Genomic DNA, 70,875 nt, shown 5'->3' with positions numbered 1-70,875 from the left:
GAGTGAATGGAATGCGGTCGGAATCTTCCTTGTGCGACGTTTGTTGTGCTGAATGTCGATCAATAAGTTGGGCGCGGTGGTAACCCGCTTGAACGACAGAAACAGGGTAACCACGTTTATCGAAAAACTGGCACATTGACTCTGATTTGTGGTGGAAATCAGAGTCATCACTACATAAACGACGCAGTCTTAGAAACTGAGAAAAAAGAATGGAATTCTTAACGTGAGATGGATGCAAAGACGAATATAACAAGTAATTATGCGATTCTGTAGGTTTGTAATACACACTAGTGCATAAAGCGTTACCTTCAATTGAAACTTTGATGTCTAAAAAGGATAAAGAATTGTCAGAAATTTCCCAGGTATATTTCAGGGCCGGGTGAAAAGAATTGACTGCGGTTATGAATTGAGTGAGCTCCTCTCTGGTAGAGGAGGTAGCGCCGATACAGTCGTCGATGTAGCGACCGTAGAGTTCAGGTTTGGACCCGTTGTATTGGCTGAAAAATGGATGTTCGACAAAACCTACAAAAAGATTGGCATAGCTAGGTCCCATTTTGGTGCCCATGGCTACACCACTGGTTTGTTTGAAGAAGTTGTTTCCGAATGAAAAGCAATTGAGTGTGAGCACTAGTTCGGCTAAGCGTAGTAGTGTTTCAGATTTAGGTTCCTTATCAGTACGTTGATCAAAAAAATGTTTAAGGGCCAGAAGGCCTTCGCCATTAGGAATGACCGTCTAAAAAGACGTAATATCCATGGTGAAAAGAAGTTTGTTTTGGCCAAGGAAATTAAAGTCTCGAAAAATTTGAAGAGCGTGTTGGCTGTCTTTAATATATGATGGCAAAGTTTTGACGATGGGAGCCATAATTTTGTCTAGATAGCTGGAGATAAGTTCGGTAGGGCAACTGCAAGCCGAGACAATGGGCCGACCCGGGTTGTTAGGTTTGTGAATTTTAGGTAAAAAGTAAATACGAGAAGTTCTAGGAGTGGTTATGATGAGATTTTTTGCTGTGGCCGGCAATTCTTGTTTAGTTATGAGTTGGTTGATCGTATTCTTGACGGAGTTTTGAGTTGACGTATTCTTGACGGAGTTTTGAGTTTTCTTTGTCGACCTTTTGATAAAAAGAGGTGTCAGAAAGTTGCCGCAAAGCTTCTTTTTGGTAGAGGTCGGTGCGCCAAACAACGACTGAGCCGCCCTTATCGGCTGCTTTGATAACTGTCTTTGCGTTTTCTGAGACTTTTTAGAGCCGACCTCTCTTCAGAAGAGAGATTAGAAATATAAGCTCACTCAATTCACAACCGCAGTCAATTCTTTTCACCCGGCCCTGAAATATACCTGGGAAATTTCTGACAATTCTTTATCCTTTTTAGACATCAAAGTTTCAATTGAAGGTAACGCTTTATGCACTAGTGTGTATTACAAACCTACAGAATCGCATAATTACTTGTTATATTCGTCTTTGCATCCATCTCACGTTAAGAATTCCATTCTTTTTTCTCAGTTTCTAAGACTGCGTCGTTTATGTAGTGATGACTCTGATTTCCACCACAAATCAGAGTCAATGTGCCAGTTTTTCGATAAACGTGGTTACCCTGTTTCTGTCGTTCAAGCGGGTTACCACCGCGCCCAACTTATTGATCGACATTCAGCACAACAAACGTCGCACAAGGAAGATTCCGACCGCATTCCATTCACTCTCACGTTTCACACCCTCACAACCACTCAGTTAAATCCATCATTCTTAAAAACTTTAAATTACTTCAAAACGATCCAGAGACAAGCACTATCTTTTCGCAGCCTCCGCTCGTTTCATTCCAACGCGACAAAAACATAGGCAATTTTTTGGTCAGAAGTTCTTTTCAGACTAATGACCAACCAGGCACTTTTAAATGCGCTCGTGCACGATGCAAAACGTGTCCTTTCATTCGCAACACTGATAAAATATCGGGACCTAAACGATCCATTAAGATCACCGATCACTTCACGTGCACCTCCGCCAGTGTAATCTATTGCATAACTTGCACTTATTGCAAAAAGATATACATCGGCGAAACAGGTAGAAGACTAGGTGACCGATTCTGAGAACACCTTCGAGACGTGGAAAAGAATGACAAGGACACATCGAAACCAGTCGCTAGACATTTTAATTTACCTAATCATTCTAAGCAACATATGGCAATCTGCGGTCTTTCCTTACACTTAGGTAGCACGGAAAGCCGTAAAACTCTTGAACAAAAGCTCATCTTTCAAACCGGCAGTCTAAATCCCACAGGGATCAACGAACGCTTTTCATTCCACTAATTTATTCGTGTTTTTCTCGTTGCCATGTTCCCACCAATAACGTAGCTCCATTTTCTGCCTTTAAAAGCACACAACCCACAATTCCTCTATTGGCTCCGACGAAGGGCTAACGCTCGAAACGTCAGCTTTTGTAATCGTTACGGTGGCCAATTTACCATTTCAACTTTGTTGATATATCTTAGTTATTTCTAAGACAAAAGGACATGTTCCGACAAAGAAATGCATTACCTATCCTTTTCAAATGACATGAGATGTGACAGGCCAATTCTGAAAAGCTCGTCTCCCATCTCTTTCGACTTATGAATTATCCCAGACATGTGTTCCAAGACCTATAGAAAGCAAATCACAATATGAAAGATATCTGCATATTACTAATATATTTTATCCTCGTTTTTTTCCTTACTCCCTCAGTAAACCACCTCAATAATTAAAGGGGTGAAAGTTTCTAAAGAAACTGTGGTGCTGCGTCGGTGGGGGTAACAAGGTAATTTGTTTATATCAACTAAGTTGAAATAGGCCACCGTAAAAAGTTAAAAAGCTGACGTGTCGAGCGTTAGCCCTGCGTCAGAGCGAATGGACGATTCGCTCTGACGAAGCGCTGACGCTAGAAACGTCAGCTTTTTAACTCTTTACGGTGGCCAATTTACAATTTCACCTCAATAATTGTCACACAACGGAGGTTCGTTCATTAAGTGCACGAGGTGATTCTGTAAGTTTTTACGCTGCGGATGAAACCCTTGTTTGTAGCCATTCAATTGATGATTAGTAAAGGAAATTCTGTGTTGGAGCCAAGTGGCCCATCTAGCTGGAAGGTTTCCAGGTTTCCTTCGCATGAAGCGACTAGGAGTATCACTTCCCCTCCCTTGATGGGATGCCAGTCCATCGCAAGTACCTTGGCTAAATCCTTCTTTGAAGAGCACATCTGGTTGAGAATGTCCTCATTAACCAACTGTTTCACGAGAGTTTGGACTTTTCCCATTCTTCCAGTAAAAGTATCTGTATGATAATGTAAAAAAATACTACCTTTAAAAACATGTTTAATTCTAAAGCAAATTTTTGGTATTATGCGGAAGAAATACAATATACAGAACAAAAAATATATCAAATAAGTATGTCTGCCTTTGTCCCACCCCCCAGAAAGTAAAAAGACAAAGAGTAAGACTTCGAAGAAAGAATCAAACCAAGTAGGGGAGGGAAGGGATAACTTGTTTCATTTACGTTTAATCCATAAATGAATTTCTTAACAGATCATAATGGAGGTAGCGGGTGAGGGAACGTTAGGTCCATATCTAAAGCTCCTGATGGTATGATCTCCATCATATCATGAGGTAAAAATACAACAGGCGACAAATTACATTGTAATGCTTAACTAATGATAAATCACTAAATCTGTAAAGCATGAGCGGAAAGCCCTTTGAAAACTAAGTGAAGATCTGTTTCTATAATTGGTGTAATCTCCATTACAAAAACACGTTGACGACTGAAAAGCAAAAACCATGAACTATAAGACCCAATAGCTTCATGGGTTACGTTCGTATATTAAATGACTTCTTGATATTTTTTCGGCAAGCTTGGATAGCATCGATCATCCATCACATGTCACTAACAGTATTCATGTATCAACGTCACTATTTGAGCAATTGTGTACCCACCCCTCCCTTGACCCAACGTTACCCTAAGTTGTTAACAATCGACTGTTGTTGGCTTAGGGAAGGGGTGGGTGCGCAGTTGCTCAACTACGGACATTGATCAGTGGTTGTCACACACGCATATCTATAATGCTGTTGGGTCTCATCATTCATGGTCAACGCTTTTTAGTATCAACATTTTTTCGCAATCTAGAGTATCTTAGTTCCTCTACTGAGGATCAATTTGACTCGGTAAACCAGTTAATCAATTTAAGTCCTTTTCAAATACCTGCTGTGAAGAAATTCAGTTGAACACTCCTTACATCCTGATTAGGAAATATACCTCCTGCATTGGTAAAGAAAAGCGGTAACATATACATTAAAATCAAGAAACTATTGATTATAATTACGAAATTGCACCTCCTCAAACCCTCCTGGAAACCATCTCAAATAGCCTCCTGTGAAAGGCAGACTACCAAATTTTGAAAGAAATGCCAAAATGCAAATGATTATGAACAGTTTCACACACTAACCTGTGGTTTCTGGAGCAAATACAACGACAATTTCCAACGTGTTCTTCAAGAACGCAAATTTAGCACGCTCTTTATTCCACTCCTCTACGGACCAATCCTGCAAACTGATCAACAGTGGCATAGATGTGTTACATGCTGGACAGAGTTCTAAATGAGTTACGCAATCAAATGACCCCGTGTTTCCGTTTTGTACTACGAAATTTAAATTTATCACCTAACATGCAAAGCCATCCATATTGTAAAGAAAACGTTTACGGAGGGACATATGAAAAGTTTTGAGACCTTTTGTTGAATCCAAAGTCTTGTAAAATGTTACGTAATGATACCCTAACCTCTCAGAAATACTCTCAAGTCTTGCAGACAGCATTTGTGGAGAATAATTTGGGTGAAAATCAAATCACCAATTTAAACCAGAAATTTTTCTAAACGTACCTTACGAGGATATCTAATTTCTGCGACATTTCTCTTGTTGCTTTGTTGCTTCTTGGGTCCTGTTGAGAGTAAAACGATGCCATTCATATAGTTGCAAAAGTAAGTCAAATCGCGCTAGAGCAATTTGTAATCCACCTTCAAAAGGCTTTCCTTTAGTTAGCCCTATATATAGGTCTACAAAACTCGCGCCATCCTCTCAACCAATCAGATAAGAACGACCGTCATCCAATCGCAACCTTTGTCACCCGCATTTCTCCGCGCTTCGTCTTGTTTCCTTGAGTTCTCATTGGCTCTTTCTAATATTTTTCTTAGCTATGATTGGCTGAGGTTAAGTAAGCTCTGTCACACTACAGATCGCCAAATAAAGTTTCAGAGGACAGAAGACAGCTTCTTCGAGTTACAACCAACCTTGCGTTTCACCAAGCGAATAGTTTCCTCCGTCTCAAGTATCTTTCCATCAAGCTGTTCCTTGTTCTTTGCCAGCTCGTGTTTCTCGCTGCAGTGGAGACAAAGTTTGCATAATCAGTATTCAATTGAGTAAGTCATTTTGGTTTCGTGAAGCATGAATCCTCCACTCGGCATTTCAATTTGTCAGGTTTCCCTTAAAAATTTTCTCGTATCTTTCCGAGTAGCCTGGACTCGTCATCATCGCTACGGGAAGCGCCTTTCTCGGCCCGCGGGAAGATTGGAAACGAGTCGGGTTGAGGTTTGCTGGGGTCTGGCACTAATAATCAGCGCTATACCTCTTCGTAGACCTTTTGGGGGCTCACGCTGCTTAAGGCCTCGCTTTTCCTCGCGGGCGAAGAAATACTCGTGTCGATGCGCTAATAATGAAGGCCTGCTCGCCAGCTACTTTCCGAGCTACTCTTTTGGAAAACCATAAGTACCAATAGTAAACTCGCTTTTTTTCGAAGTCGTTGTTGAGCACTAATCCATAACAAGAAAGAAGTGTTACGAGTTCATTATCCTGTTCGACAGCTTTCTCTTTAAGTCGTAAATAAGATCTCACCTCTGCAGCCGAGACCTTGTACTTTCCAGATCAGCGAGTGCTGCGATGAAAATCAAAATTATTGGTCGGACGAAACATAAAAAAAAAACAAAACAAAACAAAAAAAAACTTAAACTAATCTCGAGATCTTTCGGAACGGTTCTCGAAGACACTCTGCTACTGAATTACATAACTACACAATGACGACTAATTGCGGACAAGATTATTCGACAGAGCCTTACCTTCCGCACAGTTTTCTTTTTTTTTTTTTAAACAGTCTTTTCCTCATTATTGTGAGCGTAAACGTTACCACAAAATTAAAAAATTAATGACCGTCCACTTTCAACACTTCAAAGACCCCACATATATATGTCCCACCTTGTTCTCTCATTCCCAGTGCCTCTGAGATAGTCGCTAATTCCTCAACCATGTTTGCTTGTTCCTGAATTTTCTAATATTAAAGACGAGTAGAAAGTTAAGGGTTCATGCATTATATTAGAGCACCGCAGGCTTTAAAGCAAAAATTAGTTATTACTGGCAATAAATTATTTGGTACCTTTTCATTTTCCGCGAGTGACGAGTGAATGTTCTTCATTTTTTCATCAAAATCCTTGTTTACTGTCAGAACAGAAGATTCAAGGAATTAATCGTTGAAACAATACTATAACTACAAATTTAGGAGTAGCCACTCCACCGGGTGGCTCTTCGTGTCCACTGTTTCCAGGTCAAATTGGCATTTGAAATGTTGTTTTTTTTTTCAGAGGGAGAAAATCTGAAAGACCCGGAGAAAAACACTCACAGCAGGGAGAGAACCCACAACAAACTCAACCCACGTGTGACGCCAGGTCTGAGCGCTCCAACCATTGCGCTATTTCTGCTCCCCGAAACGGAGATAAAGGATGAGAAAAGGCGGTTTCTTTTTCCACTTTCGGGAAAACGAAGGTGAGCAAGAGAATGTTAAAAAAAAAAAAAAAAGCAAAATATTATGCCTGTTATGCAGGCTCTAGAAAACGAACAGTCACACCTTTTCAGCAAAGTCAGTTGTGCAAGTTTAACACCCATAAAAAGGTATTTTAGAATGGAGATGGGGGCGTAATAAGAAAGTTAATAGACAGATAGTTACAGTTACCATTCTGCCCTTACTTGTGTCGAGAATGCTGAGGCAATCATCCACCATGTCCACGGATTCTTCTACAGTGAGCACGTCTTTTGCAAGAGCCGCGTGATTCTCCTGAAAATATTTAACAAGACCATTCGCAGTTTGTAAGTGGATGAACGGGCAAACACTGAATCCCTCACTTCTTTTATCGATCTCAATCAAAGATATAAATTATGTTGCCAAACAGAAAGGCAACCATGCAGAAAACTCTCGAAGTACAAAGCTATAGACTTTCGGTTTATACTCAATTTCATTAAAGAAAAGAAAAGAAAAGAAGAAGAAAAAAGAAGAAAAAAAAAAAAAAAAAAAAAAAAAAAAAGGTCTAGTTTTGGCTTTACATGTAACCTTTTCACCCTAAGATCAGTATGCATATTCTCCACTGTTCTCCATACTTTCCTTTGGAACTGACGAAGATATTTTTTCCTCTGCTGACCGAGAGCCTGGTGAAAACTAAATTAATTGATTTTATTAAATGTAAGAATAAAAATAACAAAACTAACCGTCAGTTTTGATAGTACTTTTTTGTTCAGCTGGCCTTTACCCTCTTTCCACTCTCGTTTGGAAGTTTTTTCGCACACAGAACGCAGGCGACGAACTTTGCTTTGCAGAGCTAACAACTGGGTAACAAAACGAAACAGTTGAATAGAGCTAGTTTCGCTTGAGTGTCAAAACTTCGAGACTGCTTTTCTTTTCTTTGCTTTTACCTTTATTCTGACTCGCAGTGGCACATTTTATTTTCATGAATCCCTTTTTTCACCTGGTCAAAGGACCTGACTCGTTTTCGAAAGTGACCCTAGATTGCTTTGTTTTTACCCTACTTTTCCCTGTAATTGGCCCAGAAAATTCTCGCCACGCTCTCAGCCAATCAGATGCAAACTTAATCCAATCCCGATTTGGTCGCCCGCGTTTTCCCGCGCTTTGGGCAGTTTGGTTGGTTTTCCTCTGAGTTCTTATTGGCTCTCAGAGGTATTTTCCTCTTCTCTGATTGGCCGTTGGGATCTATGGCAGCTTACCTCCTCCTTACTTGCGGTTTGTACTTCCATAAATATTCTGGGGTTAGACACATTCAACTCCATCTCTTGCTGTTCAACCTTTTCTTTCATACTATCCGCAAAACCAAACAAAGAAATTGTCTCAAAAACATATTCTTCTGATCGTACCATTTGTTACACCGTTTATGGTACGCCAGTTTCTGTTATCCAGTTAAAAATGTCCATAAAATCCACAGCCATAAAATACTATACAGTATAATAAATCTACTTGCGTTCCGCCACTAACAATGGTCTCCTTGGCTACGCTACTAGCTGTCAATTCCGTGACAGTGGATTACTATCGGCAAAGACCGTCGCGCGAGTAAAAAAAAATCAGTGACAAAAAAAATTGTAGTTAGCACGCCGCGCGGAACTCTGAGAGCGAGGCATACGGATAGTTTATTTCTTGTTACGCAAGCCTACAACCTCATTGTTTACTGTTGTAAACAGTGTCTTAACACTTACGCTTTGATCCCCGATTCCACGGTTGGAATTGCCTCCTCGTAGCAAATAGCCTTTGGTTTTGATACTAGAGTTGATATCATTCTGTCTTTGAGAGTTTGAGGAGCCTCAACCTGGAGGAATAGTGATATCAAAAATGACAACTCAGCTATGATAAGGATTAAACCTTAAACCGTAAGAGTGACCGACACCTAATTTCTCCTTTATAATACGGCTGAGTCAGTCATTAAGATCACGAGAACAGAGGAAATGATCACCCACCTAAGAAGCTTTGATTGTAAAACGAATTCTCCTTGTCAGTACTAAAGGAAATGCATAGAGAGGGGTGTGGAGAATATGGAAACTGATGTTAAGGTGTTAAAGGCCGAAAAGTTTACAGTTTGCCAAACCCTGATAGCATGGCCATTATAATTATTATGGCGATAATTAACTTTTTTTTTCTTAAATCATTTCTAATTTGATTTTGAACGTTTATTTTCAAGCACCGACCTAAAAATCAAATTATTACCCCAATCATTACTCTTATCCCAGTTTCTTTAATCCCTTAACTCCCAGAAGAGATTAACATGTAACTTCTCCCTACAATATCCATACGCTATTCAGCAAACAGCTGATGAGAGTTATTATCTTGATCTAACATCAAATTCTTGTAACTAATTTACAAGGAAACGGGAAACAACCAGAGGGGAGAATTAACAATCAGATCATGGGAGTTAAAATAACTTTCATTTATACCCATTACAACTACATTACACAACATCGTTACAAAACTCACCACAGCAGATGGTGCAACACTTCGACGCATGTTGACCTCTGTGATAAAAGCGATTTCTATAATATCAAGGAACTCCTTCAATGTGATGGCATTTCTGAAAAAAAAAAATATTTCAATTAGAGAAATTAAAAAAAAACTATTTAAGGGAAAAGATATAAATACGTGCACGACGCCCGTTACCCGAGGATGTAGAATAGGACCTTGAAAGCAACGACTAGAGGAATATTTTGAGTTAATGTCGTTCGAAATTGCTTCCTCAGTTTCCACAAATCAAAGTTCAAATTGTTCCATACGCTCGAGACTTTCTCCCCATCAAGTTCTTATAAAGTGTTACTAAGAATACGTTGCCTCTACCCACCGAAAAATGTACAGTGAACGGATGAAATGACGTTCGAGATCTAATAGTGCCAGTAAAGGCCTAAATGGGGCCGACATACCTTTTAAAAAAAAAAAACACGGTGACCTACCTTTGTTATTGTATCTTTCGAAACAAACATTGTTAGGGGAAATCTAAAGAGAGTTTAAAAAAAAATTGTGCGATGACTTTTTTTTCCCTAAAGAATCACCTGAACCCTTTGCAAACTTACTGTGTAGAATGCTGCGCCGTCTCCTCCTCTAAGACATCAGCGAGTTCCTCTTCAGTCAGTCCCTTTGCACGGAGTTCACTCAGAGATTCTTCACAAATAACCGACAACTTCCTGTCAGGACTGGAATCACTGACACCACAGTCAGCCTTTAATGTCACCTGCTGCGAGGAGAGGGATGATTTTTCATCTATATCCAAGCTGTCATTTGCATCTGTCTCAAGACAGGCTTTTGAACTGGACAAGACTCTGGAAGAATGAGGCGTTTCATTTTTACTTGAATTTAAATCTCTTTCTCTCTCCATCAATGCAACGTCCTCAACTCCTGTGAAAGTTTTTAGAGGACTTTTCACTAGATCCAGTTGCGTTTCAATAACGGAATGCTGCAAACTTTGATCACTTGGGGTGCTTACAGGCTCTGGACATTGGCATCTGATCATATTGATGTCTTGTGGCTTGTACAAGTTTTGTTGGTTTGTCATCTGCTTACTTTCATCAAGAAAGGGCTGGTAAACAGTTTTCCCTGCATTTTCTTCCGATGACTGGGCCATCCTTGGATCATAACAAGAAGTTACGTCCATGCCTTCAGTTTGATAGGGACTTCTTCTGTCAGTTTTTTGTAAAGTACTGTCTGGTAATTGTTGTTGATGGACGAATGATACCTCCAAATCTTCTTCCGTAGCCAGAGCCGTTCCTTGACCATAACAGGATGTGAGATCAATGTCAACAGGCTCGTGGAGGCTTCTTCGGTTATGCTTGGGTCCATCCATGCGTGGAGCTGACTGACGTTGTAGCTCTGTTACCTCCGCAGTTTCTTTACACTTCGTAACCATTCCTGAACTGTGGAAAGATGTTACATCTGCATCAGCAGGTTCATAAAGGCTTCTTTTCTTCTGTTGACGTGTACTGGTGTCCTCCGCCGGCTGACTCTCACAGATCATTCCTGAACCATAGCAAGATGTCATATCTACATCAGCGGGTTCATAGTGGCTTCTTCTTTTGATTCTGTGTAAACTGCTGTCTACAAGAGGCTGATCATGAGTGCCTGTTGCACTGGATACCTGAACCATTCCCTGACCAAAGCAAGATGTTACATCTACGTCATCAGAATCATAGTTGCTTTTTCTTTCGTGTTTCTGCGAACTGTTCTCCACAACATGCTGGTTTTTATAGGCGTCTGCATCCAGTTTTTCACCATATGACTTCAGCTGCCCCACATCATAGCAGGAGGTAATATCTTTGTCTTCAGATTCATAGATGCTTCTTATGTTGGTTTCCAGACAACTTTTGTCTACAACAATATTAAGCAATAGCACATTATCTAATTTTAATTTTCTATAAATTAATTTTATCTTTCTGAATATTTTTAATCTATCCTGCTATTTCTATTATAGAATTTTGTAATTATTTATGTATTTATTTATCAGTTTTTTGTCATGCTGTATAATCTAGTTAGAGGGCCACAGGTTTGTCAGCTATACAGCTGTTACGTGTCCCCCTCTATAAATAAAGTCCTTACTTACTTACTTACTTACTATTATAAGGAGCCAGTGTATTCAAGTTTTTACCTGTTGTCTTCAGCAGCCCAGCTCCAAAGCAGGATGTCACATCTACATCAACAGGTTCGTAAACGCTTCTTCTGCTTCTTTTGCGCGAACTACTGTCTTCAACAGCCTGGACACAAGGAGCCATTGCATCCAGTTTCTCATCTGTTGCCTTCAGCAGCCCAGCTCCATAGCAGGACGTTACATCTACATCAGCAGGTTCATCGGGGCTTTTTCGGATATTTTTGCGCAAACTATTGTCTACAACTGGGTGATCACAAGGAGCCATTGCATCCAATTTTCCACCAGTTGTCTTCAGCAGCCCAGCCCCAATGCAGGATGTTACATCTATGTCTGCAGCTTCATAGATGCTTCTCCTGGTATTTTTGCGCGAACCATTGTCCAGAACAGCCAGATTACAAGGAGCCTTTACATCCAATTCTCCATCAGTTGTTTTCAGCAGCCCAGCCCCAAAGCAGGTTGTTACATCTATGTCTGCAGCTTCATAGAGGCTTCTCCTCTTGCTCCTCTGATAACTGCTGCCACCAAAAGACTGGTCATACCCAACAAATTCATCAGAATGTTTTCCAGATGACTTAAGCGGTACTGGACTGTTACGGGAAGTTGCATAACTGGTAGTTTTAAAAGGGCTTCTTATCTTAGTTTTTTGTGAATTACTATCTAGAACAGCTTGACTGTGACCTTCTTCATCCACATTTCCACCAGATGACTTCAGCAACCCTGAACCATGACAAATGGTGACATCTACATCAGCAGATTCAAAAATCTGGTTGGTTTTCCCTGTATTTGCATTTAATCTATCACAGTTGTCTTCAGATTGTACAAGCCCTGGGCCATGACATGAAGTGACATCTAAATCTGCAAGTTCAGTAACACTGTCCTGGCTTGGGTTCTGTGCTACATTTTCCAGCACTGGTTGACTGTGGCAAGTAGTGAGCTCCAAATCACATTCCTCTTCATCTGTGTCAGCAGATGGCATCGCTACACCAAGCGATCTCAAGAAAACTGAAGAATTCATTTTACTTGAAGTTGTACTTGGTGAGTTTTGCTCATTTTGAGAGATTGGTGATGACTGAGTCAAAAATGGAGTGGGAGCAGCCTGCTGCTTTTGCATCTGACAAACTGTCAGTTCAAGGGAATCAGTGCTATTGGTATTGGAACTAAATACCATTGTTTGATTGGTCCCAGAGATCAACACTGGTGGTCCTGTGTTTGGCAAAATTCCTGTTGCATGGCAGTGTGTCATGTTGAGATGACCAATGCTTCCTGGAAGTTCACTTTCATCTTGATTTATTTCAACATTGGCTCTGTCTACATCAATTGAAGCAAGGGGGGTTTTCGTTGCACCAAGGGACCTCAAAAACACAGTGCTATCAAACGAAAAGTCATTTTTGGAATCCTCCTGTACTTCCCGCACATTTGTTTGATTATCAGCTGATGAAAGACCATTTCTCGAACAGTTTGTTCTATTGAGCTGGGTTTCACTTACATGCAGTGCCTGGTCCTGCAGATTTGTCTCAAAACTGTTTCTGCAGGCATTTAAATCTGTTGTAACTTCTAATCCCAGACCCTTTTGTACACCAACGTCAAGATTGTCTGATGACTTTGTTAGTTCTTGACCATAGCACGATGTAAGATCAAGGTCAGCAGGTTCATAAACACTTCCTCGTGTGGCTCTCTGTGCATTGCTTTCAATAACAGTGAAACTGTGACAAGCTGTGAGCTCTACATTTGCATTTGAATCTGGACTTTGCTGGGATCCTCTCTGACTGTCAAAACCACCCTGCTCATATTTGATCTCACCTAAAGGCTGCCTCATGCTGGAGGTGTTGTCATTGCTTCTTGTTGCCGAAATTGCAAGGTCATGCGTTACTTTGACTCCTTGAGTAGGTGCTTGCTTTGATCCCAGTGACAAGAGGAAAGATGTGCTGTCCATTCTTTCATTTTCCTGCAAACCAGTAGGTGAAGTAAGCTGGTAATTCAAACTATCCTGGTAAAATACTTCTTTTTGTGAGCATGTTATATCAAGATCAACAGCTGCATCATGGCTAAAAATCTTTGTATTCTCCATGTTTGTAGCATTGTTTTGCAAAACTGAACTGTGGCAAATGGTATACTCCATTTCATCTGCTTGTTCATTTGGCTTTAAAACTGACATTTCTGGCATCTCCTAGGGTTTGTTTGGACAACAAATAAGAATTCAGTGTAAGTACATGTACCTTAGACATAAGCATTGAAGCTGACAGTTACACTACAAACATCATTTAAAAACTTTCAGATTGTAAACAAAGTTGGTCTTCAGGTCAAATCTGGTACAAACACAGCCTAGTTTTGTTGCCAAAACTTCCTTAAATACAACTCTCCTTTAAATTCGTCTATCAGATACATTTATACTTGTACATGAATTACAGTCTTTCTCTTTACACAAAACGAAGCTAAAGGTATGAAAACTAGATAGCTGTGAAAAATTTAACTATACTTTTAGAAGACCAGTTCCACATGTTCAGTGACCACAAATCAGTTCTTCAGATATACACCTAAACTGTAGTAACATTATCATACAAAATAGCAAAAAGGGAAAAGGAAAAATCTAAATTAAAACGGTACAAATATAGAGCATATAGATCAGGGCTCGACACTAATGGTACCCAGCTAGCCACAGACTAGTAGAAATTCAGTTTTGGCTGGTGGTTTTCGATTTCCATTGCCAGTTTGGCTAGTGAACAAACTGAAATTGTTGTAACATCTAAGTTGTCACAAGGCACTTGGCTAGTAAGTTGAAAAGTTGGTGTTGAGCCCTGTAGATTATTTTTTTTTAACTTCTTGGAATAACTTCAAATGTCTTAAATACCCTTCAGAAGTTTGAAAGAATTTTTCAGTGGAAAATTCTGTGAAAATTTGTTTGGCTGACCAGCATATAGAGAGTAGTTTAGTATGCTAATAAATTCTTATTTGGCATATCCTCTTCTTGTTTTTGCTTAAATTTTCTATAACAATATTATTGCAATTAGGTGTATTTGGGATGAGAAATGAGCCTTTTTAATTGCTTGAAGCAATTTGTTTCAAAAAACTTACCTCAGTGTCAACTTGGCAAACATTTATATCATCCAGAGCTTGAATATTACCCTTTAACAGGGATTCAAGACCTGAAAAGTAGCAGAGGTAGAATTAATGCACACTATAAAATGTTTGATTGTAATGTATTTGCAGTTTGGATTTTATTTCTTTTCCACAAATCCTTTGACCCCAAGAATGAAAAGCATCTAATTTCTCCTTACAACGTCACCCCTGAATGAGAATCACACATTAAGGTCAGGAGAATAAAAGAAACAATCACCAACTAAAGAAGCAGTTACTTGTTAAACAAATTCTCCTTGTCAGCAACTTACGAAATGTATAGAGAACAGTATGGAGAATATGCATACTGATGTTAGTGGTAAAGGGTTAAAACCGAGCTTTTCAGTATAAATATTCACATAGAAAAACTCACCTTCAATGGAATTAGCTGGCTCCCTGTATTCACTGTCAAAAATAGGCAAGAGAGGATAGAGATCAGCCATTGGATAAAGTCAAAACATATGTATATAATTATATAAATTAAGGCATTCCCATAAAATGTTCCATTTCCAAATGCCTAACCCATCCATTTCATTGGAAAAAGGGAAAAAAGCTTCCAGGTACCTGACCTGATGATAAAAATTTTAATATTGAACATAAATCAGGGTTCTACACCAACTTTTCAACTTACTAGCCAAGAGGCTAGTGACAACTTGGATGTTATGACAATTTCAGTTTGTTTACTAGCCAAACTGGTTAGTGGAAATTGAAAACCACTAGCCAAAACTGAATTTCTACTAGTCTGTGGCTAGTTGGCTACTGTTGGTGCCGAGCCCTGTAAATTCACATTCTCAATTTTGATGTACAAGATTTGATAAGACTTAATTTGAACAGAAATCATTGACATTATTTTTTAGCCTTATGCTGGTATTCAAGTTTGGAAGGCAGTTGGCGAGTGAATGTCCATACAGATATGGAACTGGACAGCATTCTTATTTAGCCCCCATTGCAAGCTTTTCAGGTACTCAAGCTGCTCCCTCAACAAGTCCATCTTTACTTTCTTTCTTTCTGAGGCCAACCAACCCTCTTTCACACAGGGAAGGTGATGGGATATAAAATATTCTATGGTAATGCTGGCCAGGAATAAAAGATATGGTAAAAAAATTATGACACTTCTGTGGTTGTGTTGATGTACACAGTGAAAGTTACATAAAACCCAGTCTTAGGTAACTCAGCACAGTCTCTTTCTTTCCCTGCAACTTGAGACTTAACCAATTTCTTTCTGATGCAAAATTAACAAGAGCTTTCTTACCCTTGAGATGCAGATCTCGGCTCAAGAAGATTACCTGCAAAACAGTTTGTTAGGGAATCAATTTACCAACTGCTAGAAACTACCAATAAAAGGATGAATTTCAGTGCAGCTGAACATGCAGCAGGTAAAATCTGTATTTTTTTCATTATTATTTTTAAAAACCTACTATTCTCTTGATCCTTGGGCCAGGAATTCTTCCAATCTTCTACAAAGAATTCTCTACAGAAAGAAAGCACATGTATTGTATCACTTAACAGGATTAGGTGAATTCAACTTTTACCAAGACATGATTTCACATTTGTTACAATAATAAGTAAAACAACCCTTCTAAATCTGACTCAGTCAAGTAAAACTTCTTGTAGACTCAGTCAAGTAAAACTTCTTGTAGAGTTATGTCAATTCCTTCAAAGGACATTTATCATTGACCACAAGTTTTTCCAAAAGTTTCATTCAAAAGTCTCCTTCATCATTTTTTCATTACTCTTGGGGATTCAGGTTAGCCAGCTTCAAATGCATCACCTCAGTTATAGTGTTAAATAACAAAAGGTAACTTACTTGATGTCATTCTTCTCTGCAAAGCTGACTCTCCTTCCAGAGGATCGTCTAGATTTTTTGGATGTGCTTCTGTTACATAAAAAGAAAACAAAACAAAACAAACCAGGATTAACGAATAAGACCAACCAACAATTGCTCAATGTTACAGCCATTTGCTTGGGCAGTTGTTGCCTTGAGAATGATACTGACAGATGTTTTCTTTTGTTCTCAAAGAAATTTGACCCCATTTCTGTGAAACCTACATTTAGCAGTTGCCCCACCAATCTCTATGGGTGATCACTAAATACAGGTTTAACTGCAATTAAAATTCTGTGTCCACATTAAAAAGGAGGAATAGCAGTCACATTTAGGGAATGTGTGTCAAAAGATGGAGATGCTCAATGGCAGCAGACTTTGTATATGAAAGTATTTTAACTTTCTTCTTAAAACCGAAGCCAGCCTGTTTAATCAGAAAATTCTGCCAAGTAGCCAGAAGTTTCACCAATCACCTACACTTAATTAACACCCAGTTCCATGCTTTTTCTTACCTTCCATTATCATCCAATGAATTTGGATCCAAATCTTCTAAGACACCAGCTTTCAATGGAGATTTTGTGGCCTTCAAAATCTATTTATGCATGACATATGAAAAGGTTATGTGTAGGGAAAAATCCTCACAAGATCTTCATTAGAAAAAGATAATTATATAAACTGAAATAAGCAAAGGTTCAATAGCAAAAATGTTTCTTCAAAAGAGGGAGCTCATTTCTTGCCCCTAGACACTTTCTTTAGGAAGCATATTTATGTGAAGTGCACAAATGATTGCTTCTTCTCAGGCAAGTTGTGCTACTCACTATGATTGTTTGAATTTATTGGCAGATGAATTGCCCTCCAGTATATACATCAAGAGCAAGTTTACTGTGTTTTTTTTTTGTGTCTGTTTGTTTTTTTAGGGAGGGGAAGATTGCAATGTTCCTAATGGATTGCAGTATGCATCCTGTAAGCCACTACATGAAAGATCATCTTAACAAAACTAATGTGTCATTAAAGGCAATTGCCAATTCTAAGCCTGCATGGTTCTTTTTCTTTCTTTTTAAGCGCAACGAAAAAACATATCATATTATGTCAGCATGTTGTCTTCCTGAAGTCAATCAAAATGTTATGATACTGACTCACTGTCACCAGAAACCTGGTGAACTATTTATGCAGTCAAATCAGAACAGCTCAGGGCAGGGCGGTATTTTGTAATTTACAATGAGAAACCATGGTAAGATTTCCACACAGCCCCACACTTCATTATGCAGACAGCTCTTGGATAAAGAAAGCAATGGCGTAAACAATAAATTGCCTTTGGAGAACTTTGGAGACGGCTTTGTTTTACAAATTAAAGTAGGGAGTTGATGCTGTATGGAAATCTTACCGAAACCATGTTTAGATCGAATGTTTGCACAAATTAACTTACTCACCGAAGATCGGCGGCTCGAAGATTTTCTTTTACCACCAATGGTGATCCTGCAAACGCAAATTCAAATGTATTTAATTTCCTTTGGATTTTTTCCCTTTAATGAAACTTGTTATGGATTAATAACTAAACTCACCTTTCGTTTGGGCTAGTTGTACGTCTACTATAAATGTAAAATATAATTCGGTTATAGAAATGAAAATATTAGCCAAACCAATACTTTCATTCCAAAATATAACGAACAAGTAACACAGATTTACGTTCTAGCTTCTGTACTGCTTAACAAAGGTAATACGATGCTATATCCGTTAAAAACGGATATAAACCGAAAATAAGGAAACATTGGCAAGGAACTTATGGATTCTAGAAGATACAGTTAAAATCAGGCTAAAATTTACCGATTTTCAGAGTCTTCCCTCGATGTTAAAGCTTCCATCTCGAATTATCAATTTATTGACGGTTGAAAACAAAAACTCAAATTCAGCGCCAATCGCGCCAAGGTGAAGAAGCGACTCGCGCGCATCAACACCTCGCTCTTAACCGCTTTCTAACAAGATCGCGGTTTCTCAACCTATCAATCATGGCGGATGTTTCGTGTGTTTTAATCAAGAGATGTAACTCCGACTGGAGCTGTTGCGGTATCGTTTTAGACAGTGATAACGGCATTTTGTTAACAGTTGCGTCTCTATTTAATGATATTTTGCATCAAAATGAAAGGCAGCGGACAATTTCCGAGGATTCCCCCGTCCTTGCTGGTTCGATGTCGCCGAATTATGACGAAATCGCCGTCGAAGTTATTTTTCGAAGTCACACAGACGAAGAACTTAGAACACTCAAAGGCTACGTGATCTTGTTTTGGAGAGATTACGGACTACATAGAATTGCTGAACGCATTTTTCCGACATCAGAATGGAAATTCGAATCACTTGGTCATGATCTGAAATATCTTCAAGGAGCATCCGATGAAGAACCAGGCAGCCTGCATCAAACCACCTTATCGGATTTTGCTCTGATCAAAATAAGAGATCCTGAGAATTCCTTCTCATCTTGTAGTTCGGTTAATCTGAGAACACTGCGTGGCTTTGAACACCCCAAAATAGGCGATTCTTTGTCTGTTGTTGGCACACCTTTCGGGTGTGAATGCCCCTCAGTTTTCTTCAACAGCGTTTCCAAAGGGATCGTGTCTAACGTCCTTGGTCGTCACAGTGAAATGATCATCACTGATGCCCGTTGTGTTCCAGGCTGTGAAGGATGTGCATTGTACACTTTCAACCACAAGCATGGATTATTGAAGAATGGAGATCTTTATGGAATTGTTCTTGCACCATTTTGTTGGCGGAATGGCGAGTGGGTAGGAATAACATTAGCAAGTTCACTGTGGTATGTTCTACATAATTTGTCTCAACTTTTTAGGAGAAACATATCTTTGATTCCGCACAAGTTAACAGGAATTCTAGCCAATGTGTTAGACATCCAGGCCAAAACACAGACTCAGCTGGAGGTCATTGCAGAAGACAACATGTGTATGTACAAAGGTGAAAGCTCAACTGTTATACATGCAGATCAAGACAGTCTTAGCCATCAGGACATTGTAAAGACAGCTATTTCAAGTGTTGTAATGGTTCAATGTGGTAACAGATGGGGCTCGGGCATTATCATAGACAAAGAGGATGGTCTCATCGTAACCTGTAGTCATGTGGTTAGAAATTGTCAGAACCCCCTTATTGTGTTGGGAAGCAGTAACACTGTACAGTATTTCAAGGGCAAGGACAAAGACGAGCTATCTGGGAACCATGAAAGTAGTATTCATCAGAAAGTACAGGTCCTCTTTGCCACTCAAGAAGATAGCCCTTTAGATTTTGCGTTGTTGAAAATGCGACTAAATCATCAGTTAAGATCTCTTAAATCAAGGCTAGGGAGTAATGTTGTGCAGAGAAAGCTAGCTGAATTCTACACCAAACCTGTTTATTGGAAAGGCGAGGATGTCCTTGTTATTGGTTTTCCACTGTTTGCGAGCCACCTGAATACAGGAGCATCAGTTGTTTCAGGGGTAATATCAAACATTGTGCGTGTTCAGAACCAGACAGTGTTACTTCAGTCAACTGCAGCAGCTCATTGTGGTGCAAGTGGAGGGGCACTGGTGTCCACTGAGACTGGGGAACTGTTAGGAATGGTAACAAGTCACGTTAAAGATGCAAACATGTCATGCGCCTTCCCTCATGTGAACTTTAGCATCCCAGCTGACTTACTACATAAACTTGTTTCATCAGTAAAGAGGGGAGTGGTTGAAAATACTTTGCAAACTCTAGTCTCAGTTGACATGAAAAATATTTGGCAATTAGAAAAAAATTTTGGGGACAAGCCTCGCATTACTAGCAAACTATGAGAAGCTATTTAACCTTTCTTTCATGGAAGTGCCCCAAAAAGGAAATTCTCTTTACAAAATTTCTACATTCTCAAGAAAAAAGCTTATGAGGATAGGGTAAAATGATCGACATAGGGAAGTTAGATGATTTCTCATTAAATTCTCAAAGCTTGAATAGTAGCAAGTGTATGACAGACAGTGAAGAGAATTGATGCCTTGATCAAGGATTGAAAGGGTTCATCTTTTAAGCTTTTGGTTTCTGTATCATGAAGACAAAGGGTATCAGAAGTAAAGGTAATGATTGTATTCTGTGGGATTGTTATTTATCATATGATCATATGACTTTTCTGGCCATGCTCACTTAATTCCATAGAAAACCATAGTGAAAGCTGACGTGTAGGGACGGACGGGTCCAGCTAAAGCCGTCCGGCGCCACACTCAGTCAACCTGTATTAAGCAGTCGGTTGTGAAAGTCCCGAAATTTTTTCCCCTAAAGTACTATAATTGTCACTTCTACTAAGCAGTCGTAGCCACCCTGCACTAAATCCCAACGACTTGTTCAAATTGTTTTCCACCTGCATTGAACGGTCACTTAAAGCGGAACCACTCAATAGTCCTTTTTAACAGTTGTGGGCTTGGTGGCCAAGCCTTTGAACAGGAGTGAGGCTAAGGGTGACCTTGTTATGATAGAGATGTTGCTGCTTTTCAAATGCAAATTTCTTTGTTATCATGCTAAGTAGATACAGGTCTCTATCGCAACAGGGTCACCCTTAGCCTCACTCCTGTTCAAAGCCTTGGCCACCAAGCCCACAACTGTAAAAGGGACTATTGAAACCAACATATTTCTCTCACGTCAAATTTATTCCATTTTTATCTCCCGATATCGATGACATATATTATCATTGCAGCTTATCTTTCTTTCGAACAGCTTTGTTGTAAAAAAGGAAAAAAAAAACATTGTTTAAGTTGAAACAGAACAGGAACAGGCAACAGAAAGGGGAAAGTACAACACGTTTTTCGATGAATTTCAGCTTTCTCGTTCTGACTCGAAAAAACAAAGGAAAAGTTGCTATGGTAGAATTTTTTTAAGGATGTATTACTTACGCACGTCTATCTCGTCTTGTTTAGGTTGCAGTAAAATTTTCGAAATTTTCCGGCAGCACTTAGTGGTCATATGATAAAATACTTATTGACCGAGTTTGATCTGAAAGGACATAAACGTTGCTTCAAGTTTGCAGGAACAGTTATCCCGGGCTCAAATGAAAGTGGGTAAAATGACAGTAGGTGCTTGACAGAAATCTAGAGTAAATCGGGTGACGCTATATCGAAGGCGTTCGTCGAGGGTAAGAATAAACAGTAATTTTGGTCAGCGGGAAAATTATGAAACCCGCGAATATTGCGAAATCCCGCGAAAGGATGACATTTCAAAACTGAAGACAATTTTTGACTAAGACACTAGAATGCGTAATGATAGTGACGACTCAGTAAATATATGAGAATAATATATGTGTACCGCGCTTTCGTAAAATGTATGAAAGCGTTCCTCGCAGTAATAAACCCTACTTATCTAGTAGGTGGAAATAAGGCCTGAAAAAATTTTAGGCCCGTATGGGATTTGAACCTATGACCTCTGCGATACCGGTGCAGTGCTCAACAAACTGAGCTAACAAGCCAACTGGGAGCAGGTCATTATGTTGGTTCGTATTAAACCCGTTAATGAATTTGAATAAATGAAAATCATATATGTGTACTGCGGTTTCATAAAATATATGAAAGCGTCCCTCGCAGTAATAAACCCCATTTATCTAGTAGCGACTAAGTACTGTAGATCGACATGACTTATTGACTTGGCCTGTTCTACCAACAGAAGGGCGAACATGATAGGCATGCAATGGCTACTTTCAGTATTTATAACAAGTGTAAAATTATTATGTCGCAAGTGAAAAAAGCTGTTCCTTCAATTTAAAACGGCAGTCACTTTGAGAATAAAGTAACCCTTTATTTGCCTGTCATGATATTTGTAGTGAGGCCGCTGACGCTAAAACGGGCCGGCTTTCTCTCTCATGACCTTGCATCGAGCCGGTGCACTTTAAACAGAAGGATGGGTACAACTGCGGAATTCTCATTTGTCTCGTAAGTAGCTAACTCGCTCTGCGCCCACACGCGACATTTAGTTTTAAGTTCAATACAGAAGTCACTATTCTCATTACATCATGAGGTGTTAAGGTACGAAATATTTACCCTCACAAGGTAACTAGGAAGAAAGTGCATTCGATTAAATATACCTTAGCAACCACTGAATTATTTCTGCCTCAAAAGGAACTTAACGGACTATTGCATATTCTTCAGGTTTTCCTTTCCCTACTTTTGTTTGCTTTTAAAAAATTCCTATCAACGTTTCAATTTGTTTTCGCTTATTTTGCGGTTGTTGCTTATGTTTTCCCTTTTCAAATTTGCGCGGGAAATTGGCGCGCGGCCGGCCGGCCAGAAGTTGATTTCCCTTGTGCATGCCCGGCGTTTGACCACTTGTGTCGTAAGGAGGCTAAAAATATAAACAAAAAGTCCACGTACAATCTCTGTATTTTACTTTGATTTTATGACAATCCACGTACGTCTCTAGTTGATTATATATATATATATATATATATATATATATATATATATATAAAAGGCTCTTTCGCTCATGTTATTTACGCTATCAATGCATTACTCATCACTAAGAGAGTATTTTCTCTTGTCTTTACTAATCAGCGACAGTGGTAACCCAAGTGCCTGCACTCTTGTTTGATTGTGGGAAATCGGGAGCACTTTTTTCCGTCAAATTACGTATCAACATTGGGCAAATCCTGTCCTCTTAGGGAACGCCACTGTCCTGAGGAAAGAAGCGACTGCGCATGACTTGTGGATGGAGCAACTCTGTCCCTACTTCTAACTAGGGAGCTTTAGCAACAGGGAATTTAAGCAAACCACGACGGCGACGACAAAAAGAACGTAGAAAAACAATAGATCTAATTGGCAGAACAATAGCCCAGCACGTTCGTTTTAAAACTTTGTACATTTCTCATTTCATGAGAGGTTGGCTATGCAGTGCCGACGAGCTCTAAAGAGAGCGAAACAACTGTCCACTGCTGCCGCTTCCAAGGAACCAACGCTGCGCATGCGTAGTTGCTTCCATTTCTTAGCCGTCCTTTGCAAAACAATAACGTGAAATCCCCGAAATTTGCGTCGTCTGCGAACCGAAACCGCGGCGACAAACTATTTTAATTTACATTTGGAACTCAACGTTACTTTTAAGCGTTATGTTGAGTTTCGAGGTCTGGCGCCCTATGAGACAGTAAAGACATGCAGCCATTTTCGTAATTCTAACTGAAGGTAGAAACTCATTTTTTAACCGACGTCTTCCGTGGCGTTGCTGTCATGACTGCTTAAGTTCCCTAACGGCGACGGCAACGAAAACGTCGTGTCGAAATCTAACTTAATTTTCGTTTTTGTAACTCTTTCGAGGTTATTCCAATGTGTTTTACTCGGAAAATGATGGCGAACTATTCAGGGACTATATCACTACGAAAGGCGTTAAAGTAAGGAGAAAGAAAGAAAAATTAACCGTCATGCGCTCACGTTCTCGAGAAAACCTAAAGTTTGGTTATTTCACGTTGTTCTTTTGCCGAGAACGGCAAAGAAATGTACCAAAATGTTAAACGCACGTCGTCGTGCTTAAGCTCCCTACTGACTAATTGGAGCGGACTCGCGACTTTTGTGACTGTGTCCTAACCTGATGTTCACACATGGCAACTTTATTATTACTGCTGATTAATTCATAGTTTCCTGTTTCCTCTTCCAAAGCCTTAATATCAAGGCTCCTTGGAAATTCTTGCGCGTTTGAGGCAGTCCGATGCGGCGAAACGTCCTCAAGCGGTATATTAGAGACCTTTAGATTCGATGACGACTTCGAGGACGAATCTAAAGGTCTCTATTCTGCGCGGTGTCGACAGAGTGATTTCTCTCCAGGCATGAAGATTTAAAGCAAGGAAGAAATCTCAGAAAATCTTCGCTGATATTAGAATAAATGAAAGGGTTTGTTACTTGATTCAATAACGTGAGAATTCTGGTAACTATTCATTCGTTCATTTGCCTGGTGAATTGTAATATAAGTTTCCATATTATCAGCTTGCGTTCTTAAAAAGATTTTGATGCTGCAATAAGATTTTAAAACGTAGATAACTGTTAAGCTCAATAACACCAGCGTTATTGGTGTGGTTGGAGACATTTGGTTGGCAATAACTCTTGTGATGGTTCGTGGAGGCCCAAAAGTGAACGGTACTTCAAGAAAAATGTAGAACGCGCTGCCAATGATGCGCAAGTATATTGACAAAGTCACACAAACACATTTCCTCAGTCTCTGGATAGTAACAACTTGTGAATGAAACGCACGAATTGTTGCATCGCGGCGTATCAAGGCGAGCAGAATCAAACATGCACAGCTCTTCCACATCGTGGCATTTTTCAAACAAATGGAGACGATTTGTAAAATGTGGACAACTTTGTCGTTCGATACTTCACCCGATGCCATTACAAGTAGCATCGGAAATTTTACCAAACAAGATATCAAATCAAAAAGGGCCAAGTGAAGGAGAGTCCACTTGGTTACTTGGTTGAAAATGTGCTGATGGCGTCTTAGAACTTGCAGGACATTTATATTTCCTGAAACTCCCACTACGAAGAAGAGCGGAATGAAAATGCTTCTTACCACTTTACACACCATGCTGGGCCCATTTTCTGTAGAGGTCTTGTAGTTTTCTTGGAAATTAGCCACCATTGTGATATTCTTGTTATTTAATTCCAGCTAAAGATGTAAATGTATCTCATTAGGAAATAACCAAGCAGTGGCGGATCCAGCCTTAAGCTAAGGGGGGTGGGGAAGGGGCATTTTTGTGCGAGTACACCTGCCGGCTCTTCTTCCTTCTGTAATTTTTTCAGTTTAGATCCGCCGCTGCAGAGATCATGCTACCAGCGCCTTGACTGGTCAAAAACCTATCGTTCATTGCATTAGCAAACCCATACAAAATCGAATTATATTTTAAAAAAGCAATAGAACACACTTTCTATCGGTTTTCCAGGGAAATAACCCAATTGGGATGCCGGGAGAACACTCGAAAAGTTTGTAAATCGCTTTTCTTTTTCTTTTTTCATAAAAACGTATAACCAATGGCTAGTAAGTTTCTCAAATTATGTCGGAGTTTTGATCAATTAATGTCATTCAATTCTGTCAATAATCATATTCGGGATTAATAAATCAGACTCCCGCCCGCAATCACTCGATTTGCTAATCATTCATAGGACCATAGACCGAGTTCGGCCCGACAGAGCTGAATAACGTATACGCATGCGCCAGGTTTTGCCGCGGAAACACGGATTTTTAGTCGTTCGCATGGTTGATTTCCTATTCTGTTGCTTCGAGGCGTTGTTTTCCTTGCCGCTTTTCTTTTACAGAACAACCTCCAAAAATTTGGTACACCCCCTAAAAATTTTAAAAAATTAATTTTCTCCTTTAAACCTTTGGAAATAGGAAAGTGCCTTCGACGAAAACAGAGTTTCTCGGTTTTAAAGGTCAACCCTTATTATTTTCCGCTAATTTCGCTCAATTTTAGACCTAGAACACTTGAGCCCGCGTTGTTGACCGCATACCCGCTGACGTAGCATTTCATTATTCAGCTCTGTCGTTCGGCCCCACTCTGTTGTAATACCATAACTAATCAGTTCTGTAAAATAATAACGCGATCTTTGAACAGTGGCGACCAATTCATCATTCAAGTTCTTTTGGAATTTAACGCCGTCCTCTTCGATACCGGATTAGGACACAGTGGTTCTTGATAAATGCGATTACGGAATTAAAATTCTATTCTAGTATGGGTCGGGAGATCACTCACGTTAGATATAATGAACCATGCAGGATCCTGATTTTTCTGGAATTGACGCGAAAATTCGACCTCAGGTCTACGGATACATGCTCCTTAATATTAACAAAACTTTAAAGGGAACATTTGACTCCTTTTATGATTAATCAACGTCACTAATCCTCCTTACTTTCCACATTACTGCACTTCCGATAGAAGAAAACGGTTCGCTAATCGAAGACTGGTTTCACGAAAACCAAACGGATATTTGCTAAATACGATTTTGCATTCATTACACTCTAGTGAACACCCTCATTTCCAACAAGCGCACATCGCTTTTGACAATTAGACCTGCTAAAAAAATTCAGCTGTCTAGAGAACAATTCTTTGCTTCAATTTAGTTCGTCTGATGAACATCTTTCTCCATTTTAATCTGCCATACCACTCTATTCAACCAACATGACCGTGTTTTGGTCAAGCCAACGCAAGAAATTAAATACTTGGTATTCTTGTTCGTGAGCTTGATCCTCGGACCGTGTTTTAGTTGATCATGCAGGAAATATTGATGTTCGCAGATAATCAGTGAGTTTTAGCATGACTTGATTCGGTCACTGAGTGAACATACGTGACATTGGTTTTCACTCAGAGTGAGTTTTAGCGTCAAGTCAAAACAGAAAACAGTTTGTAGTGAGTTTCATTGCCGAATCAGTTTTAGTCAAGTTGACCGGCAAGAAAGATTGGCGTTCATTTTACTCAGTTTAAGCATAACCCTTTTCTGGTCAATTAATTACAAGAAATCATGACGTTCATTGTTAGAGATGTTAACCTTGACATGTACTGAAAGCAAAAATCACCAAAAATTAAGTGAAAAAAATGAAGGTAGATGGTTAAGAAGTGTAAGTTTTGCCGTTCGCCGTAAGTGTCATGGCAACCCTCTATTACCATAGTACATTAATTTGAAGAATACATGAAGAAACTGATATATATTCATAAAAAGACGATGATGTATCGAGAAAGGACACCATTTTCAACCATTTTGGATGCGTGAACATGTCATTACTCACCTCCAAGGGGTAAAATCTACGGCATCTCACTCATAAATACTACATCTTGTTTGTTTGAAGAGATCCTTTTGTTTGAGATCGTTTACAATTTACCATCAAAAGGGATTGAAATCACAGATAAATGTAAGTCTCGAGTCCGAATGAAATTCTATGTTGCTCCTGTTCGAGCCTTTGAAATGTACCGCCTTCGTTACATAACAAGTTCATACGTCTCAGTTGTCATGGTGACGTGTAGGCTCACGTCCAAGAACAACGTGCCAAGAATCCCTTTTAGCAGAAGGGATAATTATTGACTAGCGCCTGCGATCCTCTCTCTCTACACTGCCTCTTGTTTATCAGTTCTTTAAACTTCGTCCAAGCCTGGTGGAATGGCTGGGTGGAATCGCGGTGTGTTCCAACGCGTGATTCACGCGCAATCCCCGCTCGATTATCTCCTGTCTCCCGCGATATCTTCATTTCGATTACAGTCGACTCCCGATGACTCGAACCTTCAAGGGAAATTGAAAAAGGTTCAAGTTATCGGGAGTTCGAGTTATCGGGATTTGAGAAAAAATGACCAGAAATAAGTGGAAAAAAGGTGTTAAATGTTTTTCTTTATATGCAGTGTACATTTTAATCAAATTTGATTACAGTATAGAGAAGCCGAGTGAAAAAAGAGACAATACATCTCTAAATTACTGTATAAATCGGAACGTAACATAATGTGAAAAATATAACAAAGGAATGCAGCGGGGAGAGGTCCAGTAACTGCGAACCGTACAGTTTTTTTTAAAGAGAAAAATGTCGGACTACTGGCACAAGACAAGACAAGACAACTTCATTTAGCCAGGGTGGCCCAGTCAGCTGCGAGGCTGGTATCCTTAGGGGCCCTGGTTTCTATAAAATTTACATATACACATTTCCAATAAAATTACAAAGTTGAATAAAATTTGCTAAGATTAAAAGAGGGGATAAAATCAGATAAAATGTCCTTTAAGAAGGCGTTTAAAAGTTTCTAGAGAACTTGCCTCTTTGATTTTGCTTGGCAGTGAATTAAAGGCTAAACGTCCTGAATTTTTAAAAGTTCGCCCTCCAAGAACAAGATTTGTTTTACTGGGCGAATATTTCTCCTCTGCCTGGTGTTATAATTGTGTACGTCACTGTTAACTTTAAAATAGTTTTTTGAGTATGTAGGAACGAGATTCCGTAAACATTTACATACTAAAATACATTTGTGTATTTTTCGCAGTGTTTCTAAATCTGGCCAATTTACAATATTTCGGGCTGTCCTTGTACTTCTCTGACAGGTGACGATTTTCGCGGCTCGATTTTGTAATCGTTGCAGACTAGTGATGCTGATCTCGGTTAGTTCACCCCAGGCTGTGTCTGCGTAGCTGAAAACTGGTTCAATAATGCATTTTTATACCGCTTGAGCTCTTTGTAGAGTGAGACTGGAGCGGATTCGTCTGAGGAGACCGAGTCGCTTGGATACTTTCTCGTGAACATCTTCAGCATGTGCTTTCCATTTCAGTTCCTCATCGAGGGTAACGCCCAAGTATGTGAATTTACTGACCATCTCGACATTGGTACCACTTATGATGATGTTAAAGTTTGCGACGGTTTCCAGCCTTTGTCTCGTCCCGAAAAGCATTCCCTTTGTTTTGTCTTTGTTCAGAACCAGTCGATTTATTTCCATCCAAGTTACAACCGGTTCTAGGTCTTCTTGTAGGGCCTTCTTTATCTCCTTTGGGTTTGCACCTGAGCAATAGATGACTGTATCATCAGCATACATACTGATGTGCGTGTTTTTGAGACAGCTTGGCAGCTCATTGATGTGTATAACGAAAAGTAGTGGTCCCAGCTGGGATCCCTGTGGGACACCATACTTAATGGGGAGGCTTAAAGACAAGTCCTGTACAAATCGTACTCGTTGTGTACGAGATCCTAGATAGTTCTGGAACCATGTGAGGCTTTTCCCTCTGACACCATAGTGCTCTAACTTCTGTAACAAATAGTTATGGTCAACTAGGTCGAAAGCCTTCTTTAGGTCAATGAAGACAGAGCCAGTCATTTGTTGTTTATCCATGTGTTCCAAAATCTGATCAGTGAGATAAGTCACAGCAGTTTCGCTGAGTAGAATGTCCTTTTCGGAATCCAGATTGGTACACTGACAGAACTTCGTTTGCTTCAAGATATTACACAAGCTGTACTTGGATTACACGTTCCATAATCTTGGAGACCAGGGGCAACACGGATATTGGCCTATAGTTACTTTCTTCGTTTCTTTTGCCGTTCTTGAATATAGGCGTAACTTTCGCTTCTTTGAGTTCTGGTGGAATTTCACCAGTTGAAATAGTCAAATTTATGATGTAAGTAATGGGTTTCGCTATCACAGGAGCTGCATCCTTTAAAAGTCTTGCAGACATTCCATCTAAACCAATGGTTTTCTTTGATTTAAGTCTCTTCAGTTCGTCACAGACAAACTTTTCGTTCACTTCTTCCATAGAAAAGTTTTTGTTTACTCTGGGTGTTTGTGGTTTTATGAAAGTGCTTAGTCGAAAACGTTCACACAGTTTGCCGGCGATGGAAGTGAAGAAGTGATTGAACTTTGATGCAGACAAGATGCTGATTTTTGACGCATCGGCAGTTTTCTTGTTTGGCATGATTTCTTTCAGGGTTTTCCACATCGTTTTAGGATCTTGGGTTTCAGGTTTTTTTCACAAATAAACTCATGTGATTTAAAAAGGAGTTAGGAAGCAACACTTTGTGAAAACCAACTTGAACTGAACTGACACGTTTGTGTAATGTAAAAGAAAGGAAACAGTTCACACGGCTGCTTCAAAGTAAATTGAAGATTTTGGACAACAGTGTCTTGACTTGTCACGTATTGACAGACATGGTTCGAGTTATCGAGGGTAAAATTATATAGAAAATGACCTGAAGGGAAACGAAAATTGGTTCGAGTTAGCGGGAGTTTCGAGTTATCGAGGGTTCGAGTTACCGAGGGTAAAATTACATTGAATTTATGACGGAAATCCATGGGAAATCGATTTTGGTTCAAGTTAGCGCGAGGTTCGAGTTAGCGAGGGTTCGAGTTATAGGGAGTCGACTGTATCTCCATTTATCTCACGGCTCGAGGATTTGAAATGACGGACCTTCGTTACATAATAGGTTAATAAGTCTCCGACCTAATGGTTTTGTGTGCACGTCAGGCACGTGTCCAAGAACGTGCTCGAATTTCAGGTTTCGAAAGAAAATCTGGGTACACGACCAAGGGTTGATCGTCTGCCAATGAGCGCCCGCGATCCTCTCTACGCAGCGTGATGTTCATCAGCGCAGGAGTTCGTTTAACCTCGTCCGAGGTGGAATCGCGGTGTGTTCCGACGCGCAAGCCATGCTTGGCTATCGTTACTTTAATATGCACTCCACATTAAAGTATACTCCAGGTCGTGTCAATAATAGAATTATACAAATTTAGGATAACAATTGGAAAAGGAGCCACAGAAGGATTTTTAGTCCCCATGAGGAATCAAACCTCAGACCTTCGGATTCCACACTATGATGATCTATCACTGAGTGCTAGATCATTACCGGTGAGATCCATATATGACATGCATGCCTCCTGTATCATGCAAGGATCAGCAAAGTCGCAAGCGTCACGAATTCTTTCTTTGTCACGCTCTTGTGAAAAGATGAAAAAGGTTCTTTTTCTATTTCCTTGTCAGGTCGAGCTCAGAATCTACTCTCTCTCTGATACTCTATACGGTTGTTCGGTAAATTAAAAAGGAAAATTATAAACACTGGTGCGCAGTCGTAATCGACATAAAAGTAAAAAATAAAAAGGTGAACAAGATTACTTCTACATGCACTAGTGACATTAATTGAGAATTGCAACGTGCACGCCAATCAATGTTCACTTTCAGTGAATGCAAAAGCCGACATCTCAACGAAGTTCTTCGAATGTTGTCGAAGTGCAACGAACCTAGTGTAACCTTCGTAGCCTGCTCGTTTCCCTCCGGGATAAAACTGGGAACAAGATCAATCAGGTTTCACCCACCGTCTCATTCTCTTTCCCTTTTAATTCTAGTTTTATAAAAAAAATAAATAAATAAAAAAAAAAAAAACAGAAAATTGGTTCCTTGTTTTTCTCTGTTTTTATTATTTGAATACCTCGCTTTGCTTATAAAACTGCTTTACTTACCATACAAAGCATCTAATACAAAGCTTGCTATGGGCATTTTACATAACATTATGATTGCTATACTAGATACATTTAAGGTTCTTTTTAGACATTGAACTGATCAAGAACTTGTTTTGAACCAAGCAACCGATTATTACAAATGTACAGTATTCAAGAATTTAAGAAAGGTGGATCTTAAAATGCAAGAACATGCATGTCAACCAAACTAATTACATATCATTTACAGAAAGAATCCTCAAGTAATTGTGCTAAATCGTTCACGCAAAAAAAAATACATAAGAACGAAACTTGTCTAAAGCGGAAAAGAAGGGTATTCCAAAACCTTAATGGGAGAGGAGGCCCACTAGAAAAAGTGATCTGCAACCGAATAAAAAGTAACGTAAATTTTTAGCCAGACCCGAGGCTGGAGTTCCAATAAGTCACTTTTCATTGCTCCTCATGTTACTCGTGATTTCACAACAGTTTCTCAGGCATGCGAAGTACAATTTTGCTGGACGGGCTGGCTATCATATTCTCTTAGCTATGGGGCTCCGACTGCGTGCTTACTCGCACTGCGTGCCATTTATTCGAATATTTCTCAACGGTTTATCAGGCAGGTAAAGGATAATGTTGCTGGACGGGCTTGGTATCATATTTTCTTAGCCATTGGGCTCCGACTACGTGCTTACCTACACTGCGTGCCACGCAACTAATCAGCTTCGAAGGTAAAAGCTAGTTTGAGTTGAACAAAAACTTGTCGGGTTTGTCTGGAAGGTAACATGTTTGAAGAAGCGGGAAACCTTCCACAAGTATCTATGTACGTATTCAAAAATGTTTCAAACCGAGATGACAACGCTTTACAACTGCTTGCTGTTTAGCTGGTAGACAGTTATAAAAAGCATTGAACTAAATATCAACAGTTGTACATGTAAAATCTAACCGTGTAAAAAAAACAGGCATGACTTATGCGTGGAGCACCGCTGTCCTGGCTATTTGCTCTTTCCATTACAAAGATTATTTGAGACTTCAGTAAATGTTTCCTAAATTGTTTCCCGTTCTTTCTTTCGGACTTTCCCAGGTCCCCTTCCAAAGCCTGAATACCAGGTCTCAAAGAGAATTCTTGCACGCTGGAAGCGAATCTGTACGGCGAAACTTGTTCAACCGGTTTGCTTTGCGCGGTGTTGACAGAATGATTTCCCTCCAGACATGAGCATTTGAAAAAGTGAAGAAATCTCAGGAAGTCCTCGCTGATAGTAGAATATATAAATGGATTAGTGACTTGACTGAGTAGTGTAAAACCTCTTGCAATAACGCAAACATCGATGCTTATTGTTTCATGATTGGCAAGACGGCAGGAGGTACCGCTGTGACTGCCAATACGACTGCAACCTGCAACATGGCTCTACAGAGTCTCCTTTCATTTTCCCGTCGTGCATTTGTCTGGTAGATTATAATGTATGTCTCCATGTTGTCGGCTTGCGTCCTCAAAAAACTTTTGATGTTAAAATAGGATTTAATAACGTAGATGACTGTTAAAATGATTAACATCAGCATTATTGGCGTGCTTAAAGTCATTTGGTTGGCAATGATTCTTGTGGTCGTCCTTGGAGGTCCAAATGTGTACGGTACTTCAATGTGAACGTAGAAAGCGCTACAGATGATGCAAAAATATACCAACCATGTCACACAAAGGCTTTTCTGAAGCCGTGTAATGGTAATTGAGAAAGGAACGTTCGAATTGTTGCATCGCGACGTATTAATGCGAGAAGAATCAAACAAGCACAGTTCTTCCACACGGTGGCATTTGTAAAACAAACAGTAGTGATTTGTAAAATATGGACCGTTTCATCGTTAGCTATCCCTCCAACTGTTACTGCAAGGAGCATAGGAAAGTTCACCAGACAAGATATCAAATCAAAAATGGTCAAATGAACGAGGGTCCACTTTGTTGCTTGGTTGAAAATGTGTTCATTGCGCCGTAGAACTTGAAGGACGTGAAAATTTCCTGGTACACCCACCATGAAGAAGAGCGAAATAAAAATGCCACTTACCACTTTACACCCGACGGTTGGCCCTCCTTCGGAAGAAGTTTTGTAATTATCTAATCGGAAACTAGTTCCAAGGCTGATGCTATCGTTCAACTTCTTTCTAAAGATCATATAATTCCCGATACTCTGAATTAGTAAACGTTATCTGCTGAAATATAACCATCTGGGTTATACAAAATACATTTCATTAATATCCATTTAAGATCCACTATCCTTTCGAAAATTGTTCTTAAAGGATAAAGGACGCCGCCATTTCTGCTTAGCAACTCAGCCGCTTAGCTATGACGTAATTTGGTCTCCTGTTCAATCTCTTCTTCATCTGTTTTAACAATCAGAAGTTACACAAGAAAGAATTCTTGAATCAAAAAAAAGTTTTTCTTCGGGATGGGGAGATTAGCCGACCTTTTTAAGTTGCGCGTTTTGTGTTTACGTGTACAGCCAGGTTCCTCAACATGTTAACAGCTGCCGCCGAATTTGAATACATTTGAAGACAATTTTAAAATGCCTAGGTTAGAATTGGAAACTCTAAATACAGTCAAAAGCAAAGTGTTCAACACTCTTTTTAAAAGCAGCGATAATAATCATGTAGTTTCTGGAGCATACTTCTACCTTTCTCATTTAACCGTCCGATTCATGTGCTCTTTCTGTTTGAAGAAGCTTAAAGAGGGCACTTTCAATTTGCCATTTCAATTAGCGACAAATGCTTAAAAGAGCCGCTAAATTTGCGAAGCGACCAAGGTCCGAAATACGAGTTTACAGTGACCTTATGGAACGGTGGAACGGCGGAACGGCGGAATGGCGGAATAACCCGCAACGCGGAATGCCTTGTTATATGAAACAAAAGTCTCACAAAAATGAAATTGCAATAAAATAACGGAATGATTCATAATTAACTGGAAAAATCAACGTTAAAAATTAAAAGAAGAATAGTTTAATCGCAATGGGAGCCCAGAGAATTGACCGATAGAGCTAGCCCCTATAATATATTATTATCATCATTACTACTGTTATCATCATTATTAATATTCAGTATTATTATTATTGTTATTATTATTATTATTATTATTATTAATATAATTATTTGTTACCATTGGTGGTTGAGTGTCAATTAGTCACTACATTCTTGAATCATCCTTCCCTTGTGGAACAAGCCTTACTCATAAATGTGTGGGATGTGACGGGCAGTAGCCATATGCAGTCTTAACTGAATATTTTGGATATATCAACAAAGTTGAAATGGTAAATTGGCCACCGTAACGATTACAAAAACTGACGTTTCGAGCGTTAGCCCTTCGTCGGAGCGAATAGAAGAATTTTGGGTTGTGTGTGCTTTTAAAGGCAGAAAATCCGTTACCCCCCCCCCCCCCGACGCAGCCCCAAACAGTTTCTTTAGAAACTATCAGCCTTTATTAACTGCATATTTTTTTCTTTTTTTTGTTGTTGTTTTTTGTTTTGTTTTTCCGAGCGCGAAAGTGTGGCAATGCCGGAGAATCAACTCTTTCTCCTTTCTTTAGCTGCAAGCGCGAACATGTGGCAATTATGACGAATGAAACTCTTTTTATGGAGCCAGAAAAGCCCTTTTGTCTTTGGAAAGATCGCAAGCAAATCGAAAGTATATTAATACACATGGATCAGGGGCGGATCCAGGAATTTTTTATTGGGGGGGTCCAAACTTTGGTTCAGAAAGGACTGTTGGACTCTTTTGAGGCAAATGACTTCTCCCCCACACCCCCCACACCCCCTCCCACCAGTCGCGGTTGCACGTTATAATTCCTTGGCCGCTTACTGTTTACTTGGATTCATTAATTAAAAAAATCAGCCAGTTAAAAAGTGATATACGATCCTGTCGATGTAAGAATTTCAGTCTCAAAGTTGTAAGCGTCAGGTCTGTTAGAGGGGGGGGTCCGGACCCCCCGGATCCTCCCCCTGGATCCGCCACTGTGGAGGAGGGTACCAATGGGGTTAACCGTCACCCGTAAAATGGCCAAAAAATTTAACCTCTAAGCGTAAAATTTGACAAAGTTTAACCATTAGTCGTAAAAACATTAATCGTAAAAAATGTCTCCTTTTTACAATGTGTCAGTTTTTGTCATTTGGGGTGAACTGTAACCGTAAACAGTGGCGGATTCAGGGGGAGGGTCTGGGGGTTCCGGACCCCCCTATCAGACCTGACGCTTACAACTTTGAGACAGGATCATACATCACTTTTTAACTGGCTGATATTTTTAATCATTCCAAGTAAACGGTAAGCGGCCAAGGAATTATAACGTGCAACCGCGACTGGTGGGAGGGGGTGTGGGGGGTGTGGGGGAGAAGTAACTTGCCTCAAAAGAGTCCAACAGTCCTTTCTGAACCAAAGTTTGGACCCCCCCAATCAAAAATTCCTGGATCCGCCTCTGGTAAAAATGGCCATAACTTTAACCTTTAGCTGTGAAAGCCATCACCCCCAGTGAGCGGACCCTCATCTACGAAACGAGTAAACGAAAATCTCGGTGCCGGTGCTTAGCACCGTTTTAAAGCTATGAGACCTAAATGGTCGCTCTGACGGAGTAGAAACAAGAAAGCTGATGAACTGTCACATCCTTCAGAAAGACAATCATTTTGGAACCAGTTGCCGAATAAAATCGGTCTCCAATAGTACATTATGCAACCAACATGAACTTGTTCTAACTCACAGGAACAAAATACTGTTACATATTCCTATTTGAAAAGCAGGGATATTGCGAATCAGCGAAGGACTTGCTCTCTGCTAACGGGCAACGACGAGAAAACGACGAAACTGTCATGGCGAGAGACGGTTATGTCAATTCATAGAAGATCGATGACGCATGATACCTCGAGTTATGATAAGATATTTTCAGATTTTTGAGGCCAACTCCACTCACCTGAAACGGGGAAAATTCTGCAATACTTCACTCAGTGATGCCAGAGCTCGAAACAGTTTCTTCCGCTATTAAAGTTGTAATGGAAAACAAATTTTCTGCAGTGAACATTAGTCCTTCGTCCTCACTTGAGTCAGTGTGTCACTCCGTTCTTCACGCAATTTTTACGTCTGGTCTCAAGCTTTGAAGTACGCCGCTCCAATCACAGAAGGCTCAGTTTTATGGTCACGTGTAACAGCACATTTTGCGACTTACTATACATGAAAGACAAGAGCCCCATTTCAACAATTATTCCCCGAAGTGGAGGTGAATAGTAATTATTCACATTCGCCTAGAAGCCACCCTATGCTTTACCATGGATAAGTTAGGAACGACAGAATCTTTGCATAACGTGTAGGGTGAGCTGAAAGAGGAATTGGTCAACGCCACTAAAGGGGGGAAGGGTGGGGAAATTTGGAAACACCGTGGCGTCAGTAAAATTGGGAGAAGAGGGAGAGAGAGAGAGATAATGCACACAACGGTCTATAAAAGGTCTTGAGAATTTCCCTGGGGACTTATAAGGCCACTAGAATTTCTGCAACGAGAGTGCGGAGTTATCCGATTTACTGCGGCGGCTTTACGCGTAGGAGAGTTGTGGGGATATTTTCCATTTTCATGGACATTGAGTTTAAAAAAGTGTTTTAGTATAAACATAAAGAAATCAATAAAACCAATAAATTCTGTCAATATACTAGAAAATGGTCGGAAATTCTAATCTTTAAGCGCGATTTTGTCTCTTTGGTTGCGGAAGATTAATATTGCTTTTTATTCACTTCCAAACTAGCCACTCAGCGCGCGCGAAAGGCACTATTCATACGTGTAGTATATGCCAAAGAAATCGATGAGACGCACTTAACTTGGTACTTACGCGTAACCGTAGAATCGGGCACATTATGTGATGGCAGGTTATATAATGGGGCATTAGTTAAGATGCAGATATCACAAAACCTCGACTCATGACTAGTGACCAAAATCAAAATAAAGGGTCCAAAATCAGACACTAGATAGTGTCTTAAATCGTTTATAAAATGGGTTACTAGTGTCTGAAGTGGGTCACTAGAAGTCTAAAATCGGACACTAGTAACTAAAATCAGACACTAGATGGTGTCTCAAATTGGAATTCAGTATCTAAATTTGGTTAATAGTGTCCAAAATCGGACACAAGTGTCTATAGACGGAAACAAGTGTCTAAAAAATTAGACACTAGATAGTTTCTAAATCAGATCCCAGAGTCTAAATTGGGTTACTAATGTCTAAAATAGGCCACTGGTGTCTAAAATCAGACACTACTGTCTAAATGTTAGAATAGCAATAGTAATAGTAATAGTAATCAAAGTTTAATGTCTTTACGTGGGGCATGGTTACCCATATTGCCTGAGCCAGAGGCTCGTGTATGAAACGCAAGAAAACAACCCACCCATCCCACCCCAGGGGAGGACATCCATCACACAGTAATCTCGTGCGTGGGAAATTAACGTCTCCTACCCCTAACCCTGCAGGAGACGGGACCTCCATTTATTCTTCCCTATCCGAGAAGACTAGAATATCTAAACCATTTCTTGATGTTATAGAAAGGCAGCATATTCTTCTCAATTATTTTAAGACCTTGAGTGTTGGTCCGGACGGGGCTCGAACCCTCGACCTCCCGCACATCAGTCCAGCGCTCTATCCATGTTAGACACAAGTGTCTTAAGTCGGACACAAGTGTCCAAAATCAGACACCAGAGTCTAAAATAGGACACTGGGGTCTGAAATCGGACGCTGGTACCAAAAATCGGACATAAGTATAAAAAACCGGACATCAGTGTCTAAAGTCGGACACAAGTGTCCAAAAATTGTTCACTGGCGTCTAAATTGGACACTGATTTCTAAAATTGGACATTTGTATCTGAAATCAGACATTACTGTTTGAAATCGGATCCTGTTTTTTAAGTGTTGTTTTAGTGTCTAAAATCGGACACTGGTGATGATATTGGACATTGCTGTCAAAAATCGGACAATAGTGTCCATAGGCTCGATCTGAAATTGGACCCTTGTATCTAAAATCAGACACTGCCATTTGAAATCGGAAAGTAATGTTCAAAATCAGACGGTAGCAAATGTAGTAACAAATTAACTTTGAATCTTTCCAAAACTAAATATATTATATCTATACATCGGTAAAAGAAAAATCAAAATCTATATCTACTATTGAATATAACAATTATCTGTCTCTTTCTCCTCTTATTTATCCAAAATCGGACCGTACTAGTTTCCAAAATTTGACACTGTTATCTAAATATTTTATGGTATGTACATTTTTTTCATGGCATGTAAATATTTCATGTCTGTATAATGTGTTTTAAAGTATAAATCTAAAAGCGTTTGCAATGTCAACAAAAAAGGGGACATGGCCGTCTTGGCCTTGTCTTTTTCTTCAATGTTTTCTCTCCTTCTCGCAAGATCTTTTATGGAGCGTGGCTTTGTAACCGTGCCTCTATCGCTTTCTACAGTCACAGTTAAAACAAAGGTTCTAGCATATCTAAAAGTGCATAATCTGTTAAGCCTTGAATAGAGATCTAGAGATTCTTTATCTTTTAATAATTCAGGCGAAGTGCCTGCCAGCAAGTTTCTATCAAATCAGGAAAACTGCACTGAAACTGTTATTCACTGCTTATTCTAGCTTTCAAGTCTAACGGCTTAAAATAGCTTATTACCACTACAGTACAACTTCCTGTATTCAGTTTCCAAAATACTGGAATTAACCCTTGTGACTCAGAGTACTTTCAGATTTGGAAACTCCCACTCCCCCTTGACCATTTCCTGTGCGCGATCATCGAAGCTTTCCATATTCGGTTAGAATGCTGAAAGCATAAATCTTTGAAGATACTTCATTAATTGAAAGGAATATTTGGAAGCCAGATACGTTACAGCCATTGGAGTTGTGCGAGCGCTGAGTTTTTCAGCTTGGGCTTATGCCAAAAACATAATTTACTTGAGAAAATATCCGTTATTTTCACATTATTTTTATTATTTCTTTTATATTACGTTTCTCCGGAAGTTTAGTAATTCAGTCTTGTTTAGTAAGAGCCCTCTATCTGACCCACCGTTTTAGGGATGATGTGTTTATCGTTTCGAAGTGAGAGGGAGATTTTTTTTTCCCTCATAATTCGCGGCTTATCTGTTCGGGGTGACACTTTAAGATTATTGTCCCAAGTAACCAACATCATCTGTCATTAATTTATCAGCCAATCAGAGGAACGCGAAACAAGTTGGGCGCACGTGCAACCTGACACCACGTGGCATACTTTGATTTCTCCGCCTTTCTAGATCATGGCTCGTTTTTCATTGGTCGAGACAGAAAAAAAAAACAATTTTTCATTGGTTTTTCATAGGTTAAACAGAAAAAAAAAAGAAAAAACAATAGCCAAGCTTCCACGATTAAGTTCTTTTTTATTTGCTTTTATTAAACATGTAGATAAAACAATGTACATATAAATTTGCGCTTTGTGGCACAAGGAAATTCATGAAAGATGTACACATCGATTTTGTATTTCGCTTAGATTATTTTGTGATAAACAAAACCCACGTTTTGAATTTGTAACGCTTTGTTAAAAGCGACGCATAAATGGTAAACTAATTAAGCCATTTACGCGGAAGAAATTTTCTAAGTTTTGAACAGGGCAGGAACTAGAACATGCGACAGACTTTCAAGCCAGACCTCTAGTATTGGCTTCAGTGTAAAAATAACCACGACGACAAGCGGACATTCGCATAAATTAACAACCTCTCTGAGATAAACGAATTTAGTGAATATCATTGCTCAAACCTTTGAGCTAAATCACGATTTTGTATTTGCTGGCGAATGACTGTTTGAAGTTCTCCGCTTCAAATTTTGTTCATACGCCGTACATATATATATATATATATATTTTTTTTTTTTCGTAAATTAATGCACCCTTTGCGGTCAGGCCGCAAGGGTTATTAATCAAAACTTCATGAAATAAGGCCTTGACATGAGGGAATATGCCGTGAAGTTTTAACACACAGACAAAAATGAACAGAACTAGAAACCGCGTCATGGTTGAAAGCTATGTCAACATCAGAACCTTCGGTTCTCAGATTAATATTGGGCAATATTTATGGTTGTTAGAATTAAATTTGTAAACTTATGAGTTTTTTCATAGCTTTTTCGATCTTTTGAGTGCAAATCAATTCATATGAAAGACGGAGCAGATGTACATCACGAAAACAGTGGCTAAAAATATCTTCTGATTTTTGTGTGTTGTTTGATTCAGTTTTAACTCTGTTGATTTTCCGCAAAATGCTTGCTTTTGTTGCTAAGGAAACACAAAATATTGAACGGATACAATACAGAATTCATGCTTTTCTAATATAACCCAAATTTTTCGTAAAAAGGCTCTTGCATGTTTGAGATATTTTCACGAAATTTCTTAAAAACGCTTTATTTGAGCGCCATAGTTACGTGGTACGTTATCCGTTCCACTCTAATACATTTTCAAAGGAGTCCATTGAAACTTCACTGTTACAAGTAACGACATTTTTATATCTAGTGTTTCAAATTCAGTTACTCCTACTTAAAGTTTATGGAGGGAACGAATTGTTATATATGCGACAAAGATAAACCATTGGCGATTTTTTTTTGGTAACGATTTTCGACAGCTGTGAGACCAAATAAAAACAGAACTTCCCGTGAAAACACAATTGAAGAATTCAATCCATGTTATGTTGCTTTCATTTCCAGCTGAGAAGAAAACAGAAGACACGAATGTGCTTTTAATGAATGAAAGAACTTTGACAATTTGCTGTCACCCGTTCTTCTTAGAGCAGGTGTTGCTTTATTGTTTATTCCTCCAGATAACGTGGTTTTATTCTTGTCCACTAGTCTCAGTTTTTAGTAATGCTTCCGGCACGATGAAAGCCCAGACCAAGGTTTTAAAAGCGCATGTAATGCGTCCACTTTGCGTTAAATGCGACCACATTGTGAAGGGAAAATGCACTTTGTTTAAGACGAAGTCCACACATTTTGCGTCAACATTTTTGAGGTGCGATTCAATTATGACTGAAATGTTTACCCATAGCAACTCCGCGCTTCGCCTGCCTTAGATTACATGCTAATGATGGAAAATTCATGATTTGATTATGCTCAAGCACTGTGCATTAATTAAGAAGAAAATGTCTCTGAAATTCTGAAACAGTTTTAGCTCGAATCAGGAATTACTGAAACGACGCGAACGAACCCTATACACAAATGTACTTCCGCAGATTTGTCACAAAACTCTTGTAGATGTCATTTTGATTCACAATTCAAGGAACACTTCGAAAGCATGGCTTCATCAGTGAAATTACGGTGTTATTAAGCTTCCTAGCTACTTCATTTCTTAATTCTCGCGTTTTCTGTGGCGTCGTTTGATAGCGTCACTACGAAAGCGGTCAAATATTGCAGCACTTAAATATAGCGTGGCCATGTTGTGAAGCGAATACTCCTAATGTGTTTTCTCGATTCTCTCCAATCACGCGCCAAAGAATTTAAATTCTACTAAATGTATGTGAAATTTTTAATTTCTAGAAAGCATAATTTTTGGTTTCCTTCAGATGCCCTCAGGGCTATTTCCAACTGTGTTATTTTGTTGATTAAAACGATTCAGTTCTTGTAATGGCGGGTAGAGTGGTGACGCTTAACCCATTATGGACCAAGAAAAGAAAACCCTTTAAAAAAAGAAACCTCATGAGATATAAGAAGACATTGGAATAAATCACGCAAATTTAAACGGAAAATCTATGTTAGTTTTCTTAGCTAATCTTTTATACAAATGATGTTATCTATACCGCTTCCCCCGTAGTTTGAATTTCATGAATTTCAGCAAAAGCTATTAAGCCTTGTTTGATTCAGTTTTTGAGTTTACAGTTCCTAGTTACGCTAAATTAACCATGTTGAACAAATATTGAATTTTTATTTACAGAATGACTTTTCGCCCTTTTCCAACTCGATATACGTACTGGAAATAAAATATTTCCTTCCCATTCTGTTCAAAACGATGCCTATTATGTACTGAAACTGGAGCAAAGATCAATTTTTATTTCACTTTAGAGCGCTCTTAAAAATTAAAATCACATTTTCTACTGAACAGATCAGGAGCCGAGAACTTTCAACAAATCCCCAACTTCACTTCTCTTAAATTATTAATCTAGTTTGTCAGGACTAAAATACAAAGTTAAGTCTTTCGGCAAACAGCTTCAAAAGCGAAACTGAGAACAAACAATTGATTCTAACGGCGAAAAAACATTGCCTGGAAACAGAAGTTGAGGTTAAATTTTGTTTCCAATTTACCGCCGCCATGGAAACTTCGATGACGATAGCTATCTACTTGTAGGTTTTCAAAACAACTCTGACTTATACCTTAATGCTACCAAAACCACTTTTAGATTGAAAAATGATTCGAATATTATTTTGTATTTCCGTTTCGCTTTTCAAGGGAAGAAAGTGACGTCTCCGTCATGTGGAGAAAAATATCTAACTGCGTAAAGAAGTTGACTAATGTTCAATGCATGCGTAGCTCGTAAGCATAATTTGGGTAGATCTCATGAAAAATGCAAAACTTTGAAGTGCGTGCAAAATAATTGACAATACTCAAACCATATTGGCTTATTGGCGCTTAGCATTTATCAAATTACACCAGAGTCACAAACTTCTGAGAAATTTCAACGGCTTGGCACTAATCTAGTGCCGCCTATGGACGCAATAAAGTTTCTCGTTCTACCTTATGCTTACGAACTAATATCTTAAACGACATTGTAAAACAACCTCTGTGGTCCGTGTTATTGTCTTTAGCTGTCAAAAGCCAGAGGTGGTATTTCAACTAAGAATGATTTGTTTTGTTTTTCGGCTCAAACGGCGCGCAAAACTATTATCATTTCGAAAATCTTTCAAAAAAATCAAGGACGGTTCAAAAAACATAACCGTCTGTTTTTGTTTTAAAAGCACAGAAAAAGTATTCAGGGCATTTATAATACGTATTTTTATTATTGGGAATGAAAATAGAATATTAGCTCTCGACGAAACATTGGCCGGTATAAATTAGTGGTTTTCAAGTAGGTTATATCGGCTAAAATGAAACTTTGCATTTGGCGGCAAAGAGGTTCAGACGCTTGTTACTATAGAAACTGGTCTCATGGCTTGACGTTACCTTGGTTACTAGCCCTCCTGTTCTAGGTCCCTTCAGTGCCTCTTCATCATTTCATTTCCTTTTACTACCAATGTGAGTGTCTTACTGCGATCGACTCCTGCCCAAGGGTACTCTTACCAAAGCTGCCTTGTTTCGGCGCCAAAGGTTGGGTTTAATCACTTTGCTGGTAAGGATTTTCGAGGTAAGCGTTCGAAATTTTCTCTCGCGTTCGCGATGTCGTCATTCTTCGAACGAACGAATTGTTGGTTGTTGCTCATGTGTTGAACCGTTTGTCAACAAATTGTCCTTTCCCTGGTTTGTTTCAGCATCCTTTTGCACAACTATTGAGGTCAAGAAATAGAAGAAATCCATAAAGATGAACTGAAGACTTTAACTAGCAAATTTAATGTGAGTGCTTTCATATTATGGTCATATGATCTTTTTAGTTTCGCACTATCTCAAAATCCACGTTGCGTAGAGCGCCAGATTAGACCTTTGTCGCAAACCCCGGCCTTATGAATTCCGATTCACATCCTTTGCCTGCTTGTAGCATTTTTTTCCAGAAGCATCTTCGATGTTGACGATCATTTCAGGTGAGAGGCATTCGCGATAGTACCGCTACGATAGTCGAGGACAAACAGTTTTTGTTCAAACCCTCCATGTTTCAATGTCTTAGTATGAAGCAGTGAAAAGTTATCGGTGTAGTGAATCAGGACTTTACTAAAAGTCAAACACCAGACTCCGATGAATTCCGATTAACTGCAAAGTCATGTCAACATGTGAATTTTATTTGTAATAAATATCCTTTACGACACGTGTTTTACCCGAGCACATTGCACGATCGTTGAAAGCATATTACAACAATATGAAATATTTCTCTGACTCGAATAATTCCTATTTCGGTTTCGTTGCTGAAATACTCTTATATGCTTCGAGTCTTAAAGCAGCAGAGGTTCTGCTAAAAGGCGGCTCATGTCGTGGTTTCTTTTGCAGAATTAGCCAGGATGTCCTTTGGGACCGAAGTTTTATTCTTCTCGGAAATAGTAAATTGTGTGCATTCTATTAGATGTGATTGCAATATATATGAAATCATGAAAGGAGTCATTCGACCGGATTTATTCGCAAGTAAGACCCCAATTCTGCAATTGAAGTTGGCGAGAAAGTCTAGTTATCTGCAGTGGTTTCGGAAGGCCTACATAAGTGCTTTTCAAGCATCGTTTCTTTGTGAGGCCTTTGTGTTTCGCATCGTAAAATTTCAATATATTATTAAATCGGCCGCATGGCACTGCGCTGTTTTTGTTGATAGATAGTTACAGGTACTTGTTCTCGATGTTTCGTCGACTTACGAGACTTTGATTTGAGGTTTATATGGCCCTTTTTGTTGTGTAACGATTTCATACGAGTCGACTGTTGTCAATGTCATATGTAATTTCTGGAGTTTTGCCCTGAGCGTTACCTTGTTCTCGGAAAATGAAAAGTACGAATAAATAAATTATAAACCATGTTTTTCAGTGTGAAGGAAGTTGACTAGCTTTTAAAGTGTTACTGTCCGAAAATGTTGTGCTATGGAAAATTCCTTCAAAGCCATGATTGCATTCTGTTCCACATCTGTGGCGGAAAAGCCGCCTTGAACACTACTGCGAATGATGTTTTCGTAATTCAATCTAGCATGGTGTGTTTTTTAATTTCTCGATACATGTAGCTTGTGGATCTGGCTATTGTTTTGAATAGATTTTAAAAAGTACTAGAACAATATCGACCAATTAATTTATCCCAAAAACATGCAGTGGCATAACTGTTCTGTGTCATTCTAAAACGATGAACGTTGCCGTTTTTCTGTGTGAAGTACGTTCGTGCGCCAGGCGGTTTGCATTCGGCTTTTAATCACAGTCGTGAGGAAATCCTTTTCGCCCCCTATGCCCCCACCTATTTTTTAAAATTCACAGTAATTTTCTTGCAACCTAAGAGAACAAAGATTAAGTTTCTTGGTAACGGGGGATGCAGAAAGTTTGTTTTCGGGAAAAAAAATCTTTACCGCAAGAGACAACTTTTTGTTCAATTTTATGCGTGTTGGAATTCTATTTTCTTTTTTTAATCACTAAAATTATGGTAATTTTTTGCGTCAGCATGTTACTTGCTTTTCATATGGTCAGAGATGGCTGAGGGATAACATAAAGCCAAAACGCTTTTTTGCATTTACAAATAAAGTTCATTATTTTCTCGCGACAGTAAAAATAAAATTTGTTGAAACCTTGTGCAAACTTGGCTTTCGAAGTTGTTGACAGAGCAAACACAGGCTTTTGAAGTAAAGAATCTGCTGTGGCACATAAATGAAACAAACTGCCTTGAAACATGAAATAATTCAAGCCAATTTATAATAGTAAAATGACCTGACCAATCCAATCAGAGCTGCAAAATTAGCTTGAAATCTAGCTGGTTCTAATTGTTTTTGTTGTTAAATAGTAGTTGTGTGATTAAATTATGTTTTGACCACATTTCTTTGTTTTCACTTATTCACATTCATGAACAAAAAATAGCTTAGTAATTATTATGCTTGCTGAAATGTTTGACTATGACAGAGTGCCTTTTCAAAGGAAGTTAAAATCTCTGAGATTATTTCAGTTTCAAGAAAACACTTTCCTCTGACACCAACTCTATTTGAAACACAAAATAATGCAAATAATGTTTCTGATCTATTCAAAATATTTTCAATTTCCAACATGTTGAACCCCAGCCAAAGTAGAAAATGCTTCCCATTAATATTAAATTGGCTGTGTTTCATGCTAATTTGTACCATTTTATCAAATGAAAATTTATAAGTGAACGCGAGGTTTTCAAGTTTGTCCCAGGTGACAGTTTTCACCACACTGTTGCCATAGTGATAAACCACTGCCCATAAACAGATGGGGTTAGGCCCTAGGAAACATTTATTTTTTGAATCCTTTGATATGGGTCTTGTCATGGGATAAAGTATGACTCTGTAAGTTTAGATTGCAATCTCCCTCTCAGGTGGTGATAGCTTTTATCTGAATCATCTGGGCTACGAATCAGATGAATGAGATCTAGGATATCTTCACCGTCATAATTTTGTCTCCTGCTGATGTGGAATTCACTGTGGGTTTCTCCAGATTAAATCTTTCACTGTGGAACTTATCACATGCTTTGTGTGAAGAGAGAGTCAACAGAAATTTTATTTTAAAAATCTTATGGCAATTTCGGAACAAACTTTGGTAAATACCTTGCTTTACTTACTAATAATTCATGGGTTTGATTTCATGAGATAAAATCAATATAAGTCTGCATGACAGAAAGCTTCTCACAACAGAGCTTATTCCAGTCTTCGAAGCCCAAAGTATCTAGGGATAAAGATTCTCTTCTCTGCAAAGAATTCTAATCTTTTGCAAGTTTCCTCTTATAATTTGGGGATACTCTTTGTAAATCCTTGACAGAGCAAGCCATTGCCTTGCCCCTTTAAATCCTAAGAGTGGCCAGCATCCATTTTTGCCAAACCATAATGCTGCTGAATCATTCATTAAGATCTTGAGAATAAAGGAAATGGTTGGCAATCTAAGAAGCTTTAATTGTTAAACAAATTCTTCTAGTCAACACTTTTAGCTAGTAAATGTATTCAAAACAGTATGGAGAATATACATACTGATGTTAGGTTGTTGAGGGTTAAACCATGTCACCGGATAGTCTCTATGTTCCTCAACCTTTCCTGATGTCAAGTTTCATTTAGATTCACAGAGTTTTAAGTAATGCTAACTTTCACTAAGAAGTGGATTTTTCCAGACATCTTTGGATATATTCTTGCACTCACTTAACCCATTAACGGCCACAGCTTTTGTGGAAAACTGTGTTTTGAAGCTAGTCCAGCAGATTTCGGGTCACTGTTGGGGTTTTAAAAGCTCGAACTTACCAAAAACCACTTGACAGCTCGTGCACTCGACGGCCTTTCGATCCAAATGCAAAATGGCGGCCTGAAAATCTCGGGCACGCGCAGAGAGCAAAATTTGGACATAGTTTTTGGCTTGAAAAGTCACGCCCCACTTACGACTTCTACTTTTCTCTCTTTCTCCTGCCCTTTTTTTCCCCTCTCCTTGCCTAAAGTTTCTCCTCACTTGCTGGAAATTGAGTAGGCTTCATTTTGGTGTAGAGATTTTTCAGAAACTACTCATTATTTTCAAAGCACATGCTCGGAAAGGCAGGTGGGTAGTGAAACACGATCTTCGTGCAGATTTTCCAGTCAAAGTGACACGGTTTTTTGGCTATTTCTCCAATCTCCTCCACTCAATTGCGCTCATTCTGGTATCGTCTGCAAGATATTTTCAACCCGTTCAAGTACATGCTCGAATTCGTGCTCCAGAGTTAAGATTGATGACGTCACAGGGCGTAGAAAGGGTGTGGGTCCCCATGGGCGCATACGGGCGCACTGGACGTTAATGGGTTAAAATACACAGAGATGCTAACCTCTGGAAGTCTCACTTCTGGAGATTTTTTTTTTCAGACCAGCACCACCCCCCCTCCCCCCCCCTCAACCAAGTCAAGTTCACCAATGCCACCTCCTCCCCAGAAAATGTATTTTTTGATTTGGACCTCCTACCTCCCTCCCCCCATTTCCTTGAAATATGCACAGTGTAAATAAGCCATTATGTGGACCTTCAAGTATCAGTAAGCGCACCAAGCAGTTTCGCACAAAAAATGTGGATCTCTCTGGGAGGGACTTCAATTGGTTGAAAACTCATCCATTCAGACTCTCGCTTATATAGGAGTAACAGAGTAGAAACTTGCTTCTTTTTGTTTGCAACAAACGATATGAATCATGCAAGAAAATGAAGCCAGAAACTGTAATACAAGCATAAGAAGCCAGATGATTTAGAATTTTGGAATATATGGAGCTTAAATCTTTAGTTTTTTGCGGGCAACTGATCCAAACTTCCTGTTATCTGGGAGTTTTGGTCACCCATACAGGAGAGCAGTAGATTGGCTCTATATCTTGGAGACTCGCAGATAATTCGTGAGATTTGGCATATAAGCATATGTGAAGAATTGTTTTTGAATTCAATCTGTTTTTGAAAGTCTTTGAATTTTTCTTTTAGTCTTAAGTGTTTTCTAAGAAGACTTTACAGGACCGTAAATCATCTTGAGTTCTCATCTGTATTTACTGAAAATGGTAATGGTCATGTGAGTTTACTTTGAAAATAACCTTTCTAAGGCAGGCAAGAAAGAGTGAGGGTTACATTTGATTTTAAGCTTCATGCCAAAAAAAGTAGCACACAATCACTTGAGGAAAAATGATTTCTGACTTGGAATTTATTTTGTGGTTAGATGCAGGTTTTGTACCAACAGAACTTTTTGATGGGTCTGAAACAATTGCCTGTTACTATTTCAGGTTACTTGATATCTTGTAGTGGCATGTTTTCATCATGTGACCATCACAGGTCAATTTCCTTTTGGTAGAGTTAGGTGTATGTTTATTTTTAAATGTTACCAAAAGATAACAAGGCTGTGCTCTAAGGAGAATTGAATGGAACCCATTGCTCTGAAACTGTGAAATCCAGGGTGCCCAGCATATGCTTTTTATGAAAAAGTTAAAATTCCTGAGTTGCACAAGAGCAAAATAAGGCAACAGGGGCCACCGGGTGCTGCTAGACCACAGCCTTAGATCAGAGCTACTGTATTAAAAGGCTGCATTATAGTCCTCTATTAAATTTTACTGCTAACATTGGGCAGTAATACATGTATGTATGGATTCTTGTCAAATAATTTACATGTGAGATAGGAAGGCAATTTAAAGTCACAGTTTTTAACAAGCAAGTGGTTTTTTTGTTTTTTTTTACAAGCATTGACATTGTGCCAAAGGCTTGTGCTCTGTGTTCATGGAGTGAGGGACTCTAAACTATTGATGGATAACAATTCTTCAGACGACTCTGAGAATGATTTTGACTAAGGTTTTCAAAATGTCTTACATTACTTATGAGAACAGTTCTTCATAGGGCAAGAGGATTAGAAGACTTGATCAAATGTTACTCCTCCGTTCAAACCATTTACTGATTTAGGGTTTATACAAACATCACAGATGCTGTGAGAAAATGTTAAATTTTTGTTTTATAAGGTGTCTGCATTATGTAAGACCTGGAAGATAAATAATTTATTCAAACAAACTGAAGTATTTAAACATCTGATCTGCTGCAGCTGCTTTCACTAAATTTGTTTGGATTTATAACTACCCAGCAGAAGTTGCAAAAAGGATTTAGGGGATTAATTTGAGTGGACCATTTCATCTAAATCTGTTATGCATTAATCATATCTCTGTTTAGTCAAATGAATACAAAAATGAGGTAAGATTCTTCTAGAAGAACTCCAATGAGCTCAAAATAAGAGCCTCTAGAGTTTTGTGAAATATTCATTTGTGAAATAGTTTGTATTATAATGAAAATAGTTGTTTATAATAAACAAAATGCTTGAATGCTCAGTTAATGCTGGGGATAAAGAAGCTTATTACAGACTGAGAGAGATAGTGTTTCACGATAGACTCAAAGGCCGCATTGGTGAACAAACAAACACTTTTGGGGGCAGAGCAGAGTCATCTACTCTTGCACTAGAGGTGAATTGACAAATTGTTGAGAAATATTTATTTAGCTGAATATCTGGTTTTCATTGGAATCCAGCCATGTTGAATAATTTGACCTTAATTAACTAACAGCAGTTCTGGAACATGCCACGTTAAAATTTAATTAAGCAAAAGACATGCAAATGTCTATGCCTCTAAATTTGAATTTTGTTTTACTTATTTATTGCAATCTTCTCAAATATTTGTTTTGAATTTGCCAAGCTGCATCCGTTTGGAAAATTGCATGATATTTTGGATGTGAAATTCTATCTTATCTCATTGGCAAGACCAGATCAGCGGGAAATTGAGCTTGTAAAGCCCGTATCAATTACAATACTGTCTTACATGCGTAATCGTGTTTGCAGATGTCTGTCAGTTGTTTGTTCTTTGTTTCCACCAGAAGTCAAATTGTTATCAGTTGTGGCCAATTCTGAATGTATTCCCTTTTTCAAACTTCTTACTTTTGCTATAATTCAGTCTTAAAATGGGAGCTTACACTTTTCCTGGACATTAAGATTGTCATCATGGGCTGGTTTTTAGAGTATGGCAAGTACTTCTCAATTATTCAGAGGTACACAGTGCACAGCCAAATACCTATCACCTTCAAGATAAAACTGAGGGAAAACAGCAGTTTCACTTTGATGATAACAGTTCTCTGTTGATACACCTCAATCCCAGAAGATGAATTTTAAAACCGGTTTGTGTACAAGGAACATGTTAAACAGACCACCTATGTATAATTCATCATTATGTTTGCAGAACCTCCATCTTTTTCCTGGATAACCATTCACCAGACCATGCAATGAAATAAAAGGGAGGAGACCACACACACACTTTTCTGAAAAAGCTATTGTATGACCTCAGGGTTCACCTCATCTTTGATTCTATTATAAAGCTAGTATTGGCCAAAATTAGGTGTTCATAACTCTCTAAAGCATGAGCGCTAGGTCACATATTTCTGCTTGTAATCAAAAACAAAAACTTAAAATATGGTTGTTTTTTTTTCTTTCTAGGAATTTTGCTTTGACTTTGCAAGACAAGGTTCTCTGAATGTTCTATTTTGTTTTTTTTTTTTAATGAATATCTCCTTTTTAAATTTCTTCGGCCTCTTTGAGAAAAAAAAATTGTATAATTAAGGTGAAGGTATCATAAACAGTTTTTTATTAGCTTTTTGACAATTAAAATGTAAATTGATGTTTTACTTGCAATTGGTCATTTTTAGAATTTGCCAGATGTTTCTCTCCTTGAATTTGCAATTCAAACTTTTCCTTTGTTTGGTCACAGTAATTGCTTTTATTTTAGCAGCTATCAGGGACAACTTTAGGACTAAATTCCCACCTAAACATGCCCTGAAGATCAAAAAAAGAAAATAAAATAGTTTGTTTTTAAACAGAACAGTTTGCATCAGCCCTAGCTGATGACTTTTCTTCCCTCCATTCATCAGTAGGAAGTTGTGATGTGGTTGCTAGGGGACAGCAGGCTCTGTTTGTATTGCTCTCTATAAAAGCTGTCTATTTCTCTTACTCTCTTTGTCTCAAATTACTACAATTAGACAAATTTACATGTTTTTGAATGTGTAGATGAATAAATATCTGACAATATTTGTCATAAAATGGAAGGTGCTGCTGGTTTTTTTTTTTTTTTAATGGAAACTACCCTCATCTTATTTTGTGATTAATCGTTTCAATGTGCAAAGATAATTGAGGGACATGGTAGATTCTTCTCTATTTACAAAATACTTCCTCACAAACCCAAGAGGTTGTGTTGTTTGTTTACAATGATGTGCTGCTTGATTTGTCTTAAACAGGTTTGTTTTAAGAATAAGTTGGCCACCTTATTGTGAATTTTCAGAAATGAAACATATTTAAAGCCAATCCTATATAGTAATGTTGATACAGCAATGTCAAGAAACATTGAAATTATTACGGTTTGCCAATATAATGTAGGGAAACATAAATAAGTCATTAATAACTTGAATGTGCTTACCAGTAGAATTTAAGAAGAATATTAGGCTGTGCCTATCAGTAACCTAAGATTTACTGCCTCAAGTACCCATTAGTATGATCTAGAATTACACAGAATCTTTGAAAATTTGACGGGTAAAAGGTCACTCTTACTACTGGTTTGAAAATGTCTTTTATTACCTGCCATGCTTAAAATAACGGTAAATACTAGCAGAGGGATCAGAAGCTGCAAGCAGAATGTAGGAAAAATAAGATGCTAGTCACTCAAAGGATTTAAACAGTTAGCTCTCATAGTGCCTCACTACTAGAAAAAGTTAATAATTTTGGTTTGACTTCCATCTAATCATTTTCTCTCTTTTTTGGGGGTATGTTTCCTGTCTACAGATTTAAAATGCCACCAATACGTAAACCAGAGCTGGATAAACTTGGGAATCAGTCGCGTCCATATCTGAGTAGATCTACTGGAGGATCAAGCTTCAGATCATCATATGACGAAAGTACCAGAATCAACTTGAGTAACAGTTGTTTTAGTGCAATCAGAACAGAGAAGGGAGACCCTGACGATGACTTAACAAGCCTTAACTGGCTGCAAAACAATGACATTTTGAAAGGCTTTGAAGTCTCAGCAACTGTGCCGCCTATGTCCCCACCCAGGGACAGCAATGGTGACATTCTTGAAACCCCTCCCCGAGGGGGACAGACAAAAGGACCTCTTTCTCCAGACACTTTGGCAAATAAGCGGAAGAGTCCATCAAAGCCCCCTTATTCATTTTCTTCACTCATATTCATGGCCATAGAGGAAGCACCTTCAAAGAAGTTGCCCGTAAAAGATATATATAACTGGATTATGGATCATTTTCCTTACTTTCGGGATGCTAGACTTGGTTGGAAAAATTCAGTGCGCCACAACCTTTCACTGAACAAGTGCTTTAAGAAGGTGGATAAGGACAAAGGACAAGTGAGTAGTAAACGTATATTTTTTATCTTTCAATCTGTGACATTTCTCTTAGACAACCTGTTTGTGAACAGAATGAGAATTTAGAATGGAAGGCAAAGGTTTGTGCCTCTCCCCCTGGCTCATATCTTTGTACCCATCCCCACTGCAATTTCTCTCTGTCCCCCCTGGCCTATTTCTTTGTTTCCTTTTGAAACCAGCCATCTTTAAAATAACCATTTTCCTTTATCTGTCTTCCAAACATTGACATATTGGTAAAAAATGATGGAAAGTTGTTGTTTTGAGCATCATAAGGAACATGGTTTCTTCATGAAAGATTTTTAACATGTACCTTATTCAAATGATGTTAAATTTCATATAATCCTGAGTGAGACCAGGTCATCATAGTTACATTTAATGTAACTTCTTATTTCATGTAAGCGGAATGAGTGAATTTAGAATTTTTCCTTACAGTTTGAAGCTGTTTTAGTTCCAAGTTGTTGGTCTGATTTCTGTAATTCTTCACATGTACACCCTAAGATTAATATGCATTTTCTCCATACTGTTGTCTATACATTTCGTAAGGTGCTGACAAGGAAAATTTGTTTACTCATCAAAAGCTTCATCTTAAGTTGTTGATCATCTCCTTTATTCTCATGACCTCAATGGGTGATATTTTTATGAAATAGGTTGTGGTTCATTGTGGTAGCTGGATGATGGTATAAATTTGTTCTTTTGTCTCATGATGAAGTCACTAGATGTAGAGTGCAACGTTTCAACTGCTTACTGCAAGTCTTCTTCAGTTGTGTTCTACATCTAGTGACTTTATCGTGAGACAACAGAACAAATTAATTTTATATTATCATGGGTGATATTGTTGGGAGAAATTTTATGTCAATCACTCTTAGTGTCAAAGGGTTATTAACAAGTTGACGACCACCAATATGAATTTCGTGTCATAAATTGCAGGCTTTTCTGACTAACAAGAGTAGTTTTATCCACAGAATGTTGGTAAAGGTTCTCTGTGGACTGTTGACCCAGAGTATCGGCCAAACCTCCTTCAAGCTTTGAGGAAAACACCTGCTTTTCACCCCTATCATCACCTGCTAACCACACCTCCACCTTCGCCACAGAATGGGTCTGGAAGGTAAATATTATTTAAGGCAAGCTTTTCACTTACAGGTAGTGACTTAGTGGGAGTGCTGGCCTGGTAATATTTGGCTTGAAATTGTAACCAAAAGCCAACTATTTTCCAATCTGGCCCAACATAATGCCCATAAGCATTCATCTTGTGATCACAGCCCTTTCTTTTTCCTCCCCCTCTCTTCTTAGCTTGCTTCAAGGTATAAGTGTAGGACTTTTATAGGCTCTGTTCACCCCATCCAATTTTTCTCTTATTGTCCCAGCTAGGCTGTTCAGGTTATATTTATGATAAATGGTTTTTATGTGATGAGGGTCATTTTGGCGGGGAGCAAGTGGAACAACACTTAAAGCAGGAATCTGAACCAAAAACACAAACCAAATTTTATGTGGATTCCAGCTTTCAAACCAGTTTTCACTTATGGGTGTGGCACTCTCTATCTATTGGCTCGTTCATGCTTCCCTAAACCCTTTACACCGTAACATCAGTATACATATTCTCCATACTGTTCTCTATACATTTCCTAAGATGCTGACAAGGAGAATTTGTTGAACAATCAAGAGCCTCTTCATTGTAAATCATTTCCTTCTTATTCTCACGGCCATACTGTTTGATTCAGGGGTGATTTTTCAAGAAGATATTAGATGCTGGTCACTTTAAGAGGGTTAATTTTAAGGCAATTTTTAGGCAATTAATTAGTTGATTTTTAGGCAAGAGGGTTAATTTTAAACATGAATAGATAGGTGATATTATACAGTTGTCATCTATAGGTGATGGAGGATCAGGTCTTTTGTCTCAAGTTCCTGTAATGAAGACTTGAATGTAGCTATGTGTATCTTTATGTATATTGCTTTTCAAAGAACCATTTGTTCTAAATCCTTTTTTCTTTGTTTTTCTCCTTTTCAACAGTTCACTTGGAAAACATAGTGGTAAGTAAGAAACTTTTACTTTTTCTTTCAGTTGAAAACCTCAAAAATAAAAAGAAAGGCCATCTGAATTGGTTATCTCCCCCATGTTGTTACAGTATCTCCAAAGAAGTTGTGGGAGTCATTATAACACTTGCCATAATATAATTGAAAGCTTATTTAGAAACAATGATTTTACACTTGCAGGTAAAATCGAAGTTGACCCAGATGCTGAGGCAGAAGCAGTGGCTACAATCTGCATGATTAGTACGCCTCCTGAAATACGAGTAGCAGAGAGTAAGTACATATTCTCCTCTAGTTTATGTTTATTAGATTCACCGACAGGCAGGGACACTGCAACAGCTTGCGCCAATTACTGCAGGCCCAGTAAACCCACCCATCCCACCCCAGGGGAGGACATCGACCACATAGTAATCTCATGCATGGGAAATTAACTTTTCCTACCCCTAATCCTGCAGGAGATTGGGCCCTACGGTCCCTATCAATGCCATAGAAATGTATAGAGAACAGTACGAGGAAGGTAGAAATTGATGTTAGGGTAGAAAGTGTTGAAACCTTCTTTTCATTTGACCTCATTGTGATTAGCTTGGTAGGAAAGAAACAAGGAAAAAAAAAAGCAAATTAAGTTGCAACACAGTAAATGGTTTGAACCCCGGGGGTAACATGTGAAAGTGTAGTGTGATCGTCCGGGTGAGTGTAGTCCTGAGAAGGACTGTTGTCGGTGGTGGTGAATGACGTTTCAACAACCTGTGTGGAAGTCATCATCATCAGAATCAAGAGTCATAAGTTGTAACTGGTGATGGTTTATTAATTATGCGTGTTTCCATGTTTCCAGTGGTACGATGCCAATCATGTCCTCCTTCAGAGACAGACAGAGAGGAGTTGTTAGTTAAACAAGCCAAAGAGTTCCTCTTCAGACACAGAGGTTCATTTTCTGGTTCTGTTTCTATGGCAAAGGATAGGACCTCGTCCTTACTCATTGATACCCACAGAAGGTGAGGTGGTCTGTTTTTTAAAAGTCCATACTGATATGTATTTCATTGTGAAACACCAACAGAATTTGAAGCTTTGTCAAAAGCCACACGTAGCTCAGTATCCCATACACTCCTCTGACTGTTTAACTGTATACTTTTGTTTACTTTAAAAATGTCTCTTTTTAAGAAAGTGTTGTGTTTTTTTTTTTTTTTTCTTTTCTTTTAAAGAAACAGTGTCAAAGCTGGTTTGTCTGCATCTCTCAGTAAAATTGATTCTGTAAAGCTGAGGAATGACATTTCACCCGATTCATCCCTTGATGGCGAGTTTGAATTTGATCACCATGATGATTCCGATGATGATGATGATAATGATGACAGCGAAATTGAGGAGACCATGGAGAAGGTTGTCAAGGATGAACTGAATGACAGACTAAGTGATAGTGGTTATGGTCAAGGACTTGAAGATGAGATAGAAGGGAAGAGAGCAGCCAGCAGGGACAGGCCTGCATCACGAAATAAACGAGGCCGCAGAGACAGTACTGCTGAAAAACTGAATGATATAGCTGGTGCTGATGCACTTCTGGAACTGGCGAACTCGGCTTTTGTGCCATCACCTCGTGTCGCCTCGGCCACACCTAGTCCTGTTCCAGAAGATTCCCCTACAGCTGTCAGCTAGTACTTGGCTAAAAGTCAAGTCTTGAACACATTGGGGGAATATTACAGATAGTCAGTTTACAGGTCAAATTACTGGTATATTGGTTTCCTGTTTGGATGAACTCTACAAGGATATAGTGGTGTACGCTTCAGTTGTACATACACCATAGACTGTATGTATGATATTGGTGCAGATGTGGAGCGACTGTGGACAGCTCAGATGAAACTGATTTCCCGTTCGTACCACAAATCAGTTGATCACAAATCAGTGAGTTGCTGTGAATTTTTATTTGCCTGAGTAGCAAATGGGGCAGCATGGTTGGTATACCAGAAATCATGCACATGGAAGGGTGTGCTGAATTTGCTAGCAGTGCAGTACTTAACCAAAGCTTAACAACTCAATATTGGGATAGTTGTTCCTCTCCCAAAGTCTCTAAATCAAATTCTTTAAAAAATTAGGTACCTGGTACATTAATGTACTGTTTGTTATATTCTCGTCCTTGTGGCTTTTATTGATTAAGCTCGTTCAAGGGTTACGCATGCGTATAGCAATTTTCAATTGAGTGTCGAAAAGAATCCATGATTACTTTGGTTTTGCTTTACTTCGCTCTGTGATTGGTCCACAAAACTTGCGCTATCCTCACGACCAATCAGATTCGTAACTAGAGCCAACTTGGTCACTGGCGCAGTCCCGCGTTTCACGCGGGTTGCCCTGTTTTACTTGGAGTTCTGATTGGCTAATGAGGATGTTAACCTGCGCTCCGATTGGCTGCGTTGATTACTTTGGTTTGGTTTTTCAAATCTCAACTGAAAACTGCTCTTTTGTAAGAATGACAAACAGGGCCACATGAAAGCACTTCTGAACGGCTTTCATTCCGGTTTTGTCGAGACGTAATAGTTAGAACAGCTTTGTAGAAGGTGAGACGTAGTGCCACTTGAAAGTACTGCTCTTAACTTTTCCTTTGAATGGTCTCATAGTGAGGGTAATAGGTTAAAACCATCTTTTATCATATGACTGTGTCTCACAAGGACTGGGAACTACCGAATTTACGAATTTGATTGGCTGAAATCAATATTGAAAGCGGTCTAGATTTTCCCTTCTAGACCGGCATCTAGACCGGTCTAGAAAAAAAAGGTACAAAGAATATAAAAAATTGGCATATAAGACGCAGGCATATAATAAACATCTTTAATAAGCATCTATAATAAATCATCTATAATAAACATCTAGGTCGGTCTGTATGGGAGAATCTTGACCTCGGTCGCTTGTACAGACCTCACTGCATTCGGTCTGTACTGGCGACCTCGGTCAAGATTCACCCATACAGACCTCCCGCTCGTTTAATAAGAACTAAGTACAGCATGTTAAACAGTGCAAAGGAAAGAGAAATATTCAAAGAATTTTATTTAGGTTTAGCACATTAGCTGACGGGATAGGTTTTGTAGACAAGGTCCCTTTAATTGAAGGATGTCCAGGGTTTAAGCATTGATTTGGGCCAAAAGAAAAATTGCATCGCAAGGAAAAGTTGGATACAAAGTTTTTCAAGGAGTTTTTTATTTGATTCTTAAATGTTAGCTATAGAATAACATGCATATGGCAATAATCTTTGAAATAAGAGCTGTGGTAGCTGAAAGTCCACATGGAAAAAATTATCATGACAAGCAAAAAAAAAGATTAATGATAGTAGCGAGTAGGGTGAAATGCTAACCTCAGGAGGTTTTCAAGGGAGATTTTGCGACAGTCATACTTTTAATTCTAGTTTTGTTACTTATTCTTAATTAGGTTGAGGTGAACAGAAAAACATTCCAGCTCAGAGAAAAACTGAAAAACCAAAAAAATATGTAGCAAGGGTTAATTTTATAAACAAAGAGTACAAAGCGGTTGTGGAAATATCAAAGTCGATACTTCTTTTTTAGAACTAAAGTTATCAATTTTGGAATTTACGATCACAAGGAAAACCGTGGGTTATATCCCTGATAGAGAATTACGTTGGACATGTAAATATTTCATGGTGCCCTGTGGACATATTTAATAATGGATAAATCTAAGTGATTCGTTATGGAACAATCGTCCTTTAGTTCAGATTTTTTTTAGTATCTATATTTCTCACAATCTGTGCTAATTTAAATTGAATGTATGAAATGATATGCAACCAAAGATGGTTTAAGAGAAGTTCTAAAGACATTGTATTCATTGAATGATTGGCCATCTCAGCTGGGTCAAAGTTCATGGGAGAAGAATTTTAGCATCGTTCGTTGGCCAAGATCATGTGTCCCTTTAAAGAAGGGGCACGCAGGATAAAAATTATGGTGCATGTTCTTTAGCTTAGACATATCAACTCTATGTTTCAAGTCTGTTGTATGCGTGGCTGGAAACAAGACTGATGAAACCACGATAACTTTTCCATTCGTCAGGAATTTTAGGCTGAAATTATAAGTTTGCATATTCTCTGAAGAACACTCACAGCAAGAGGTCATTTCTCTGAGTACAGCTGTCTTAAACTTCTATAAACACTTTTTTCGTTTTAAGAACACAGATGTAAAGTAAATTTATTTCAAAAAATGTATACCCAATGTCATAAAACTTCTGAAAATTCAGGTGTAGGTTCGATCCATTCGTCTTGCAGCCTACTTTCGGACAGTCCTCGGTATCTTTCGCTAATATTCGGAAATTTCCGTCCCACGGATTTCACTGATTTTGAATTTCCACAGTCGTAGGACGTCTTAGTCTTGAGCGGTTGTCTTATCGGTGTAAAGCGTCATCCCAAGATGCAGTGACGTAATTTCTCTTTTTGTTAGTCAGCCCTCGGCCGCTCATATTTGCAGTTCTTAGTTGAAGAATTATTTTTGGAGCTCTATTTTGGTAATTACATGAAAAAAAATATCTTTTAGAATCATTAGATGCCGTTTTCGCATACGTATCGGTGAATTTCCAGAACCACATGTAGGAATCAGCAATCATTCGTATTTTATATAAGAACAAAGTTTATTACCATGAAGTAAGAATTTAATCCAATTAAGTATTCAGATGGACGTTTAATGGTAGGATGGGCGATCTTCTAGTCGATAGGCATCAAGGGAAAAAATGATTATCAACTTGTAGTTTCTGTTGATTAGATTGATGTAAATAAAGTTAAAGTTACGGTCCTGTTAGTTGTGTTTACACCTTTTCTTTCACGCTAACATCAGTCTGCATATTCTCCATACTGCCCTTTATACATTTCCCATGGTGCTGACAAGGAGAATTTGTTTAACTTGTTTGTAAGTTTTGTACGGGAATGATCTTACCCGATGTTGACCCATTTTTGGCCCGAGAAAGTACTCCTTTTATTTCCTGAGAGAAAAATTATACCCTCAAACATGAAACGAAGAAAAAAAAATAGGACAAACCGATGTCTTTTCTATTCTAGAGCGTTTCTCTGAAGGGTTTTATAAAATGTTAAAAATATATATATATCGTGAATAATTCATCCAGTTGTCCTACTCTTTAAGACAACAACCCTTGAAATAACCCCCCCCCCCCCCATTAAAGTACTTGCCCAACGCCCCTCCCTTCCCCCCTCATTCGGAAACATCTCCACTGAAAAACCAATGATATTACGCGAGGGATTCGAAGAAGCGCCCGCTTCGATCTTCAAATTTTCCCCGTAATCCCTCGCGCTTTGCATCGACACCAGTCGATTGACATGTTACATCTGATTGAAGGTTACTTGTAACTAACAAGAAACAAAACGAAAGTAAAAAGGATAAGAGGAGTGGACGTCGAATAAGAATTTTAATTTAAACAGCAGAAAAGAGGAAAGACAGTGACTGTATCTAACAAGAAACAAAACGAAAGTAAAAAGGTTACGAGGAGTGGACGTCGAATAAGAATTCATATTTAAACAGCAGAAAAGAAAAAAGACGGTGATTTTTTAAACTGCATCTGCTTTGGCTGGAAGAGCGCTATGATTGGCTAATGCTATAATTGAATAGCAATCAAATCCTTCAAAGGAAGGATCTCAGACTGCGTAATTACAAGCAATTTAATTGACGAAGGGCAACTCAAATTTTTAATGCCCTTTTTATTTTAAAATACATCAGATGTTTTTTAATCAACGTTTGCCAACCTCTCGACAGTTTTTTTTTTCAACTAACCACTTCTTCCTTCTCTCTTAAAAATCCAACCGCTAGTATTTTTCTCTACCTTTGACATAGCTGGTTTTCCTTCCAATTTGATGAGGGATTGTCAGTTTTTGCGACCAGAACATATCTGTAAAAAAGTCACACACGAAACATAAAATGTACATATTTTGTGATTAAATCTGCTCTATTTCGACGTTTCTATTTACACAAAATTATCTTGTTTATTTTTTAAAATTTCCAGAGAAATATTCGAAGACAGCGTACAATGAATTCGAAGGCAGCTACATGCTATTCAGAATCGTCTGTAATGTACAGTAGAATAGTAGTCTGATTAAATGACTTCACTTCATCGAAATGGCGACATAACAACCGTTTATTTTCTCGCCAGCTAACCATAACAGAAAAAAAAATAATAAGTGAGCGAAGTAGTACCTTGAAGAGGTTATATGAAAATACTTTTCCTTTGCGTTTAAGAGCTAGTCTGTAATAAGAGTACCCTTTTCAAGTTCAATAAATGATTTTTCTGTGAATGCGCAAGTTACAAGGTGAACGAAATTCGTCAGTATACTGATGTGAAAATAAAAAAGGTTACTTTCCTCCTAGAGAAGCCTCAGCTCGGAAGTTTCTTGTTTCTTGTCGTGGAACACAATTGGATAGAACCTGTTTCCTTTCGATTGCGCGCCGCTTTCTTGTTTGGTCAGATCATGAAATCGTTCTTCGTTCGTTTTTCTCTCGGCTGCGGCACTGGCTTTCTTTTGCTCCTTGAGGCGATATCTCTTTCGGCAACACATCCACACATAGAAATACGCAAGAAAACAGAAAAACAACACTGCAGCGACCAAGAAAAAAATGATGAAAGCCAAAGGCGCGCGGTGAAAGAACATTTTGACCGCCCGGTGATTTTCAGCTAGGACAACGATGGTGTTTTCTTAGTTCTGCGCTCGGCAGGGAGAAAACCATAACATCAAGTAATTCAACTGAAGATGAAAGCAGGTGTTTCGTGTCGAAATTTGTTGCAAATACAAAGTATTGACCGTAAGTAATAGTGACTTGAAATTGCATTTATCAACCGAAGTAGAACTCTTTATGTAATTCTTTTGAGTTCAGCGGAAACTCTTTCCCTGAAGTAACAATCATTTCTGACGTATATACACAGGATGATAGACTCTTTGTGATATCGCTGTATAACACAAAACCAATTTAAGTACATCTTTTGTGTTTGTTCCGTCCATACGTCATTGAAAACCATTTCAGAAATCTCCTCATCCAATGAAGATCCCAGCAAATTCACAGCGCAAATTCGAAGTGCGAAATCAAACGGCAGAGCAATTTGTTGTAGATTTATCATTTGCTACCATGAAGTAGCTTAGTAAACCTAACAAAGAATGCCCTTGATCGATATTGAAACAAGAAGTGTTTGATTTTTGTTGTCTTGTAGGAAAATCGCACCGGCAAAGATAACCTATTATGTATCAGATCTACATAGATTTGAAATATCTACCTGTTCAAAATGAAAACTTTGGCAACAGCACAACCGCTTTTAGCCACTTGAAGTCATGACAAACATAAAATATGAAATCATATTAGTAAAACATTGACCTGGAAATTTTTCAATTAAAAAAAAAAAATAGTGAGGCAGTTATACTGGTTAGAGAAGATCTATGAACGTCCAAACAGGTTTGGTAATAAAAATATCAACACACCACCGATTTTAAATCTTAAATAGTGAATACATAACAGGACATCCTCTCGGCGCAAATGATGAGCTCACGAGATGTTCAGTCCAATTTTATCTTTCCAGTTAAATGCGGTTTTTCAGAGTAATATTTCGTGTTAAATAAGCAACCTGCATAAAGACGAAAATTTGGAAAAATGACCACGGCTCAAAGGGCTATAAATTCAGCTGAAATTTTACAAACGCCCAGGTTTAAAAGAAAACCCTTCCTTCCTGTTAAAAGGTTTTACGAACTAACCAGATGGCGCTCAAGAAGTGCGCTAAAACTGCATAAAAAAAATACGGGAAAAATTCCATTTTCAAGTGATTAATCCGCACCGTTTTATTTTTTCATCTATTTTGCTAATCGCGTATCTTACAATTCAACTTCAAAAACGTGACTCTTTACTGTGAATATTTACAAAGGAGAATCCGCCATGATTAGTTCTATCTACAAAGTTCAATGTACGCTCAAAGATTAAAATAAAACTCAAGAGTGCAACTAGAAAACGTGAACTAAAATGATTTCACAAAAATACTTTTTTAAAAATGGCAGATTTTTCAATTTCTATATCTTAATCGAGGGACCTTACACTTAAGTTAAACGAGTAACATTCCATCTTTATGTCAAGTGGTAATCTAATGTTTAAATGTAATAGTATTATTATATTAAGCATCAGTACGTTTTCCCAAACTGTTCGAAAATGGGAATCGGTGATGCCACTGTTTGAAATCTCTGCCAAGAAAAGAAAACATATATATTAATCATTATTTATCCCAAGAGCTGTTAATTAACTTCTGCTCGTTTAACACAGTCATCTAGAAAGTACCTTCAAGGGTTAGAAATAAATTAAAGACACATTCCGTTTACGTTTGAGAGATAGTTATATCATACACCAATCCATAAGGCACAAATAATTTCTTGCAGTAACTAAGAGACCACAAATCGAAATCACAAGACATAGTTGCAAAGTAGGAACTGTGTTGTTCTCACCGAAGGCGTAATATGTCTGTCTATGTTTTCTTCTCTGAAATGCTTAGTTCCATAGGGAAGACTAAAAGAAATAAGACAAAAACGTTGAAAATTGTGATACAAAATAAAATTTTAAACTAAGTGATGTGCGGGTGTTGCTGCTTACCAGATCAACATGAAATTGGTTAAGTTGGCTTCCTTTTCTCCGCTCTGTGATTGGTCTAAAAAACTCGCGCCATTTTTTCAATTAATTAGAGGTAAACTTGAACCAGACGCGTGGTGGTGATACACGTTTTCCCACGCTTAAGAATCTTTTATTTCGCGAGTTCTCATTGGCTCATTCGAATATTTTACCTTAAATCTGATTGGTTGTTCTCATACCAAACTCACCTTCCATATTGTGACGTTGTGTGTAGTAGAGGATCATATGGTCGCTCGCGATGAGTAAATGGAACAAACCTGAAACGATCAGGAGATCAACATGTAACTTCTCCCTCTAAATCAAAACACTGGTCAGAAGACAGGTAGTGAGAATTATGAAAATAACCATGGAAGACTCGACACAATACATTATGATACAACAAAATTCTAAGAACTAAAATCTAATAAATGTGTGAGATTAAGGAGAATTACACGCAGATCTCAAAGGTCACCTCGTGGTGAGTTCACCAAACCTTGAGGAGATGATGAACAGTACACCCAACAAGATCAATGGAAATTGAGTCCAACGAAGAGTCAAGAGAAGGAACGTTCCTGGGCGTCCTGTGACATAAGTCCATGTAAGAAGTAGATTGAAGAGATGGCGATTAATTGAATCTCCTTCATTGTATGATTACAGATGGAACTGTCAGCTGTGAAAAGATTTCTCAGAGGAAAGACAACTGATGATGCTCACATTTCAAGGAAAGATTTTGTTGAACTGGAAGCCTCTTTGCCAGACTAGATTCTACCAGCAAGTGTCATTTCGATTCTGTAGTGTGAAATATGGAGGTCTCTTCTATTCAATAAGGAAAGAAATCTGACCTGTTCTAATGAAGGAGTTCACGAATGGGAATGATTAAATGAAAGTAATTTCACAGAGAACGTGAAAGGTAAGATCGAGTCTGTTCTCGAGTTAGGTGGCCCATTTAGCCGGTGTTGATCTCGGTTCCAGGATTTCATAAGGAAATTGAATATTATTTGGAGTAGTTTTCAATCAAGCGTCGAAAGAAATCCATCAGTGTAAAGTAAATAACTTCGGTTTTGCTTTACGCAACAGTTGGTCCAGAAAAAAAGCATGCCACCCTATCCACCAATCAGATGCAAGTAACTTGAACCAAGCACGATTTGGACACAAGCGTTTTCCCGCGCTTTAGACAGTTTGCCTGTTTTGTTTTTGTTTTTTTTCTTTCATTGACTGAATGTGATATTTTTCTCCCTCTAATTGGTTGTTGGGATTGTTAGTGCTGCAATACCCCAGTTTTAAGCGGAAGAATGGCAAAGGCAAAAGCAGCGTTCTAGCATCAGTCAACAGAGGAAAGAATGAAAGATTACAGAACATTTTTTAAAAACTGGATACAAAGGAGTCCAAGTGTTTGTCAAAGATAACCAGAGAACTCAGTGAAAAACCTTAAGAGACTGAGCCGATTTTAACAACATGAGGCTCTTTCTGGAGTATCATGATACAAAGCAGTGTTTCTGACATTACTTAATCATCCATAAGCTTCATTTGGTAACACAACGTTCAAACGTCAGGCATACGTAAGGGGATACATTCTGGCCGGCCGCACGCCAATTTCCCGCGCAAAATTCCAAAGGAGAACTTTTGGAACAACCGCTGTTACACAAAATATGCAAAAGAAAAACGAAATGTTAAACAGAATCCGTAAACGGAAAGAAAAGTAGAGAAAAGGAAAACTCAGAACTTTTCAACCACAAAGCTAATCCGCTGATCTTCCTTTTTGTTCAGTTTGAGCTTTATCAAAAATGTCACACGGTTTCAAACACCATGACTTACTCGTTCGTGTGGTTTTTATAACTCTTGTAAGACAACTTGGTTCTGTGACAGCCAGAAAGCACGCCACCGCTACTACAACGTTTGCACATGCACAGACATTTGACCACTGTGTTTACACTTTATAACTACAGTGAGTCGAGGAAGTTAGGTAACCAACATTTGATATGGTACTTGTCAAATCAGTAAATAGAAAACATACATAGTAACAGATGTGAAAGAATGCAAGAAAGATCCAAGCAATAAATGATCTTTTTACACGACTCGGGCAGTCAGAGGGCCAATAACTAAAATCAACCAATCAAAATGCTCTATTGCCGGTCAATATTCTTACATTATTACACGACTCGGGCAGTCAGAGGGCCAATAACTAAAATCAACCAATCAAAATGCTCTATGGCCGTTCCAATATTCTCTAAGTATTGGACCGGGCACTGTCCCGAATGGTCCCGAATGATACCGCACTTGTGTCCCTTTGAACTTCAGTCGTATAATAAATCTCTTATTAACCAAGCTTGCTCGGGACCGTACTGGAAGAATATCAGCCCTCGGTCTTTTTTGTACGGACCTCGCTGCGCTCAGTTGGTACTGTCAAGACCTAGGGCCGATATTCTCCCAGTGCGGCCCTCGCGCTTGGTTAATAAGATATACACCCCACCTCAGGAAATCGGGACGCCTGGCGGGACAGAGGTCAAGGAGCGAGTTCTGGGGACGAAATTGAGAATCCATATATCGTCCTGGTTGAATAGAAATGGCAAGGGCTTACGGTAATTTGCGAAACGAAACGAAACGAAACGAAATTGGTATTTTGCGAAACAAGGCATCTAGCGAGAACAGTTTTCGAAGAGAGGGATTAATACTTGAATTTCTTGCCGCGTCTGTAAGCCTGTCTTTGCTTTATCTGGCAAGACAATTTTCGGGAGCAGAGCGCCTAAAGAAATTGTCTGCGAACCTTAATTTAATTTAATTAATAATTAATAACTTCTAGAACGCTATTTTCATTCAATGATCAACAGCGCTTAACAACTTAGAATACTACAGTAAATTCAAATTCATAAAACTAATTACATGTATGTTAAAAATAAGAATAATATGGAATATCCATAATAAGGATCTTAATTAGGAATAAGGATCTTAATAAGGAACTTAATTAGTAATACTAATAAAAGTAATTGTCAGACAGGGTACTTTGAGAAAGCTGCACGAAATAGATAAGTTTTCAGCTTACATTTAAAAATGGAAAATGATTGAATATCACGTAATTCAGCTGGCAGAGCATTCCATAAGTACGGGGCAGCAGCAGAGAATGATCTGTCCCCCAACGCGACAAGCATTTTCCCCTTAGGAGGGTCAAGTAATAAACTTTGATTTCATCTAAGATTACATACAGACCTAGGCTTGATGTTAATTAGTTCAATGATATACCTAGGCACCCATCCATGAATAGCTTTAAATGTTAAAATTATGATCTTAAAATGAACACGATGTTGTACTGGTAACCAGTGAGGTTGACAAAGCGCAGGAGAAATATGCGAATACTTACTTGAACCCAGTACAAGTCTAGCCGCAGCATTCTGCACACGTTGCAGTTTGGCTATTTGCGACTTAGGAAGGCCATACAAAAGTCCATTACAATAGTCTAAACGAAACCTTGTTTCGTTTCGTTTCGCAAATTACCGTAAGCCGATGGCAAGTACAAGTACATCAAACACACTTAGTCCACATTTCCAGATACGATTCAGACATTTCCCGATATGATTTAGTGTTTCAGTTGAAAGAAGCTTGCACTTGCATCAACATAAGGTGTTAGGACACGAAAGGTTCACAACTCACTTATCATCTATCACTCTTGTTACCCATTCATCAGCTTTCATGTCAGCTCTAGGAGAGAGAGAGAGAGATAAAAATATCAGACAGTGAATGGTTTGAGCCAAAGAATATCATTTCACCTTTTCATTCCCAAGATCAAATTAGAAATTCTCCTTACTGTCTGCCATGCAATTCTCATTATGTAAGTTTAGAGAATTTGGTATTGGATCAACTAGCAATCCCCCAATTTCTATTTTTCTTTACTGTCTCATCACTCGTCTACTTGATACTGTATTAATATCACAGGGAAAATTTTATCTTGGTCACTTAGGGGAGTTTAAGGGTAAATCATGTAGTTTAATTAATCACAGTTCCTCAGTGTCCATTTTTAAAAACAAACTCAAAACTTTCGTTTTTAAAAAAGCACTTTTATAATTTTACTATTGTGTTGCTCTTGTTAAGCGCTTTTGCACTTTGAGGATACTAGCACCATATAAATACTTTATCATCATCATCATCATCATCATCATCATCATCATCATCATCATTATTATTATTCAATTAATCATCATCAAGGTAAAAGTAGTCCTAAGAAGGACTGTTGTTAGTAGTAATGACTGACGTTTCCAAAATTTTGGCACAATGAAGTCAGCATCACAAAAGAAATTAATTCTTTGTAATAAATTTATGTTAGTATCTTACGTTCATATATCTTAACCCTTCAACACTCAAGATCAGCTGATTCTTAATTCTCCTCCCTAGCTGCTACACTTTTCCTTGTAAAGTAGTCATGAGAATTTAGTGTTAGATCAAGATATCAACTTTTACCTGATAAGTTTGAGTAATCTCATTACTTTTTCATTGTATAATGTATATATATATCTTATTAACCAAGCGTGAGGGCCGTACTGGGAGAATATCGGCCTGGGGTCTTGACAGTATGGACCGAGCGCAGCTCGGTCCGTACAAAAAAGACCAAGGGCCGATATTCTGCCAGTACGGTCCCGAGCAAGCTTGGTTAATAAGAGATTTATTATACGGCTGAAGTTCAAAGGGACACAAGTGCAGTATCATTCGGGACCATTCAGGACAGCGCCCGGTCCAATACTGAGAGAATATTGACCAGCAATAGAGCATTTTGATTGGTTGATTTTAGTTATTGGCCCTCTGACTGCGCGAGTTGTGTAATAAATGTGGATATGATATTAGGGGGAGAAGTCTTCTAAACTTAAACCTGCTTTTCACTTTAAAGCTTAGTAATCCTCCAACATTTACCTTGCATCCTCTGCCGAGAGGTAAGAAGTAGCCACCCTCAATGTTGGATTAAGAGGTTTGTGTCTCTGCTGCCACACCTCATTTGGAGTACGGAATGGACCCTAGAGTTAAAAAACAATTGTTCGTATATAACCAATCCTAGAGACTGTTGCTACATTTAAGTGTGCCATGTAGAAGCTGAGCTCTATACAGTTCCAATGCTAGGACTGTAAATTCATTGATATTTAAGAACCAATCACATAAAAGATACAGAGCAATACATAAGCTACATCATGCATGCTTTTTGATTGTTTCTTACTTGCGATCTATTGGAGGACAGATTCATAGATGATGTCACCATTAACAAGTTTAACAAATAGGTTCCATTTTGCTGTGGATCTGAACATTAATCGATCACCAAAGACATCTTACCACATTTGGACAACTTCTGTAATTTATGCAACTGGATGGAATCTATTTGTTAATCACATAGTGGTTTAAGTTTCAAGATTATGGAGGAATCTCTGGTGTGTTACCATTCATAAACTTCTAAGCAGTACCTCCATGTGGTACTGAGTAGTTTTCTTTGCAAAGTGGGTATAACTTTAAAGTCTGTGGATGAAACCCTCGCATGTGACCGCAATCAAATGACAGCTTTGGAGAAGTACTTTCATTTTTGTCCTGACTTTTGAGTCCATGGGTAAATTTAAAAGGGAAACTTCACATCTTTCTTCTTGTGTGCAAAGTTGCAGGAAAATCTTGAGGTTTTTGCCAAATGAAAGAAAAAAATTCACAGCTGATTTATATTTCAGGAAGCAAATCATACCTCACACTTGAAAAAAAAAAAAAAAAAAATTTACAAATCATGCTCACCTTTCTGTAAAATCTCTACATCAAATATAGACCCAGGTTTCCTACCCTCACCCTAGTGTGTGACCATTCAATTGAAAACTTCTGAATAGTTCTTTTCATCTTATCCTAAAGGTTATATTGTTTATTCACTTCTTACTTGTACTTTTGCTGTTGATTTCATAGATATTGGTGGAAGAGGCACAGTCTTCGACTCCCTTGTAACCATTTTCACACTTTGTGATTGATTAAGAATCTGTGCTGCATCAGATTTCAGCTTCTGCCGGCTTCTGTGGCTAAGAGGTCTTGCCTTCCTCAGCTCAATCTCTTTTGCTGATGATTGTGGTGGGAAAAAGGGTGAGTTGTATACTCCAGGAATTTGATGAGTGCTGATGTAATAATGTGTTTCTCTCGCTTTTCTTTCTCTTGCAAGCTACAATAAGAAATTGACGAGAAGTATATGTTTCACACAGTGTTTTATCAATGTTACAGTGACTAATGTTCTACAACCTGTACCTTCCTACTACTGTGGGTTGCAAGTGAGCTGTGAGCTTATTCCTGTTTCTCTAAGAAAACTTCTCTTTGCATTACCTTTTCTTCCATCTCTTTTTTCTGTTCCTTTTCTTGTTTTGATTTAAGTGCAAACTCCTCCAACTCTTTCCTGAGACCATGAATAAAACATTTAACATGCTTTTAACATTTAGCTCCGACGAAGGGCTAACGCTCGAAACGTCAGCTTTTGTAATCGTTACGGTGGCCAATTTACCACTTCAACTTTGTTGATATATCCAAATTATTTAACATTATAAAACATTTAACATGCATTTAACATTTAGCTCTGACGAAGGGCTAACGCTTGAAACGTCAGCTTTTGTAATCGTTATGGTGGCCAATTTACCACTTCAACTTTGTTGATATATCCAAATTATTTAACATTATCAGTATTAGCTAAAAAATACCTTTGTCACCTGTACATATAATATCACAACGTTAACTTAAATTGCTGTGCATAACAGTAAAACCTTGATTCTCTATACACTTGAAGAGGAATGACAAATGCTTACTTCAACACAGAAGAATGTGTTTCGGTCAGCATAGGAGAGCAGATATGTTGCCGAGAAAATTGAACAGCAAGTCCATTCCCCAATTCAATGATTTTCACCGTAGTAGCAATGAATCTCTAAGCCTTACATTCCCAAGATCTTATTACTAATTCCTTGTACTGTCTAGCACACAATTCTTATGATGTTGGTTTGGAGAATTTGGTATTGGATCAGCTAATAATCTCTGACTGATAGTTTTCTTTCTTCTCATCACTTGTCGGCTTGATTCTGTATTGATATTCTAAGGAGAAATTCTGTCTTGGTCAAAGTTAAAACCATGGAAACTGGGAGGGTATATAGAGAAAGATGTACTTTTTCATCTTGTCAAGAGCATGGAACAAAGAAAAATTCTGAGTCCCCATGAGGAATCAAACCTCATGGGGACTCAATTTTTTTCTGTGTCCCACACTG

General features: G+C 38.5%; 4 protein-coding genes across 9 annotated transcripts in view; 2 read left to right on the top strand and 2 right to left on the bottom strand.

The window, feature by feature from the left end:
* LOC111323416 (uncharacterized) overlaps positions 1 to 18,329 on the bottom strand; it is a 21,402-nt gene extending 3,073 nt beyond the window's left edge. Inside the window, exons 1-24 of one of the 2 annotated variants that reach the window (XM_022926748.2) lie at positions 18,220 to 18,327; positions 17,826 to 17,871; positions 16,908 to 16,987; positions 16,381 to 16,449; positions 15,992 to 16,044; positions 15,826 to 15,859; positions 14,947 to 14,978; positions 14,532 to 14,602; positions 11,460 to 13,626; positions 9,895 to 11,182; positions 9,308 to 9,401; positions 8,536 to 8,645; positions 8,053 to 8,143; positions 7,540 to 7,656; positions 7,024 to 7,111; positions 6,437 to 6,498; positions 6,259 to 6,331; positions 5,902 to 5,941; positions 5,301 to 5,388; positions 4,893 to 4,951; positions 4,461 to 4,564; positions 4,217 to 4,273; positions 3,192 to 3,295; positions 2,528 to 2,628 (exon numbers count right to left, since the gene is read on the bottom strand). In XM_022926748.2, coding sequence (XP_022782483.2) covers positions 2,528 to 2,628; positions 3,192 to 3,295; positions 4,217 to 4,273; positions 4,461 to 4,564; positions 4,893 to 4,951; positions 5,301 to 5,388; positions 5,902 to 5,941; positions 6,259 to 6,331; positions 6,437 to 6,498; positions 7,024 to 7,111; positions 7,540 to 7,656; positions 8,053 to 8,143; positions 8,536 to 8,645; positions 9,308 to 9,401; positions 9,895 to 11,182; positions 11,460 to 13,626; positions 14,532 to 14,602; positions 14,947 to 14,978; positions 15,826 to 15,859; positions 15,992 to 16,044; positions 16,381 to 16,449; positions 16,908 to 16,987; positions 17,826 to 17,871; positions 18,220 to 18,257 — 5,066 coding nt within the window. In that variant the 5' untranslated portion in view covers positions 18,258 to 18,327. Of the gene's footprint in view, positions 1 to 2,527; positions 2,629 to 3,191; positions 3,296 to 4,216; positions 4,274 to 4,460; positions 4,565 to 4,892; positions 4,952 to 5,300; positions 5,389 to 5,901; positions 5,942 to 6,258; positions 6,332 to 6,436; positions 6,499 to 7,009; positions 7,112 to 7,539; positions 7,657 to 8,052; positions 8,144 to 8,535; positions 8,646 to 9,307; positions 9,402 to 9,894; positions 11,183 to 11,459; positions 13,627 to 14,531; positions 14,603 to 14,946; positions 14,979 to 15,825; positions 15,860 to 15,991; positions 16,045 to 16,380; positions 16,450 to 16,907; positions 16,988 to 17,825; positions 17,872 to 18,219 lie in introns of those variants that run through there. The other variant, XR_015995422.1, reaches the window with a different exon arrangement.
* Positions 18,330 to 18,376: 47 nt separating this feature from the next.
* Positions 18,377 to 20,492, top strand: LOC111323369 (peroxisomal leader peptide-processing protease). Its single transcript, XM_022926696.2, has one exon. The coding sequence runs from the start codon at positions 18,402 to 18,404 to the stop codon at positions 20,205 to 20,207; it is 1,806 nt and encodes a 601-aa protein (XP_022782431.2). The 5' UTR covers positions 18,377 to 18,401; the 3' UTR covers positions 20,208 to 20,492.
* A 22,994-nt stretch (positions 20,493 to 43,486) lies between these two features.
* Positions 43,487 to 59,797, top strand: LOC111323387 (forkhead box protein N3). 2 transcript variants are annotated; one of them, XM_022926714.2, is made up of 8 exons: positions 43,487 to 43,640; positions 43,765 to 43,846; positions 52,400 to 52,973; positions 53,954 to 54,096; positions 55,000 to 55,019; positions 55,203 to 55,292; positions 55,852 to 56,011; positions 56,219 to 59,797. In XM_022926714.2, exons 3-8 carry the CDS (start codon positions 52,407 to 52,409, stop codon positions 56,664 to 56,666), a joined length of 1,428 nt encoding a protein of 475 aa, XP_022782449.2. In that variant the 5' UTR covers positions 43,487 to 43,640; positions 43,765 to 43,846; positions 52,400 to 52,406; the 3' UTR covers positions 56,667 to 59,797. The 2 variants fall into 2 exon arrangements, with proteins under 2 accessions (XP_022782449.2, XP_022782448.2); XM_022926713.2 differs by having other exon boundaries at positions 53,942 to 54,096.
* A 3,003-nt stretch (positions 59,798 to 62,800) lies between these two features.
* Positions 62,801 to 70,875, bottom strand: part of LOC111323430 (spermatogenesis-associated protein 17) — an 11,812-nt gene continuing 3,737 nt past the window's right edge. For 2 of the 4 annotated variants that reach the window (XM_088744493.1, XM_088744494.1), the window contains exons 8-15: positions 69,953 to 70,022; positions 69,522 to 69,794; positions 68,945 to 68,986; positions 68,534 to 68,634; positions 67,283 to 67,330; positions 63,847 to 63,915; positions 63,478 to 63,538; positions 62,801 to 63,219 (exon numbers count right to left, since the gene is read on the bottom strand). In XM_088744493.1, coding sequence (XP_088600619.1) covers positions 63,160 to 63,219; positions 63,478 to 63,538; positions 63,847 to 63,915; positions 67,283 to 67,330; positions 68,534 to 68,634; positions 68,945 to 68,986; positions 69,522 to 69,794; positions 69,953 to 70,022 — 724 coding nt within the window. In that variant the 3' untranslated portion in view covers positions 62,801 to 63,159. The remainder of the gene's footprint in view (positions 63,220 to 63,477; positions 63,539 to 63,846; positions 63,916 to 67,282; positions 67,331 to 68,533; positions 68,635 to 68,944; positions 68,987 to 69,521; positions 69,795 to 69,952; positions 70,023 to 70,875) is intronic. The other 2 variants (XM_022926772.2, XM_022926769.2) reach the window with 2 other exon arrangements.

The sequence above is a fragment of the Stylophora pistillata genome, chromosome 14, assembly GCF_964205215.1.
Source record: "Stylophora pistillata chromosome 14, jaStyPist1.2, whole genome shotgun sequence".
Classification (NCBI taxonomy): Eukaryota; Metazoa; Cnidaria; class Anthozoa; order Scleractinia; family Pocilloporidae; genus Stylophora; species Stylophora pistillata.
This window is presented reverse-complemented; position numbering and strand designations above follow the sequence as displayed.

Coding starts and splice junctions, on each gene's coding strand:
- LOC111323369 (XM_022926696.2), top strand. CDS start 18,402: ATGGCGGATGTTTCGTGTGTTTTAATCAAGAGATGTAACTCCGACTGG.
- LOC111323387 (XM_022926713.2), top strand. CDS start 52,407: ATGCCACCAATACGTAAACCAGAGCTGGATAAACTTGGGAATCAGTCG. Junction 52,974..53,941: donor TGGATAAGGACAAAGGACAA/GTGAGTAGTAAA, acceptor TAACAAGAGTAG/TTTTATCCACAGAATGTTGG. Junction 54,097..54,999: donor CCACAGAATGGGTCTGGAAG/GTAAATATTATT, acceptor CCTTTTCAACAG/TTCACTTGGAAAACATAGTG.